Source organism: Nuphar pumila, chromosome 3 (assembly GCF_984573655.1).
Source record: "Nuphar pumila chromosome 3, dmNupPumi1.hap1.1, whole genome shotgun sequence".
Lineage (NCBI taxonomy): Eukaryota > Viridiplantae > Streptophyta > Magnoliopsida > Nymphaeales > Nymphaeaceae > Nuphar > Nuphar pumila.
Genome location: NC_143251.1, coordinates 114,707,465 through 114,779,553, shown reverse-complemented (window position 1 = coordinate 114,779,553; position 72,089 = coordinate 114,707,465). Strand labels below are relative to the sequence as shown.

The 72,089-nt window shown below is 36.2% G+C and overlaps 1 protein-coding gene across 2 annotated transcripts; it reads left to right on the top strand.

Moving 5' to 3' along the window:
- Positions 1-12,497: 12,497 nt before the first annotated feature.
- LOC149843376 (uncharacterized) lies at positions 12,498-63,527 on the top strand. Of its 2 annotated transcripts, none has more exons than XM_090001806.1 (8): positions 12,498-12,611; positions 13,733-14,056; positions 14,166-14,340; positions 25,567-25,759; positions 25,905-25,985; positions 53,520-53,627; positions 53,719-53,964; positions 63,233-63,527. In XM_090001806.1, exons 2-8 carry the CDS (start codon positions 13,750-13,752, stop codon positions 63,317-63,319), a joined length of 1,197 nt encoding a protein of 398 aa, XP_089857932.1. In that variant the 5' UTR covers positions 12,498-12,611; positions 13,733-13,749; the 3' UTR covers positions 63,320-63,527. The 2 variants fall into 2 exon arrangements, with proteins under 2 accessions (XP_089857932.1, XP_089857933.1); XM_090001807.1 differs by lacking the exon at positions 12,498-12,611 and adding an exon at positions 12,628-12,761.
- The last annotated feature ends 8,562 nt before the right edge of the window (positions 63,528-72,089 follow it).

The window sequence follows — 72,089 nt, the reverse complement described above, 5'->3', positions numbered from 1 at the left end:
TAATAGAAAATCTCATTTCTTAGTAGAAAACGAATTTCAAACTTTCACGATAATGCAAAAATTATTTTGAGTAGCAAAGTCAATTCAAAACATAAAAACCTCTAAACATGCATTCAAAATCAACAACTAACTTGTTACAACTTATAAGCAATATGCAATGAAAGAAACAAAACACATATGATAAAAATAACAACATAATTAACTCAAATGAAACAGTGAATATGATATCCGGATGAAGGTAGCAATGGATGTTGCTAGGAGGCAGCCGACACCGAAAAGAAGTCTCTCAAACCACAACTTGAACCAATAGCCAACACAAACCAAGAATGTTGCTCAACCCACACGATCGGTCTAGACAAGACCACCTTCACACCCAAGAAGAAAGGATTTCTTCTACACTCAAATGATTTTCTCTCCACCGAATTTTCATCCACACACAAAGACCAATTTTTCAAAATGAGAAGCAGCCCTCTCTTCCTTGGTCGACCTCCACCTCATAAAGGCCTTGGAGCTTGGGGAAGAGACACCATAAAGATGGTATGACCTTCCCAAGCTATGCTCCAAAACTGAGTTTGACTTGGGCTATTTTTGGCCATAGGCATTAAGAGGTCCAACAACCATATTGACTTGGAATAATCAAGGCTGGATTTTGAATGAAGGCCAAGATGGTCCACTCCAAATGGCGCCAACTAGGGCCCCCTTGGAAATGGATCTTGATTCAGATCCAAAACATGCAACGAATTGGATCCTGCACAAAAATACATTAGAAGAATACAATTACAAAAAATAAAAAAAACTACTCACGTTTTCCATACACCCTCTAGTGCCACAAAAGAATCCTACAGAGCACCAGAACTATTCAGATCTGTAGAATTCGGCTCCTAAAAGAAATAAAAATAAAAACAAAGTTAATGTGATTATGTAACATGACAAAATTGAATCGAAACATAAAATTACAATCTCTGAGACAGATACAAAATATCTCAGATATTGCAGCACGATATTAAAAATGGATATGGGTACACAGAGATCCAATTGGACCCAGATGGTCCTGCTCGATTAGATCTACCATGGATTGCATCCTGGATCGGATTTTGGGAATTGGATTTGGATCCAATTCATCTTCAAAGCTCGGATCTTCAGGATGCTCTGCATCACTAAGTCTGTTGCACATTGCCTCTCTTCCCTATACTTTTTTAATAGACGCCTTTCGCACAACCACATATATTATCAATCATCTTCCAACATTAGTGCTTGATCGCAAGTCACCGTATGAGCTTCTTTTTCAAAAACCCATTGATTATCATCATCTCCATATTTTTTGTGCTTGTTGCTATCCTCTTATGACCCCTTATCATATCTATAAATTTCAACCCAAGACCAAACCATGTATTTTTCTTGATTATGCCTCTCGCTATAAGGGTTATCTCTGCTTTAATCCCCCCACCAACTGTACATATATTTCTTGTCGTGTTTACTTTGACGAGTCTCACTTTGGTTTTGGATGTCAATATGATTGTCCTCTCATAACCGACCTGCCTGAGTGGGGTCTTCCTCAACCCATTGACTTACCTCCTCCAGACCCTCCTCACCTGAATTCTCCTATTCCTACAACCCCTCTTGTTCTTCTCGATCAAAATAACCTAAGTTCACCTGATTCGATTGTTCCCACCTCTCATGTGGTCCTCCTTTATGTTGCATTAGACTCCCCTTGGCTCTCACCCTCACCCTCTATTGTCCCATCTTCTCCTACTGACGATGCTCCTATTAGCCAACCAACTGACCATAGCCCATGATTACCTGCTCTATGACCAACTCCTTAAGCCTTCAGCATTTTCCACTTCCCTCTATCATATTTTCCTTGTTTGCTTCAGCTTTGTTTTACTAGCACCCGAACCAACTACCTTTAAACAAGCTAACCTTGACCTTAAATGGTGCATGACTATGCATGATGAGTTTCACACTCGCTAACTCAATCATACATGGCATCTCGTTCCACCTCAACCCTACTATAATGTCATTGGGTGCAAATGAGTTTTTCGTATCAAGTGGCACACCAATGGCTTAGTGGCTTGCTATAAGGCTCGTCTGGTCGCTAAGGGTTTTCATCAGGAAGAAGGCATCATTTTTTTTGAAACTTTTAGTCTCGTTGTTAAACCCACCACTATTCGGGTGTTTTTGCACTTGCGGTTTCATTGTACTACCAATTCATAAATTGGATTTTAATAATGCCTTCTTAAATGGTTTATTATCTGAAGATATTTACATGGCCCAACCTCAAGGTTTTGAAGACTCCTCTTACTCTCATCATGTGTGCAAATTGGATTGGGCTTTGTATGGACTCAAACAGGCCCTGCACGCTTGGTACCAATGTCTCAGCTTTTATCTTCAGTCTCATAGTTTTCTTATTTCCCACTTTGATGCCTCTTTATTTATTTTTTTAGATAAAGGCCTGATTCACTATTTATTGGTTTTATGTTGATGATATTATCATCATCGGGAGTTTTGCTCTTGCCATAAAATAGTTGATTCAGTGCTTAGGTTTTGCCTTCTCCATTAAAGATCTTGGACGTCTAAATTACTTTTTGGGTATTGAGGTTCATTATGCCTCCTCCGGTTTTCATCTCTATCAACGCATCTATGCTCTTACTTTACTTCAACAAGCTTCTATGGACAATGCAAAGCCTATCTTTACCCCACTGAGCTCCACTACCAAGTTATCAAAAGATGATACTCTTCTCTTTCATGATCCTACTTTATATCAGAGCATCATTGGCGAGCTTCAATACCTCACTATCACTAGAACTGGCATTGTCTTTGTTGTTAATGAGGTCTGTTAGTTCATGCATCAACCCATGGTTACACATTAGTCTGTCATCAAACGTATCCTGTGCTATCTCGAGAATACCATCCATCATGGGTTATTTTTTGCACGATCATCTTTCCTACAACTCATCACCTTCTTTGATGTTGATTGGGCTGCTTGCCTTGATGACTGGAAGTCTATCAGTGGCTTTGTTATTTTTCTAGGCTCTAACTTAGTTTTTTGGTCTTCTCTCAAACAACGAACAATTTTTTGATTCAGCATTGAAGCTGAATATGTACAAATCCCTTGCATGTGCCGCATCTAACCTTCTTTGGCTCAAGTCACTTCTAACATAGCTTGGCTTCGTTCATCCTGCACCACCCACTCTTTGGTGCAATAATATTGGTGCCTTATATCTAGCTGCCAACCTGGTGTTTCATGCTAGAACCAAACATGTGGAAATCGATTTCTATTTTGTTCAAGATCATGTGAAAAAAGTTTATCTTCAAGTTTAGGTTATCACCTCCTCTGACCAGTTGGTCGACGATCTCACCAAGCCTCTTCCGTATACTCGGTTTGCTTTCATTCGAGACAAGTTTAACGTGGTGGACCCCATGTTGAGCTCGCAGGGGCATGATAAAGATAAAAATAAAGTAGTTAAAACCAACAAGGTAATTGAGAAGAAATCCTTCTCAATAGGTAACTCCAGCGTAAAACGTAAAAGGAAGTTGGACTCCTTTCATGATAGTTGATCTCATCATTTGGATAAGCCAAAGGAGTTAACGTGAGATCAGGAAACAATTATTATTTTGATAATTATTGTTATGTATGTAAATTATCGATTTTATAATTATTGCCATTATTGTTTTGATAGTTGTTATCATGTTTATCAAAAACATGTAATCATCTGAAAAGTTTCCAGAACTATTGTAACCAATTATTTTATATAATAGAATACTTGATCCTCTCAATGGACAAGAGAGTGATTATTGAGTTTTGTTTATTGAGTTTATAGTGTTTTCAAAGCCCTGAATCTTGCTAGATGGATTGGATCGCATGACTCTCAGAATGAGCTCCTGCTTGATCCTTAACATCCCCCTTCAGGCTCATTGATCGGTTACGAACATTGATCTTGTCACAAATCATCAAGAAATGAGTTGAGCCAAGATTTTTAGTTATAACATAAGCAAGTTAATCAATGGTGACTATATATCAAACAAGTAGAGCTCCTTTAGACACATGATCCCGAATGAAGTGAAAGTCAATTTCAATATGTTTGCTATAATTATGAAAAACTGGATTTGCAAACATATATGCTAGCACCAATGTTGTCACGCCATAGGATGGGCTGACACGAAAGAAAAACTTGGTGTTCTTTTAACAAATATCTAATCTATAGGACTTCAGTCGCAATATTAGCTAAAGACTGATATTCAGCCTCCGTGTTGGAGCTAGTAATGATATTTTGTTTTTGTGGTGACCATGAAATTAAAGTAGATCCAAGGAACATGGTGTAGTCCCTTGCTGGCTTCCTATCATCAACATTGTCGGCCCAATTTGCATTGGAGAAGCATTCAACTGAATAGTGGATGACCGTGAAATACTTAAACAATAGGAGATAAAACCTTTAAAATAATGAAGAACATGTTTGGCTGCACTCCAATGACATGTAGTCTGTTGGTGCATAAATTGATAGAGTTTGTTGACAACAAAGGTCAAGTCTGGTCTAGTTAAGGTGAAGTACTAAAGAGCACCAACAAGTTGTCAATACAGAGTTGGATTAGATAGTGGATCTCCATCGAAAATGAAAAAATTAATGGATAAAAGTATAGGAGTCTTAATAGGCTTGCCCCCATTAATTCCAAAACATTGAAAAAGATCACCAATATACCACTCTTGAGATGAAGAAGTTCACCAATATATCACTCTTGAGATCAAACCAAACCATTTGAGGATAAGACAACCTCAATGCCCAAGAAATAATGAGGAGGGCCCAGGTCCTTTAATAAAAACTCCTAGCTTAAGGTGTAGATAAGCTGACAAATATATGAAGGAGAAGTCACCACACTATTATTTACATAGACCATGAGGTACAAAGTGGGATCACAATGTTGTTTAATAAATAATGATGTATATGCTAGAGAACTATGAAAACCAAGGCCTAGAAGAAGCACACTAAGTCAATGGTACCAAGCTCGCGGGCCTGTTTAAGGCCACACAAAGCCTTATGAAACTTACAAACATGATTGGGAAAGCAGGGGTCTTCAAATTTTAGAGGTTGGGTCATAAACACTTCCTCAAATAAATAACCATTTAAAAAAGCATTGCAAACATCCAAATGACAAATATCCCAACCATGATGAATGACAACTGTGAGAATAGTATGAACTGTGGTGGGTTTGACAATGAGACTAAAAGTTTCGAAGTAATCAACACCGACTTCCTGAATATACCCCTTAAAATCTAGCTGAGCCTTATAGTGCTCAAAGCTATCATCAACCTACACCATTTAATTTTAAACACCCATTTACACCCAACTATGTGTTTAGTAGAGGTTGACTAAACAAGAGATTGTGTGCCATTTTATAACAAAGTATGAAATTCATTTGACATAGCTTGTCTCTATCTTCTATCTTTTTGAGCTTGTCTAAAGAAGTGGGTTCAATATCTTTAGCTAGTTTGTCAACAAGGCAAGAAGTAGAAGATATTTGGTGGTGAAGAAGGTTTTAGGTTTGAGATTACCTGTTTGAGATCGGGTAATCATGTAATGAGACTTAGTGGGTTGGGAAGGCTTATGGGTAATGGGAGATGGAGAGGACATCTTAGGTGAAGTTGGCTCCTATAGGTTGGACACCAAAGAGGTGGCATTATCATAGGGTGGTGAGGTGAGGGTAAAGGAGACAACGACATAGAGGGTGTACAGAGGCAACATTGATCGGTGAAGGCAATGATACTGGAAAGGATATTATAGGAGGTGTGGGCAAGATACCAGATGGTAGTGCTTATATTCAGTTGAACCATTTTGCTCATGTGTGTGTGGAAAGATACTCTCTGATCTATGCTGCATAACTTTAAAAATATAAAAACTGTTTTATATTCTCCACCCCAGTCGCTTTGAAAAAGCTTTAATTTTTTGTCCCAACTTATTTCATCAATCAACTTGAAATTTTGGAAAACATGACTTCAGATTTTTTAGCAATCACATATATCCATGTGAACTTAGAAAAGACATCTATGAAAAGAACATAATATTGATACCCATCAACTGATGGGACAAGAGTTGGTCCCCAATCGTTTGAAAATATTAAATCTAATGGCTCAACAACTCTGTGAGATTGTGTTGAATACATTCTCTTCAACGCACTCCATACATCATGAGAGTTTGACAATTCGACCACCTGACTTTGCATGGTGTCAATAAGTGAAGACAATAACAACATAGCAAGAGCTGATATTGTCGACACTGTTGAAGAAAAGCCAGATTGATTTGGGTCTCCTTGCCGGGTTCAACAGTAAGAAATTTCGGTGGCATTGGTTTGATCTGTCAACAAATCCCATTAAATCGTAACTCTTGATTAGTGGAGTGAATTGTGACTCCCACCGATGAAAGTTTAGTGGTAAGAAAATATTGTAGATTAGTAGATGCGGGTGGGATGGGAAGCATGGGATTCAAACCTGGTTAAGTAAAACCCCACACATTCTCATTGTTTTTATTGGATTGTTGTGTTGCGACTTTGTTGACATCCAATATTTTCTTGGGTTTTCGAACAAACTTTGATCATTGGTCCCTGACACATAGTCATGCCATGACTTGTTAAAAGTCTAGATTTGCTCATTCACATTCTTTGAGTTTCAAGGTGTAAACTTTTTATACTTTATTATTCACTGAAAATACAAAGTATTTCTTAAAAAAAATCTTTAGAGTCTCCCAGACATCACCAAAGGGGTATTTCAAATATCTCATTTGATAAAATGCATTTCAAAGATTATTTTCTAAGGTTTTCAGTATTTTCAAACCTTTTTTCAAGGAAATCTAATTTTTACCGAACTTTGACCCAAGAAATAAGATCGTCAACTACTTTTAACAAAAAGTAGAGGTTTCTAGCTTTTTTAACAAGCAAACAATTGATCTGATAATAGAGTGAAGAGTTATATCCAAAACAACATTTGAGGTTTCAAAATGACTTGTTTGAAAAGTAGGTCCCACTTTGAGAGCATTTTTTGGCCTTTCAAATGATTGAATTTGGTTTTGAGCCAAAAAACAATTTGTAGGGGAGGATGTTAGCTTGTAAACGATGTAAAGCATTTGCCAAATAGACTTATAAATTTCGAGATATGAGTTATTTTTCACAACCTGTCAGATCGAGACCAAACTAGTTTAGATTGTGACCTGAACTGGATCCAAACCCATTTGGATCTGCATTCATTGGGCAGACTGGAGCAGACCTAAATTTGTGACAGTCAATCTAATTGAAGCAGATCTAGAGGGTTGAACCTAGATCTATTCTGGACCCGTTTGGGTTTGCGCCAGTTGAGCAGAGTTGATCTGTGCCAATCAGCCCATCTAACACAGATAATTTTGGGTTAGGCCTGGTTTAGATCCGGGACTTGATCCAATGGCCCAGTCCTGTTTAGGTCTACGCTAGCTCAGCAGACTAGAGTAGACTCAATCTGCTTTACTCTACCCATCTAGCACAAATCATTTGGGTTTGGAGCAAGTTCTGGGCCTAACCTGAACCCAGATCCATCTAGGTTTGTGCCATATGGGGCATCTAGAACAAACTTATATCTGTGTCAAATACACCATCTGGCACAGATCACTTGGGTATGGACCCCATATTTGATCCAAAACCTGAGCTAGGTCAGGTTGATATGTGCCAGATAGCCCATCTGACGTAGATCTTGTTCTATGCCAAACTGTCCATCTGGTGCAAATCTGGGCAGGATTTTTGGGCGAAAAAATTGTAAATACCTCCCTCGTGACCCATTTTTTATGCAATCTAAGCTTGGGTGAGCTCCTCTACTTGAGTGTGTGTGTTCTAGTAGAGAATTAGGAGTGCGTAACTTCTTCATTCTTTTCCTTAATGTCGGAGAGTAGTAGTAGCCCCACCTAAGTAAATCTTTAGCCTTTCTTTTTAGGAATAGATAGCTCTCTTTAGGTTAGATTTTCTACTTGGGTAGCTCCCAAGTTAAGAAAAGGGGTAGGATGCCTAGCACTTTACAGACAAAGATAGTTTGCTTATCACTTTCCTTAGCATTTTCTTATGTGGTTCATGATAAATTTCTAAGTACTACTTTAGTATCACTTTTTCTTTACAAGTTAGAAGAGTGGTTTTTCTATGGGGAATGCCCTTCTCATATAAGAATTTCGGATAGAGAGAGGTGACTTTGTCGAATCTATGGCTCGCAGTCGAGTAGGGAGACTCTGTCGACACAACGAGTTAGGGCTAAGGCTTTATGGAGCCCGAGTAAGTATTCTCTCACATTCTTTTCCTATTTATTTTGCTGTGAATTCATTTTCCTACATGCTTGCATTAACTTGCACATAATGTTCTTGCTTTGTTTGAGCTTTGGGTGGGTCCACTCCCCTAGGCTTACTATAATTGCTCAAAGGATACTTATGAAGGTCAACTTTCTCAAGAAACTCTTTGCCTTGATAGGATTATCCCTCGCCACTTGGGGGAGGAAGAGTCTGACCTCGTACCAACAAGTACCCCACATCTCTTGGAAAAAAGTTGAGTTTAAAAGAAATATTTTTCTAAAAATCTTTTTCATAATAAAAAGTTTTTCAAACATAGGATTTTGGTCTTTCATGATCATTAGACCTGCCATATAAGAATATGGTAGAGGAAACAAACACACATAACACCACACAATGCAAGATCGATATTACGGGTCGGCCCAATATGATGCCTACGTCCCCTCTCAACTACGTTATAGTGGTGGTTCCCTTATAATATATAAAGTGATTACAATTTATAAATTTCAATGGATCTGTCCCAAACCTACTTTCCTTGGTCTTCTCTTTAGAACATTAGGATCATTAGGATTATTTCCGCCTAATCCTGCTTCATTAGACAAGTGTACAGGATTTTCACCAATTGTTGTATGATTCTGGCCAGTTACTCTTCTAGAATTATTTGCCTCTTTCTTATATATTTAGTATAATATATAAAGCGAAAGATACATATATAGAAACTATATATATATATATATAGTATACGAATTATTTAGTATAATATAAATATAAATATATAATATAATTACATTTTATGTATAAAATAACATTAAAATTTTTCACACGAGCCAAGTCAGGTTATTTTCATGTTATTTGTACATGGATGAGCGGGCTCTCGTATGAAAACAATTATCTATTTATGGATGTGCAGAGCTTGAGCTCAGCTTGGCTAAATACAAGCACAAGCCAAGTCATGAACTTAATCCACTAGAGCCACAACATGTTCTGTTAGGCTCGTTTACCAGCCCTACTTATAATTAACCAAAACCAATCAGAAATCCAGCCCAGGTTCACAATAATTATTGCCCATATTCTCTGTTTTGGATAACATGTATCCATATTTAGGGTCAAATCCAAGATAAGTGTATTTACTTTAAACATAAAAAATATTTAATTCAATCTAACTAGTTGATGAAAAAGTGTAAGGGTATTTTGGTACTTTCAACAATTTAACTCAGGTAAGTTGAGACTAAGGGTAATTTAAAATAGTTACTTATTTGACCATTGTCAGCAAATGCTAGGATATATTTGGAATTCTAGAAAAGGTCGTATTTTCTCGTGAGTTTTCCAAATTTTATTTTTCTCAGGTTTTTATCGGCAAAATCTGGGTAAAGCTAAAAAAATCAAATAATTTATTAGAAAAATAAAATAATTATAAAATGCATATTTACATAATTAAAATATCACATGAAAAAAATTTACAAAATTTTCTCCACAGGATAGGCATGTTCAATGAAGGCTACAGATCTGACCAGCCCAAACCCATTTAGCTAGTGGGGATTTGGTGTATACATTCAGTTTCGATTAGATAATAAGATTGGATCTAGTTATACCGCTTAAAATGAGAGGATTTAGTTTCAAATTCAGGTTTTTCTTGATATCCAATCCGATTCTTGTAGATGTTACAGCTTTAAACCTGGTGCATGAGGTGAGACCTGCAAAAGAATATTTTTATTTTTTATGATGAAGGAAAACCCTCACCCAAAATTGGGTCACTTAATAAGCCTGCCTCCTTGTAAGGTAAAACTTCGGGTTGAGGACACGATCACCCAGCCTTAAATGCCCCAATTGTGATAAAACAGCGGCAGCTCCCCATGCACCAGTGGGATTCGTCCTTAGGCCTTCAGCTAGGGATGTCAGTGGGGTGGGGCGGGGCGGGGGACAAGGTCTCCACCCCCGCCCCACCTCAAGATTTTATCCTCCACCTTTGCCTCCATCCCCAGCGGTGATGGATTTTATCCTCCACCCCCGCCTTCATCCCCGTTTCATGTCCTCCATCCCCGGTTCAAACGGGGATGAGGCGGGGCGGGGATATTGCGGGGAAAAGTGGTCGGGGCGGGGATGAGGCGGGGATCGTGACGGGGACGGGGCGGGGAAAAGTGCACGTCCATCCCCGCCTCCACCCCTGGACGGGGATGGATTTTAACCTTCGTCCCCGCCTCCATCCCCTTCAACCCCGGTCCAAACGGGGCAAGGCGGGGCGGGCCCCGCTTTCCCCCGGTCCACTGCCATCCCTACCTTCAGCTTGGCACAGGATCCCACAGACCACATGGGTAACCTTGTTTCGTTTTCCAGATAACTGCATGCCAGTAGCGTGGTTGTGAGAGTGCTGAGATTAAGACACCGAATCAAACCTCACTGACGCGGTGTGTTAGTAGCTTTCAGGGGTGGGCCATGTAAGGAAGAGTGGTCGTAGGGCCCCATTTGAAGCTTTCCTCGCGAGAGTTCATCGTCATAAAAAAAAAATTAAAGGAGTGGCATTTCCAAAACATGGTACCTTTGAACGTGCAGCCAAGTCATACTCCTTTTAAAAGAATTAAATAAAAAAATACAGGAAATTGTGCGTAGTTAAAAGACAGTGCATGCATTTTGAAACGTGTGATGATCAATAGCATTTAATGATTTAAATTGAAAAATTTGAAAACCAGAGATTTTGATCCGATATCTCGCATGCTTTTACAAAATATCACAATATTATTGTTTTTTTAAGTAAAAAATGATAATATCTCGATTTTTTCGCAAAATATGCGAGATTTAAGCGTTTTGAACGTATGATTACTTTTCACGTTTTTTTTATAAAATACATGCTCCTATTTTTTTTCCTTTCTTCTCGTCACCTTCTTTCATTCCCTGTAGGAGCAGATTCAGTGATCGGACTGAAGCACTTTGTAAAGTACTCGAGCCACACAAAACACAGAAAATTGCATGCGGGTAGCCATTTTCTGTGTTTGGTGTTTTACACAGAAAATCAACACCCATGTTAGCAATTTTCTGTGTCTTGTGTAGCCCGAGTACTTTGTAAAGTACTCGGCCCGATCACCTAACCACAGCTCCTATCATCACCACCACCACCGTAGTCACAAATATTGCCCACATATCAGTTGTTGCATGTTTATCACGATATTTCAAACTATTTTTCAAGGTATTACTTATTTTGAAAATATTGCATTTTGAACCTATTATTATCAACATGAAACGAACAATTTTGCTTAGTTTTTCATATCATTATATTTTCATATTTACTTTTGTATACCAATATTTTTCCAGATTTTCTCCAAAAAAACAATTTTTTTGTCATGATATTTTACTCGCCTATATACCCCCTGTAACGACTATGGTGGTCATCCATCTCTCTCTCTCTGATAGCAGCCATTGGACCCAACCGACCCGATAGGAGGTTTGGTAGACCCACTTGGATCTTCTTGTGAGGAGGAGAGATCGTGCAAGACCCGACCCGCGGTCAGATTGAGTTAAAGCCCTGTTCCGTCTTTCTTTTGGAAGAATGGTCAACACTATCTTTGACTTACTGACTTCTCTCTGATTTTGAAGAATGACGCACGACCGCATGGATTTGGTTGATGGTGGATGGGATGACGTCATCAAGACCAGAAATTACTTTTCTTTTTTATGGAAAATCCCAACCTGCAAACCTTTTGCCCTTATTGCTTCACTTTTCCAAAATTCCAAATATACCCAAAAAATTCTTGAAAACAGTCAAATAAGAACCTCATATAAACATCTATCATCTTGAAAATGTAATTTCGGTTTGGTTTCTGGTGTTGTCCCTTGAAAAAGCACCTTTTCCACCTTTTCATCCTCATAAGAAGAAAAAAAAGCACACAGTTTGAACTCTTAATGATAAGGTCACTGTTGGAATTTGGCTTGTGATTTAACCTGAGTTAAAAGTACCATAACAAACGCAACCTCCTATATTACCGATTTCAGGAATTAAACAGAGTCCCATATCTGAAATTTTGGAAACATTAGGTCAATATTTGGAATTAAAAGTAAAAAGTTAGCCTAAATGAAAATTTCTTTTTTTTTATAACATTTTTTTACGGTACTCCAACGTACGGAAAGGAAGACGTTATCATCCTCTTACCAAAATGCCTTCATCAATGACCAAAATCCTACCGTCGTGGCGAAGGAACGTTCCAGCTTCCAATAAAGCAAGAGAGAGAGAGAGAGAGAGAGTGAAGTTGGCGATGCGTGATTATCAAGCAAACCAAGGTGGTCTCGAAGGCTAGACGAAGACGACGCTGTCTCGGTTGCTTTCTGATTGTTCGGGTCTCTCTCTCTCTCTCTAACAGGGACTCTGACGAGTCCATTATGGAGTTCTTTTCTTTCTTCATGGTTGGTGTTGATTCCTGAGTGATACTATTGTGAATTTGGGGCATCTCATTTTTCGTCTTGGAAGTATTAAGTTTGCTTCAGCTGGTATTCTTTTGGACTTCATTCTTTTTTCTTTAGATAAACGATAGTGTTTTCAAGCTAGAGAAAGAGCCAACACGGTCTTCTTGATCAAATGGCTTTTGGGTTGTTTTGGAAATGCTCTTTGGGTTATGTGGACTGCGGTTTCTGGGTTTGGGTGGTGAATGAATGGTTTCTTGACGTGTCTTGCCTTATGTAGAATGTATTCTCATTGATGGTTTTGCTTTAAAATGGTGGTAGTTCCCTCTATTTCTGATCTAGATGAATCTCTTTCATTCTTGGGTCATTTAGTTCTTGTTCACGGAGGGGCCACGATTGATCCAATTTGCATTTTTTTTGGTTTAGATGAAGTGTGTCTTCTCTGACCTAAATGAAGCAAGTCTCCTATCCAATTCCAACTGTGTTCCTCAGATAACTCAGGTTTTAGGTGCTAATTGTGACGTCTTCATGGTAGTGTATAGTTTCACTTATGTTGTGTGTTTCCATTACATGGTAAGAACTGGTTGGTCTTGTGCCCACAAGGGCTCCGCCCATCTGGTAGGTGAGACTTGTGAATGTCACCAAGTTGACGGGACTCACAAGGTCGAAACCCATGGGTGGCGGCCAATGTGCGGTTGGTGATTGGGGTGTGTGGGGGGAGGGGGTGTTTCTCTTGGATTGTCAAAAAACGGAATTGGTTGGCCTTGTGAAAGTAAGTTTTTGCGGTACAGAGGCTTTGGTCTATGGTGTTAATGGTTGTCGGTTGAAATTCTCATATTAAATAGATCTTTGTTTAGTGAGGTTATTGAAGAATCTTTGGATACAGCCTGATTTAGGCTATGCATGAGGAAGGAAGAAGGAAGAAAAAAAGTGTTGTTACTTTTAGTTTGATTTCTAATTCCAATCTTCGATAAGTTCTTGTTACCTTTTAGTGATGATTTAGGTGTAGGGGTGTTTCTCTTCATGTAAATTTATCAGATGAATGATATTCTTTTCAGGCTAGTTGTTGTTTACAATGGCTTATATCCCACCACATAAAAGGAACATGAAAGGAGAGGAGAAGGAACTGCGCCCAGAATCCCTTGAACTTGATCGCCAACGGAGGCTTGGGATGAGATCTGCTGGTTCAAAGGGTCGGCAGGAACCTATTCTGCCTCTTTCAACTCTATTTGCAGAAAACTCTATCGTTAGATGTTTTCCAGTTGGATTAATCGAAAATGGTGAAATGCCTCATTCAATTCGCTTGGAACCATATTCATGTCTACAGCATGAGCTCAGAACAGGCAAAAAGTACTTTGCTTTACGCAACATTGACCAACAAGGTTTTTGATCTGAAACTGATCAATTCAGTTATGTGATGCTTTTGTTCAAGGTTTTTTCAATTTCTTAATGGATATTGAGTTGAACAGAAAAAATAATTGGGTGTTGCAGATTCTGGAACCAGCACATGTTGCTTCGATAAAGAGGCATGGTTGTACATAGCAGAGAAGATACAATCTGATGTCCTTACTGCCTTCCAGAATGTTAGGAATCTAATGGCAGATGATGAGTCTTTGGAATTAAGACCTTCGTTTCTTGTTCGTGTTGGAAAGATCCTTTTTCATGGGTAGGTTCTGTTTATTTTTTTTTAGTGTTCCCTTGCTTTGTGAACCTAGTATTCTATTGTTGGACTGAGTTAATTGGCTTGTAAATTTCCAGCAGTTAATATGAGATATGCTTGTGGGCATTTGATTGAGGAATTTAAAGATGAAGACAAAGTCCTTGAGAATATAGAAATGCATATTCTCAATTGGTCTAATTGTTTAACTAAATCCCTATATGTATGTATGTATGTATGTGTGCATGTGTATGTGCGTGTGCATGTGTGCGTGCATGTGCGTTACAACTTACAAATCAACTACATGTTGGTGCTATAAAGTCAGTATGAGGCTATGAGCTGACTTAAATACAAGATGCAGTGTCTAGAATTTTTTGAACAATGACATCCCTATCTGGGAGTGTTAATATAGTCCCAAAATAGGATGTGACTTTTTTATGATCAAGTGTGAGACCGTAGTTACTGGATTCAGTGGCTATAGGTCATTCTTTGCCAATTCTAAAGATCCTAACATAGTGTGTTAATGTCATTACTGAAAAAGATTATATGCTTACTGAACCTACTCACTTTGTGCAAGACTTCATTATATGTTTTTGTTAAGATCTGGGAATAGATTTGGATTTAATTTATCATTATGTTGACATTTATTTGAGATTTATTCTCATAGTTGTTTTGTACAGATTATTTGGTTCATCAACTTGTATAAACATTATGCTTATAGTTTAATAAAAACAAAACTCAAAATTGAAATTTTCCTGTGGATGTTGACAGAAGGCCCAACCATGTAAACCACTGTATTTTCTGCATTTATTCTCTCTTCTAGTTTTATTGATTTTATCTTCTTACTCATGGTTCTAAGTTGCTTTCTAGGAGTTATTGAAATGAAATGAAATGAAATGAGGATCTTCCAAACACGAACTTAGATCCGCACGAGAAGGTGTCTAAAAGGACACTAAAGCATAACCCTTAAAAAGGGTATAATGGGAAACAAAAGAAGAAATAAATATTCTTTATTGATATGAAAACATCAAATGATTAAGAAGCATAGGAAAAAAAATAATACAAGAGGGGATGCACCCCTTTATATACAAGTGGGAGACGAGAGCTCTTAAGGAGCTCTCCTTTGTAGCTGTTGGACTAGTCCAACGGTTATAAATGTAACCGTTGGACTAGGCCAACAGTTACATTTATTAGTTAAGTTCCAAGTGGAACTTAACTAATAATGTAAGTCTAGTTCTATTAGAACTAGACTCTCAAAAAAATAAAAAGAAAATAGCAAAAAATACAGAAAAATAAAAATAAAATTACATTAATATATATAATAATAATATGAGTATTATTATTATATATATTTTACATTTTAACAGTTATCAGCTCATAATTTTATGCATCAAAACTGTAATAACACCATGTAACAAACAAATGCTTATAAGGACAAAAGATCCAAGTAAATTTACTAAAATCATCATTGAAGGTAACATATTATCAAGACTTGGAGTAATATAAGACAGGAGCAGGTACCCAAAGGTCAGTGTGCACAAACTTAAAAGGAAAAGATATTTTATTAGAATGCTTGAGAAGGATCTTATAATTCTTAACACAAATGATAGACAGAACAAGAAAAGGAAGTTCTAGGAACCTTATCCTTTAAGGAGACAAGATTCTTATTACATAACTAATCAATCAGTGACCAAGTCTCATATGCACAACTCATCTTTATTTTTACTCTCTAATTATGAAACAAGTATTAGTGAAGCTGAAACCAAACAGTTCTTTGACGAGAATTGAGAGGATGTGGAATTGACTTCATCTATGATGTAGAGTTTTTTGTATCTTCTTTTGTTAGCAAATATCTGCCTTGTGTGGAGATCCTTTATAGAAACAAAAGATGGGAAAAAGGAGATGGGGAGATTTCAATTGATAATATGACTGATACAAAAATAAAATTCTTTTGGATGCTTGGGATAAGAAAGGTATTACACAAGAACATTGTTCTAGATTTTGAAGAAACAATGGCTGTTCTTGTATGAGTGATATGATGGTGCTTTCCATTGCCAATAACAGCTTTATCCAGATCATGATATGACATAGCATTAAGAAGCGTACTCAGATCATCAGTGACATGATGCATTGTACCAGTCAATGTACCATGGGCCAGATGCTTGACTACCGATTCTTGGCTGCATGTTGAAGGTGATTTTTTGCTCTCCATTGTGTTCCTACACCACCATGTAGAATATTTATCCGACTGAATGATATGCTCAAGATTTGAATATCTTGTCAACTAGCTTGTGAAAGTGCATACATTACATAGGCTATTCATGGAGTTGAAAAAATGGAAAATGCTAACTGGGACGATTGGAGAGATTCAACATTAGGACATAATGACACTTGAAAGGGAGCTGCTACAAGTGCTTCCCACATAACAGACATATGGGGGAGTGTGCCAATACCAAGTTGAGGGCTTCAAGATGTGGGAAGTATACCATATCTACATCCTTATTGCTTGCCTTTGCCTGTTTCATTGCATTGTGCTAGTCATGATGAGAACTTTATAGTTAGGAGGTGTTGCAAGCAAGTAAACTGCTGACGAGACACGAGACAGAAGGCTGCTACTGGAGGAACGGGTGGTGAGTTCGTTTTCTCGTGTACCTTTTTTTTTCTTCCTCAGAGAAATACAACAACCTTGTCATCCACTACTTGTTGTGAATATGGGGGGGACGTTAATGGTAGCTAAAAAATGATTGGATCCCAGCCTCAATATCCCAGGCCGGTAAGGATGAAAAGTGCCAATTGTTTCAAGGGGATGGGGCTTCCCATCCTTCTTGGATCCAGAGGCGATATTGAACATGGCCTCATGTTCGAGCAGTGTTATCAAAAACGCGCCTTGAGGCGCAAAAGGCGACGCCTTGAGGCGCGGCCCTCTATGCCTCAAGGAGCAAGCTTGAGGGACATTTTTTTTTAAAGATTTTTGAGACATAATCAACAAGATTTTTGTAGGTTAATCTCATATATTTTCCAGTTATTTCAGTTATGTAATCAATTTCTTAGTATATTACTATATTTTAACTTTTGTTGGTTAATCTCCTATATTTTTCAGTTATTTCAGTTATTTCAGTCATGTAATTAGTTTATTAATATGTTTTAACTTTTGTTTGTTAATCTCATATATTTTCCAGTTATGTAATCAGTTTTGTAGTTACTTTTATATGTTAATCTCATATTTTTTAGAATAATCTCATATATTTTAACTTTTTTAGGTTAATCTCATATATTTTTCAGTTATTTCAGTTATGTAATCAGTTAGTATATTTTAACTTTTGTTGGTTAATCTTATATATTTTTCAGTTATGTAATCAGTTTTTAGTTACTTTTGTATGTTAATCTCATATTTTTTAGAATAATCTCATATATTTTAACTTTGTAAGTTATTCTCATATATTTTCCAGTTATGTAATCAGTTTTTTAGTTACTTTTATATGTTAATCTCATATTTTTTAGAATAATCTCATATATTTTTAACTTTTGTTGGTTAATCTCATATATTTTCAGTTATGTAATCGGTTTTTTAGTATATTTTATCTTTTGTTGGTTAATCTCATATATTTTCCAGTTATGTAATCATTTTTTTAGTTACTTTTATATGTTAATCTCATATTTTTTAGAATAATTTCATATATTTTAACTTTTGTAGGTTAATCTCATATATTTTTCCAGTTATTTCAGTTATGTAATCAGTTTCTTAGTATATTTTAACTTTTGTTGGTTAATCTCATATAATTTTCAGTTATGTAATCAGTTTTTAGTTACTTTTATATGTTAATCTCATATTTTTTAGTACTTATTTGAGATTTTCTATTTGTTATTGGTTGTTATTTCATCAATAAAGCATTTCTTTATTTATTTGTATTTTTAGATATTTTTTTATAATTTTTTTAAAGTTTTCAATTTTTTTTAAGGCTTACGCTTTACGCCTCGAGGCTTACTCCTTGCCTCAGTTTTTGGTGGAGTGCCTCGCTACGCCTCAATGCTTTTCACAACATTGTGTTCGAGTAACATGCTCCTAAGTTCATCAAAGGTAGGACATGGCATGCCTTGCATATATATATATATAAATATATATATATATATATATATTGATTAACGTGTCATTACTCGGACATAAGGATACAAATGTTCTTCATGCACATGTCCTCATTTATTATAAGTGCCCCTATAACTAAGCCAAAAGATCGATAGTGACGTCAAAACTATCGTTTATCAAATCTGGTTTTAAAGACAATAGTATAATGAGACATCACAAGACCACCAAGGGCAAGATACATAAGCTGTTAAAATGTATCATTCAACTTATGTAATCTTATATATATTTTATATATATAAAGGATAATACATATTCATATATGGTATATATGCATATGTATTATCCTAATTATATATATAAAATATATATTTTTCTATTTATAGGCATAGGGGTAGTTTGGTCATTTCACAGTTTTACGCATATTCCATTTGGAATATGTTTGTAATTTTTACTTTTATTTTTCTCTTTTTTAGTGGTTTGCGCCACCTAGGGAGGCTCCCCAAAGAGTCGTTGGGGGCTCCCAACGACTCCTTTGGGAGCCCCCTAAGTGGCTCCTTGCTTGTATTATAATTAGGGGCTTTCCCTTTGTAATTCTTTCAAGATTTGGAGGAGCTCTTGCTCCATTGTAAGAGGTTTTTACCCTCTTCTTCCTCTTCTTCAATAATATTCAACTTATGACTTTATGTCATATTTTTGCCCCTTGTGTGGGTTTATGTGTTAGCACATTATGTGCTTGTGTTGTTCCCGTTAATGGGTTTATGCGCACTTCATGTGCATGTGTATGGGTTCATTATTGAACCTAATGTATGCAAAGCCACTTTCTAACATGGTATCAGAGCCAGGTTACGATGGGGTTGTCTCTTGGCGCAATGGAAAGCGTGGTGCTCAAGAAATAGTGAAGTATTCGTTGTTACTCTCCTTTTTTAAAAGCTTTCGGTATGTATCTCTTTTCTTAACATATTATGCATTATGAAACTATTTTTCTTGCACATTTAGTGTTTTTTTTAGTTGAATCATTTCCTTTCACATTTCGCATGTTCGTATATTTTAAAATAACTACTTTTAAACTTGGTAAATTTGTTTATTGTTCAAATATATAATTCTTGGTTATATAGTTATCGATTTCTCATCACATATCATAGTAATTTATGTTTTGCAAAATTGTTTTTCAATTATGTGAGATTTATGAGTTTTCATAAGAATTTTGTGATTAATATTTTTAAATACGATTTCTTGCTAGATTAATGATCTTTGTTTAAAAACTCTTTAATCTCATATAAAGTCTAATTTGTTTTGAGTTCCTCTCTTGTTTATGGATTTTAGTGCATTTTTGGGGGAAAAATCTTGATATAATTCTTGTATAAGAATCTCTCACATCTAAATCCTTGTTATGAATCCTAAGTAGTTCTCGTTAATGATAACTATTTATGAGAACTCCTAAAAATGTTTCAATGATTTTGGTTTATTTAAAGGTTTTTTTTGAAAAATTGTTTGTGATAAATAGGTTGTTCGAACCATTGTAAAAGATCTTTTAAAAGAATTTCTCACACTATATAGAATGCATAGTGTATCTATTACATCTTTTTGATATAAACGATTTCATTAAATTTATTGATGCAACTTTACTTGTTGGTTTGTATTTTTCATAAGATTTCAAAACCTCTTGATTGTATCTCTAAGGATGCCTACATTGTCCATAATATGGTCTTCTTTTAAATTGCATTTATCAAGCATAAAATTGCATAATTGAAGCTTGAGAGACTCAAGCACTTGCTTCCTTTTTATGAAATACATGCATTATTGCATGTTTATTATTTATACGCTTTTTTGCGTATTGTGTTCAAGTGTTGTGAGAGTGCCTTCGTGCACTTCCTTTTAAAGTATTTATGCTTGTATGCGTATTGTCTCTTCGTAGACATTTTTACATTGTGGAGCTTTTGTGCACATTTCTTTTGGTGAAAGTGTAATGAATGTAGATATTGATTCTTTTATTGAATCATTATAAAACATTGTAAGTGCTTATAGCACTTTATACGTTTCCGCATATCTCAATCAAAGAATATTAAAACTTGTTGTAGGGGATTTAATCCCAATTCTATAAATTTTCAAGTATTTTTGAATATCTTTTCTTGGGTATTGTGTTGAAGCTCTCCTTGTGAACCATTACGGTTCTTGTGATTTCTTTGTTAAAAGCTTGATTATCCCAAGATGATTTCTTTATGTCATTATGTTCTTTGAAAAAGTTTTTTTATGGTACTTATTTTATCCATCACAAGTTATATGATGCATCAATCCTTTTATGACCCTATTTTTATATTAGAGATATTTGAGGTGAGTTATGGGCACCTTGTGTTATATCATTTTAGATTGTCCACTTGCCATATTATAGATGGTGGTTGAGGTGAGTTATGGGCACCTTGGGACTCTAGAATGATTTGGTATATGATCTCTAATTATGAGTGTGTCACTCGTTGTTATGTCATTTTAGATTATCCACTTACCATATTATAGATGGTGGTTGAGGTGAGTTATGGGCACCTTGAGACTCTAGAATGATTTGGTATATGAGTGTGTCACTAGTTTGATATTGGCCATTGATCTTATGAATGCTCTTATTTATATATAAATGTGATGGATATATGATGTTTGAAACCTTAAAATGTTTTAAGGTATATTAAAATCAAGGTTTTAGGGATTATTGCCCAACCTTTTATTGTTTATGAAAATTATGAGTGCAGTTGCACATTTGTGATTTCGTGCTTTTGTGCACAAGTGTTCCATATGTTCTTGGTGTGCGTATGTTCACACATTTATTTTCAAGAATATTGTTCTATCGGTTGTTATATCTTGTTGAAGATACTTTTACATAGTTTATTCCAAAATGTTATTTTTATGGGTATTCTTTTTGAAGAATATTGTTCTACTGATTCAAGGTTTGATTTATATATATGTTTGTCATTACAAGTTTTATTACCTCAAAAGTCTTCTCCTTTTATGCCCCTTATCTAAGTGTCATCATATGTAGACAAGAATTTTATTACACCTTCGTGTGTTGGTAGCCCTTTGTTGGTTTTTGCTCTCTTGGTCTAGTAGCTGAACACACTTGTCTTGAGTGTTATTTTATGTAGACAAGGCACGTTGATTCACACCATAGTGTGTGATTTTAGTCCATGTTGGCGTTTGTGCCCTTGTTCTAGTCGCTGAGATGTATGCCCATGGTTGGCTTATTTCACTCATTTCAAGTGTCATCTTATGTAGACAAAAGATGTATTGTGTTTTGACTCATGGTTGGCTTGTTACTCTTGTTCTAGTAGCTGAACATACTTGGTTTTGAGTGTATTTTTACGTAAACAAGAGATGCTTTTGGTCCATGTTGGCGTGTATTATCTTGTTCTTATCGTAGATGCACTCATTTCAAGTATTATTATATGTAGACAAGAGGTTCTTTTGCACACCTTTGTGTGTGTCTTTGACCTTTAATGACATTATATTTATATTCTTGATCTAGTAGCTTATACACTTGATTTATGGGTTTTGGAGGACTAATGAGGTAGTTGTTTGTAATGGATGAACTATTGTTGAAATTTGCAAAATTTCATTCATGACTTGTGTTTTAAGATATTCAAGTGAATCATATTTTTGATATGCATGTTTTAAAATCAAGTTGATTTTTTAGCATTTAATCTATACATTAAGTGCTTATGGTTTTTTGGCCACTTTTGTATGCAAAATGTGTTTTTTGTCAATTGAGTGAGATTTTCCTAAATGGGTAAGATTCTCTACTCAAATAACACTCTTCGTTTTGCCTCGTAAATGGATTTAAAACCTTGTGAACTCTTGTGTTTTTTTTGTCTAAAGTATGTTTGGAGACTTCGTTTCTCTTGTTTGACACTTCATTACATGTTTAAAGCATGTTCATTAATGATTTTATTTAAGTATTAATTTCTTTCATGATAATATATGCATATGCTCATTATGGCCTTTTAAGGCCCTCTTTCATTAAAACATATGTAACTTATGCCTCGTCGTAGGCTTATTGTGGTGTCCCTTAGTGGACCATTTTGTTATTCCCCATTATGGGGTTATGTTTGTCCAATGTTGGACCTTATGAATGCGTTATACATTCTTGCAATTCATTTCTGCATAATTTGCTCCCGCTCACTCTTTAACATGATGTATGATTTTGAAACTTTGATTTTCTAAATTTACTTTTCATGCTAAAATAATTATCCTATCATGTGCTTCAAATTTCTATGCATAAGTTGTATTTTTGCACCATTGTTTTGCGGATGTGTCATCCGATATGATTTCAATTAAGCTTGTTAGAAATGTTCCAATTGAGTAAGTGCAAAGATATGTTTTACTTGTTTCTTTATTGATGTTCCACAGGATCTTGAAGATAAGAGGAAAAGAAGTACCTTGGATAGATCATGGAAGGTGCTCATCGTTAAAGACGTTGGAGGAAGACATTTGCAATGGCATTCGTACGGAAGGTTCTTGAAGCCTTGAGAGTCTTCCTCCTGCTTTCTTCAATCTTTTCGTTCCCTCACGCAAAGTTTGAGGGGGGTGTTAAAATGTATCATTCAACTTATGTAATCTTATATATATTTTATATATATAAAGGATAATACATATTCATATATGGTATATATGCATATGTATTATCCTAATTATATATATATAAAATATATATTTTTCTATTTATAGGCATAGGGGTACTTTGGTCATTTCATAGTTTTACGCATATTCCATTTGGAATATGTTTGTAATTTTTACTTTTATTTTTCTCTTTTTTAGTGGTTTGTGCCACCTAGGGAGGCTCCCCAAAGAGTCGTTGGGGAGCCCCCAACGGTCACAAATGTGACCGTTGGGGGCTCCCAACGACTCCTTTGGGAGCCCCCTAAGTGGCTCCTTGCTTGTATTATAAATAGGGAATTTCCCCTTGTAATTCTTTCAAGATTTGGAGGAGCTCTTGCTCCATTGTAAGGGGTTTTTACTCTTTTCTTCCTCTTCTTCGATAATATTCAACTTATGACTTTATGTCATATTTTTGCCCCTTGTGTGGGTTTATGTGTTAGCACATTATGTGCTTGTGTTGTTCCCTTTAATGGGTTTATGCGCACTTCATGTGCATGTGTATGGGTTCATTATTGAACCTAATGTATGCAAAGCCACTTTCTAACATAAGCCACTAATTGCAAACACATGAGCACAAGAGAATACACAATCGCAAGCCACAACAGGGCACTAGAACCAGTTGAGCTTGTCCTTAGGCATCTCAAGCATAAGCTTCTAGAATGTTCTGACATAGTCCTTCAACGAACCAGTATGTTTAAGATCTGACACAATTCTTTAAGCCTGTCTTTGCGCATTCTTCGACAAGAAGTAGTTCCGCCTTCACCAAGCGATAGCATCTCCATCTAATAGAGCTGCTACAACCTTAATTCTAAGATCTTTGACCGTCACATTCTGAATATCCAAGTAGTCTTATACTTGGAATAAGAAGTTCTCAATGTCCTTGCTGTTGCGAGAACCATTGAACTTTGCTGGTCTTGGCACATCAATCCTTGATGGCTTCTTATTATTTTCCTCATTTAGGGTCACTGTCCATTGCAATGTGCGGTTCTTCAGTTGAAGTTCCCCTACTTTCTGATCGACCACAGTTGTTGTCAACGAAGTGACCTGTTCCACCAGTAAGATCATCTCTCTTGCAGGCTCACCACTACATCATTCAGTCTACCAAATGATTCAATTGCGTGTGAAATTGCTTCTTCGTGCGAAGTCATGTCTTCCACCAGCTTGTTGACAGTTGCAACCATCTGCTCTTGGCCCCGAGGTGAACCCATCTCCTCAGCTTCAACACCTGTCTTCCCTTTGGCGTTACGCATGTTTTGATAGGGCGCCATGATGTCTTGCTCACAAATCGTAGCCTGTCAGCGCATTTGTCGACACCGACTCCGGAGTCCCTTCCCCAGCATGAGAACGAGCGTACCACTTGTCACGGGCTTATTTCCTTTTATAGGTCAGCCCGGCACATCGGTCTTTCCTCATCGCCACAAGCCTACTTATCGCTCGCTTGCCAGTCGCGGAAGCTTATAATCAGAGAGAGAGAGAGAGAAAATAGAGGGAGGAGAATTGCAATCACAAGAAGCAATCACAACGAGGGTGAACAAAAGAAAGCTCAACACATTTGATTCATTCACAATTTTAGCCCATAGGCCTCTTACAATTCAATTATACGTGCTGCCCTTTCGGGGTATTGATTCACCTGAACCGGACAACTTACATCATACTCAACCAAAGCCAATATGACTCTAGATGCAACTTTACAATGTAAGTCACAAGGGAACACCTACAATAATGCATATTAATGAACATTCTTGGTAAACTATCCAGCCACGAAGGCTGAGTTTGATTTTTCAAACTGCTTTTAGGATAAGCAATCTTCAAAGATAATCTGACAAAAAGAAAATAACATATTATCTTGCAAAATATATTTCTGTTGTGATAGTAAAATGCATCTTTTAAATGTTGGTATGTTGAGTTTGTGATATCTTATTGGTGAAATGAAATGGGGATCTTCGAAACACGAGCTTAGATTCACAAGGACAAGTTTCAAGAATGACACTAAAGCATAACCCTTAAAAAGGGTATAACTGGAAACAAAATAAAAATAAAAAATGTATTCTTTATTGATATGAAAAACCAATTGCTTAAGAAGCATTGGGGATCAAATACAAGAGGGGCTGCACCCCTTTATATACACAGCTGAAAGAGAGCTCAATAGAGCTGGTGGACTGTCAGACCAACAGCTCTATTGCTAGTCAAGTCTGGACAGAACTTGACTAGCAATAGTCATTCTAGTTCAAACTGAACTAGATGACATAAAGACAAAAAATAAAAATAAATAAAAAATTTACAGAAAAGAAATGAAAAATATATTTATATATATAATAATATAATATTATTATATATATATGTACAGTTTTACATTTTAACAATTGGTTGCTTATATTCTCATTTTTTTAAAAGTGCATTACATTTTTAATGATTATATTGTCTGAAATGATAAGTGATTTTGTAATCCTTTCAAGATGGACTATCATCTGCCATCTGTCACTTCTGATTTCTGATTTTGCCATTTTCCATAGGGTGGGCACTAGACAATCCATTAGTCTTGAGGAGTTGAGAAAGAGCTTTCTTACTGAAGTTCATCATACGAGTGGAGTTAGCAAAATGTTCCATACTACTGTGACTGATGCATGCATAGATTTCATTGAGAGTAAGGCGGTCCAAGATGTTGGATTTGTTTTAAAAGAACAGAAAGAGCAGGTCTTTCTGCAGGTTTGATTTTTCCTTATTATCTTTGATTATATTTGCCCATGTGCTAGATTCTTAAGTATTTTTCTCTTCAGGTTGAAGACATGCTTTTCCTTATTATCTTTATTATATTTGCCCATGTGATAGATTCTTAAGTATTTTTCTCCAGGTTGAAGACAAAAGCCAACCAGATTGTGAGTTTCTCTGCAAATGCACCATGAAAGGAGATGGAAAACTTGAGCTACAAAAGGTATTACATCTATCCAAGTGACTTTTGATATTAATTAGACCAAGACTGGCTAATGAAGATGATAATAAAGTATTTAAGGTTCATAGTTTTGGGTTGTTAAAAAAAAAACTTGAACTCACTTGTAATGTTTATTCTTTTGGAATAGTGAGCATAGATTAATGATAGATGAAGGTAGATATTCAAATAACAATACTTGAACTCAGTAGCAAAAATTATTCTTTTGTAGTGAGCTTAGATTTAATGATTGAAGAAGAGAAGTTCAAAATTATCCTTTTTTAGTTTCAGAATTTTACCATTAGTATAAACTCTCAAGAGGGATCCATGTAAACTTCCTCACAAAGTTCTTCGTTTAAAAAAACATTATTAACATCTAGTTGATAAATTGGTCATTATTGGATGGAGGCAATGGTGATTAAGGTTTGGATGCTAGTCATCGTAGTGACGAGGGCTAAGGTTTTCTCATAATCTACTCTATATTCTTGAACCTACCTTTTGGCAACCTATATATATATATATATATGCTTTGTATGTATTCACTCATTAGGGGTATTTTGATAATTTCAATCCTTGTAATAAGTTGTGCTAGTGGTACATTATTGCTTTTATTGTAACAACCCCAACTTATCATCATGAAAAGTGAAAATTATTATTATTTTTTTTAAAACAATTGCATAAACCAAACCCAAGGATCCGGGTCTCACATATTTAATAATTACCAAACCACCAGCGATAGTACATTGAATCAATCGAAGAAATAATCAACTTTATTAACCAATAAAATGAATGTTATAAGAACAAAAGTAAATAAATAGAGCCACTTTGTTAAGAGCATCATAATCATGTCACGCAAACTCGCAATTTCCATGTAGCAGTTACCCCCGTCACTGAGCTTCGGATCATGAAAAACATTTTGAAATACAATGTAAGAACCATAGTTCTTTGTACGAATTTCTTTAAAAATCCAATTAGAAATGAAAGAGTATACACCAAATTCATGCATAAATTCAAAGAAATATAACAACAATTTCATAATCAATTTATCATTCAAGCTAGGGATGGCAGTGGACTGGGGGAAACAGAGGGTATGAAACGGAGGTGGAGGCGGGGACGAAGGTTAAAATCCATCCCCGTTCGGGGATGGAGGCAGGGATGGACGTACACTTTCCCCCGCCTCGGCCTCGCCACGCCCCGCCTCATCCTCGTTTGAACCGGGGATGGAGGACATGAAACAGGGATGAAGGCGGGGGTGGAGGTTAAAATCCATACCCACCGAGGATGGAGGTTCTAATCTTGAGGCGGGGCGGGGGTGGAGACCTTGTCCCCCGCCCCGCCCCACTGTCATCCCTAATTCAAAGCAAGTATTATGCAATAACAATTTTCACACGAGTCAGGATAAGTATGAATGTATGAACTAATGCAGAACAATAAAGATGCATGATTTAATGCACATGCATGAATAACTTATTAAGTTATTATCGGTGCTTCTTTTGTATGCATGTCTCTATTAAATGCACACAATTTTAGTTTCATTTTTCATTAAACCTGCAGATACTCAAAACGAGCACAACAATTCCTGAAGGTCAAGTTAGGTTTTCGGTTGTAGCTTTAACACACAATTTGTAATTTATTACTTTGTTTCACGCTTGTTCCTCAACCAGTATCATGAATTAGCACTATTCATCAGACCATTAGAAATCAACATTTAATGTCAGAACATCAAACAAATCAACATCTACTGACGCCACTTTCTTGGTATACCAATAACAACTGTGACAACAACACCATCCCCAGGAAAAGTGGGCTGAAAGCTCCTTAAAACCATGGTTGGGAGGTGAACCACCACATCGAGTTCTGGGGTACAATCGCACACGGAGTTCTAGTATCCTCGCAGTTTCTCTAAAACCACCATCCAAGATTTTCACACTGTTGAAGGGATATCCCAGAAGAAAATTAATTACATTGTTTATCTCATTTAACTTTTTAACAAATTCAAGTTCTTTACACAAGAACCATTTTGCAAATCAACATGCAAAATCCAACTCTGGACTTGACCACTACCATTTTTAAGAGTGCAATTAAATTAGAAAGACAATAATTTCAAAATGAATTTTGCAATGCATAAAAACAAAATTTGGAGCAACACATGCTCTTGGTTCATATGGGTTGCAGTGGTTCACATTCGACCACAAAAGCATCTCATGTGATATATGCATTTTATGCAAAATTTTTAGTGAACATGCAACATACTTATTTCAAAACATGTCCACAATACATATTCAACCACACAACAAGAATGCTGCATACACATGTGAACATGTGCTTGCAACACACGTTAACATGGTCCAATTCATTCTTAAGCTCTTAAACGTGCACATGATCATATATAAGCAATCATCAAAATGAATTTCAGAATTTTCAATGCGTATGGCATGCAGAACTGCAAGTTGATCAAAATCATGTTGATGTATTATTTAAAAAAGAATACATATATTAATATTAAATGTGTATCTCATCAAATTCATATACTAGTCAACTATGTATAAATTCCTTATCGAGCCAACAACCGAGGTTGATCCATGTACATGGTCAAATTCATGTACATTATAACAACCCCAACTCATCCCCGTTGAAAAGTGTTTTTTTTTATAATTACGGAAACCAAAACTCAAGGATTCGGGGCCTCACAGACTTAACACATTCCAAACCACAAGGGATCTTACATTGAACCAACAATCAAATAACTAACAAAGTTTAAGAATGTCTAAATCAAAGAGCCACATTGTTCCAAAAATATCAAAAGTGGTCACGCAGTCTCGTAGAGTCTCGTAGGCTCCATATGGCAGATGTCCTCATCACTAGGCATCAGATCATGGGAAAAACATAAATAAGACTGGATAAGAATAAAAGATTCTTTGTACAAATTTCTCTAAAAATCTAAATAGGCAATAAAAAACATAAATCAAATTAATGCAAGTTTTCATAGAGAAAAAATCATAACAATCTCATTAATCAATTACCATTCAAGCATTTAAAATCAATTATCATATATTAATAATGTCTTACAAGAAACAAAGCAAGTAAGGTTGTATAAACTAATACAGAACATTAAATATGCATGATATCAATGCACATGCATGAATAACTTATTAAGTTATTATCAGAGTTTTCTTTTGCATGCATGTCCCTATTATATGCACACAAGTTTAATTTCACTTTTCATTAAAACCCATATATACTCAAAACAGACATAACAAATTTTTAAAGTTTAAGATAGGTTTCTAGTTGTAGCATAACACAAACTTTATATTTTATTACTGGGTTTCACACTTGTTCCTTGACCGATATTAGAAATCAACACCACCCATCAGAACATTAGAAATTAACATTTAATGTTGGGACACCAGGAAAATCAACATCCACTGATGCCACTTTCTTGATATACCAATAACAACAATTGTGTCTATAACACCACCCCCAGGCAAAGTGGCTGAAAACTCCTTAAAATCGTGTCGAAGAGGCGAACCACCATATCTGGTTCAGGGGAACAATTGCACTTGGAGTTTTAGTATCCTCACGGTTTCCCCAAAACCGCTATCCAAGATTCTCATACTTTGGAAGCGTTATTCAGAAATAAAAACATTAATTACACTATTTGTCTCTTTTATCTTTTTATCAAAAGTCAATTTTTTTACAAAAGAATTGTTTTTCAAATCAACATGCAGAACACAACACGGGACCTTGGCCCGTTATAATATTTAACAACAACAACAACTACGCCTTCATCCCAAAACAATTGGGGTCAGCGATATGAACCAAAAAAGAAATTCATTTTGGGTCTTCCACATGAATCCTTTTCCTCCAATCATTTCTATCCAATGCCATGTTCTTGGTGAGGTTCAAAACATTCATATCCTTTCCTATCATCTCCATCCAAGTCTTCCTAGGCCTACCCTGACCTCTTTTAACTAATATATTTTCCCATTTCTCCAACCTTCTAACTGGAGCATCATTAGGCCTTCGCCGAATATGTCCAAACCACCGTAAACGATTCTCTCTCATCTTATTTTCAATGGGTGCAACGCCTACCTTCTTACGTATCTCCTCGTTCCGAATCTTATCTTTTATTGTATTTCCACACATCCATCTAAGCATCCGCATCTCAGCTACACTCATTTTTTGAATATGATGTCTCTTGGCAGCCCAACGTTCCGTACCATATAGTAAAGCGGGTCTAATAGTCGTCCTATAAAACTTTCCTTTCAACCGCAATGGCATTCTACGATCGCACAACACTCCAGTTGCACTTTTCCATTTCATCCACCCAACCTTTATCCTATGGTTTACATCTCCATCAATTTCTCCATACTTTTGAATGATGGATCCGAAATATTTGAAATAATCATTCTCCGATATTTCTTGCTCACCAAGCTTCACTACACTCCCATCACTACTTCGTTGCTTACTAAACCGACATTCCATATATTCAGTCTTACTCTTACTCAACTTAAAACCTCTAGCTTCCAATGTCTGTCTCCATAATTCTAACTTAGCATTAACCCCAACTCTAGACTCATCAATCAAAAAAATATCATCAGCAAACAACATACACCACAGTACATTTTCTTGAATTGATCTCGTAAGCTCATCCATCACTATCGCAAATATGAAAGGGTTTAAAGCAGATCCTTGATGTAACTCAACCGTTATCGGAAAATTGGTTGTCACCCCTCCACAAGTGCGGACATTGGTTACTACTCCTTCATACATATCTTTAATTATACTAATGTACTTGAGAGAAACACCTTTCTTCATCATTGTCCACCAGAGAACGTCCCTAGGTACTCTATCGTATGCCTTCTCCAAATCAATAAAAACCATATGCAAATCTTTGTTCCTCTCTCTATATCTTTCAATAAGTTGTCTAAGAAGATGTATAGCTTCCATAGTTTATCTTCCAGGCATAAAACCAAATTGATTCTCCGATATCCTGACAACCTTCCTCAACCTAGACTCAATCACCCTCTCCTAAAATTTCATAGTATGACTCATGAGTTTTATACCACGATAGTTTGTGCAATCTTGTATATCACCCTTATTCTTATATAAAGGCACCAACTCATGAGTCTTATTTGTTCGCCAAATCATGTTAAAAAGATTTGTCAACCATTCTAAACCTTTCTCTTCCAAGCATTTCAAAGCCTCGATAGGTATACCATCTAGGCCAACTGCCCTTCTTGATTTCATTTTCTTCAAAGCCTCTACAATTTCTTGTAATGAAATATGCGGAAGAATCCAAGAATGCTAAAGCATTCACTATGTCCCACACGGACAAATGCAACAAGCATAAGAGAGGAAATCCACTAAGGGATATACGAAGGGCCTTATAAAAAGGCTACACACATGAAAAATAATATCACTATTATCGAGGAGGAGCTCTCAGGAGCAATACCACATAAAGGGGGGTTCCCCCTATTTATAAGGAAAGGAGACCAAAGGGGCTCCCAATAGAGTCGTTGGGAGCCCCCAACGGTCACAATTGTGACCGTTGGGGGCCCCAACGACTCCATTGTGGGGCCCCTTTTCGGTATCCAAAATTACATTTAAAAAATAAAAAACAAAAAATAAAAAACAGTGAAATAAAAGAAATAAAACAAGTACCCCTATTGGGTACTTGTGAAAAGACCATAATACCCCTATCGGGTATTATGGTGAATATACATCTATATTTATATATATATATAGATGTATTATTACATATTATTACATATGTTTTAACACCCCCCTCAAACTTTACGGGGGAATGACCGAAAGTTTGCCAAGAAGGAACAAGAAGCGAGGAGCAGGCAGGGCTTTGGTAAAGAAATCTGCAAGTTGATATTCTGAAGTGGCATATGGTAGTGTAACTGTCCCACGAAGATATTCATCACGTACATAATGACAATCCATTTCAATATGTTTAGTCCTCTCATGAAAGGTGTGGTTGCTGGCAATGTATATGGCACTTTTGTTGTCGCAACAAAGCTTCGAAGCACCGGTAATTTCCACTCCCATATCTTGAAGAAGACTTCGAAGCCACACAAGCTCCATTGTAGTAGTTGCCATAGCCCTGTATTCTGCTTCAGTAGAAGACAATGAGACTTTCTGTTGTTTCTTGCACCTCCAAGCAATTAGCGAATCTCCTAGAAAAAAGACAAAAGCCAGTAGTTGAGATTCGATCATTTGGGTTTCCTCCCCAGTCAGCATCAGTATAAGCCAGTAAGTCTAAAGAAGAGAGTGAGGATAGGAATAGCCCTTTAGTCAAAGTATTTTTGATGTATCGAATGATCCGGAGCCCAACACTCATATGCACAGATGTAGGAGCATGCTGAAATTGGCTTGCAGAGTGCACAGCATGAGCAATATCCGGCCTGGTGATAGTCAGATAGGTGAGGGAGCCTATGAGTTGCTTGTAGGGCGTAGGATCATCCAGCAGAACTCCATCCTCCAGTTGTAGTTTAGCATTGATAACCTCGGGTGTCTCCACCTTTTTGTCATCTGAAATCCCAGATTTGGAACAAATGTCTGCAGCAAGCTTCATCTGTGACAATATATACCCTCGAGGAGAGTATGCTACTTCTATACCAAGAAAGTACCTGAGAAAACCTAGATCAGACATATCAAAATTATGTTTTAACATATTTTTAACATTAAGAATACCACTTTCATCATTGCCAGTGATGATCATATCATCAACATAAAGCAGAAGGATGATGATACTATTACCTGCACGTTTAACAAAAAGAGCAGTGTCAGTATAACATGAGTGAAATCCCAATTTTAACATGATAGCACTAAATCTATCATACCAAACCTTAGGGGCTTGTTTAAGACCATATAAAGCTTTTAATAACCGAAGAGTTTGACCTTGGTTTACGCTAATTCCCGACGAAGGGTCCATATATACTTCTTCATTCAACTGACCATTAAGAAAGACATTTTTAACATCTAATTGGAATATAGGCCATTTCTTAGATGATGCAACCGCTATTAAAGTTCTAACGCTTGTCATGCGAGCCACGGGAGCAAAAGTCTCCTCATAATCGATGTCATATTCTTGTGAGTATCCCTTAGCAACTAATCTAGTTTTATAACGTTGTAGGGAACCATCACTTTTAGTTTTTACTTTGTAGACCCATCGACATCCTATAGCTTTCTTATTTGGAGGAAGAAGAACTATTTCCCAAGTTTTAGCCATATTTAAAGCATCTAGTTCAACTTTCATTGCTTCAACCCAATGAGGTATATTTTTTGCTTGATTATAATGGGAAGGCTCATAGTAAGAATGCAAGGCTATTAGACAAGCTCTATAGTTAGGTGAGAGAGTTTCATATGAGACAAGCCTATTAGGTGGAATTGATGTTCTAGAAGAACGCCTAAGAGAGGTTTCTTCTAGGGGTTCATTAAGCCACAAGAATTTTTCTAAAGCACTAATAGGTTGGGCTTCCTCACGCCGAGTGTAAACTTGGAGATTGTCACCATTAGTTGGTGATACATCATTATCATGAGAATCATGAGTATTTTCTAAAACTTCCGGATGACTCAAAGAGTCATCATTTGAATCTTCTAAAAGATCATTGATAAACATATAATCAATTTCATTTGGTTTTTCCAATATTTCGAATCCATTTTCATCTTCTAAAAAGGTCACATCTTTGGAGACAAATAATTTATTGTTTTTATGGTCAAAGTATCTATAGCCCTTTTGATTTTCACCATATCCTAAAAATACACATTCTATTGCTTTAGGTGACAATTTATCTCTTTTATGTAAAAGAACAAAGCATTTACACCCAAAAATACGAAGACGATTGTAGTCGGGTGTCATATTGAAAAGTTTTTCATAAGGAGAGATATTGTTCAATTTTGAAGATGGCATCCTATTGATTAAATAGGTGGAGGTTAACACGGCTTCGGCCCAAAAACTTTTAGGAATATTTTTAGAAATGAGTAAGGATCTAGTGGTTTCCAAAATATGTTTATGTTTTCTTTCCGCTAGACCGTTTTGTTGAGGAGTTCTTAGACAAGATTTTTGATGACAAATGCCATGTTTTAGATATGATTGAAAATCATTTGATAAATACTCTCCACCCGAATCAGATCTAAGAGTGGATATTTGACTTTGAAATTGATTTTGAATTTTTGCATGAAATTCTTTAAAGAAGTTAAAAACTTCCGATTTAAAGTTAAGAAAATAAATCCATACATATCTAGTATAATCATCAATAAAAGTAACATAATATGAATAACCACCTTTGGATAGAACCGAAGATGGTCCCCAAACATCGGAATGCACTAATTCCAAAGGTCTTGTTGTCACAAAGGTTCTAATAGGAAAAGGAGTAGACTTCATTTTTCCAAAAATGCAATCTTTGCAATTGATATCTTTTTCTTTACAAAACTTGTGTCCAAAAGGAAAAAGATACATTTTAAAGTAACTTGGATGTCCAAGCCATTTATGCCAAGTTTCAATATTTTTGTCTTGGACATAAGTACAAAATGAGGTATTTGGAAGCATTAAGTTATTCATAAAATAAAGGTCTCCCTTCCTATGGCCTTGCCCAATCCGCTTCTCGGACCGGAGATCCTGCACAAAGCACCCTTGGGATGAGAAAGATATTTCACATTCATGGTCGGCTATTTGAGAAACGGAAAAGAGATTATGATTTAATTTTGGAACTATTCTAACTTTTGGAACAAGGAAATTTTGAACATTTTTAGAATCAAGAGTTCCAACACCATTTATTTTGAGAAAAGTTCCATCGGCCATAGAGACACAAGATATTTTTGAATTGGTGTGCACATTGGTTAATGCATTTTCATGAGGGGTCATGTGAAAAGAAGCTCCGGAATCTAAAATCCAAGTGTACGTATCGGGAGGTGATGATGAGGCAATGGCGGCACCGGAGGTGGAAGAAGTAGCCTTTAGAATTTGTTGGAGAGCCAAGGAAATTTGTCCAAGAGTATCTTTGAGATCCCCGTTCTTGCCGTCATCTTCTTTGGTGGATGATTCTTCAACGGAAGCCACCTTTGGCTTGAATGCTCTATTTAGCTTTGGGCAAACGGGTTTAATATGCCCCGGCTCATAACAATGATGACATATAATCATTTTTCTTCCACCACTCCCTTGCTTACCAAAATGAGGTGGTTTGTATGTTTTGACATGATTGTCGGGTTTAGATACGGCAAGAACTTCATCAATGCTTTTACCCATATTATGCCTAGTCTCTTCTTGAGTAATCTCGGCAATAACCTCTTCTAAGGGAGGAAACGTAGATCTATGGAGAAGTGAGGATCTAACTTGTTCAAATTCGGGACGAAGCCCAAATAAAAATTGAAACAATCTATCTTGTTCCATTTGTTTTTGTCTTAGTACCACATCCTCCATAGACACCCATTTAGGCTCTAAAAGAGCCAATTCATCCCACAAAGGATTTAGAGCACTATAATAGTCTTGTATGCTCATGTCACCTTGTTTTGTGGTTCTCACTTTTTCTTGCAAAAAATAAGCTCTTGCAAGATCCTTTTGGGTAAACATACCCTTCATAAAAAACCAAGCTTCATTTGCCCGGCGGAATTTTGCAATATTTGCACATACCTTAAGTTCAACATTATTCATAAACCATGCTAGGATTTTTGCATGGTTGCTCTCCCAATCTTCCATTTGGTGATGATAATCTTCAATAGCCTTGAGACGAGCATCGCCTTCAAGTGCTTTCTCTTGATCTTCTTCCATCTTTGTGAGCTTAAGTTGGGGTTCCGGAACGGTTCCCATTACATAACCCCAAAGCTTCTTACCTTTGAGATTATTCTCCATTGCGGATGCCCACATCATGTAATTTTTCCCATTGAGCTTGAATGATAGATCGATCTTGACTTCCATTGCTACAAAACAGAGGTGTGAGAAAAAAAGGAAGTAGAGAGTTACACGATTTTACCTTAGAAGATCGTATGGCTCTGATACCATGTAATGAAATATGCGGAAGAATCCAAGAATGCTAAAGCATTCACTATGTCCCACACGGACAAATGCAACAAGCATAAGAGAGGAAATCCATTAAGGGATATACGAAGGGCCTTATAAAAAGACTACACACATGAAAAATAATATCACTATTATTGAGGAGGAGCTCTCAAGAGCAATACCACATACAAGGGGGGTTCCCCCTATTTATAAGGAAAGGAGACCAAAGGGGCTCCCAATAGAGTCTTTGGGAGCCCCCAACGGTCACAATTGTGACCGTTGGGGGCCCCAACGACTCCATTGTGGGGCCCCTTTTCGGTATCCAAAATTACATTTAAAAAATAAAAAACAAAAAATAAAAAACAGTGAAATAAAAGAAATAAAACAAGTACCCCTATTGGGTACTTGTGAAAAGACCATAATACCCCTATCGGGTATTATGGTGAATATACATTTATATTTATATATATAAATGTATTATTACATATTATTACATATGTTTTAACATTTCTTTCTTTTGAATCTTGCGCATTAAGTCACGATTTATCTCATGAAAAGGAATGGAGAAGTCTCCGAGATCTTGAGCATGACTTTCATTAAATAGATTATCAAAATAATCTTTTCATTTCTCCTTAATCTCCTCATCTTTGACTAAAACCCTTTGCGTTTCATCTTTGATACATCTAACCATATCCAAATCCCTCGATTTCCTATCTCTCATCTTTGTAAGCCTATAAATATCCTTCTCGCCCTCGTGTTTCGAATACTTTTTTAGCTTCCTTCTTTGCTATCATATACTTCTTCAAATGCTCATTATCATGACTCTTACTTAGATTTCTATAACACTCTCTTTTAACCTTAATAGCTAATTTGACATCCTCGTTCCACCATGATGTATCCTTACCTAGTGGTGCACCGCCTTTAGACTCACCCAATACCTCCTTAGCCACTTTTCTCATGCCACCCGCTATCTTATTCCACATTGATTCTAAATCCTCCTCGAGACACCAATCAACTTCCTTAACTACCTGCTCTACAAACATTTCTTGTTTAGCTCCTTTCAGTGCCCACCACTTAATTCTAGGATCTATCCTATATCTATCCCTTTTGCGACATTGTCTAATTCTAAGATCTAAAATTAAGACTCTATGTTGTGTAGCTACACTTTCTCCCGGTATAACCTTACAATCGATGCAACAACCCGTATCTCTCTTTCTAAGTAGGAAAAAATCTATCTGGCTCGTATTAACCCCACTTTTAAATGTTACTAGGTGAGACTCCCTCTTCCTAAACCAAGTGTTTGCTAAGATCTTATCATAGGACAAACAAAAATCTAAAATCCTTTCTCCACTTTCATTTCTTTCTCCTATACTATAGCCTCCATGGATACTCTCAAATCCATCCCAACTAATGCCTACATGTCCATTAAGGTCACCGCCGATGAAAAGCTTTTCTCCATAAGATATCCCTTGTACTACTCTATCTAAATCTTCCCAAAATTGATGCTTAATGGAATCATCGAAACCTACTTGAGGTGCATAAACACTAATAATATTAATAATATCTGTACCTAATACGAATTTAATAAGTAAAATTCTATCACCCCTCCTACGGACCTCAACTACATTATCTATAAACTCACGACTCATAACAATCCATACTCCATTCCTATTCCTATTTATTCCTGTATACCAAATCTTATATCCCCAAGGTTCTATCACTTTTGCTTTCTCACCTACCCATTTGGTCTCTTGTAGACATAAAATATCAATCTTTCTCCTACACATAACATCTACTAACTCTACCAACTTACCAGTTAAAGACCCTATGTTCCAAGTGGCTAACCATAATTTTATGGTTTTGGACTAACTTCTTTACCCCCACCCGTCCAACAAAGTGAGGGAACCCTTGCCTATTTGACACCACACCCGGGCGCCGGTGTGACGCGTCGCTTCTGGGCGACGACTTAGCAACCCTTGCCCATTTATCACTGCCTTCGAGCCTAGAGAGTACAGCGCGTCGCTCAGTAGGGAACGCCCCAACGAAATTCTCATATTGGTTCATTTTCATAGGGTATGACTAAGTTTTTATGCTAGCTGTCACTGGCCTACCGCAACCCTCCTCCTTTAGCCGGGCTTGGGACCGGCAGTGTATAACTAAACAGTTATACACAGGCGGAGTTCCCGTTATAATAATTAACAATACAATTAATTTAGAAAACCAATAATTTCATGATGGATTTTGCAATGCATAAAACAAAGCTTGGAGCAACACATGTTCCTGGCTCATATGGACTACAATGGTTCACATCTGACCACCGATGCATCTTATGCAAAAATCCTCAGTGAATATGTTACCACATACATTAAAACATGTCAACAATGTACATTTATTCATACACAACAAGAATGTACATATAAAACAAATTTCATATGCATATAAACACCGCTTGCAATATGCATTTTCTTTCTTGTTTCATCTCATGCATAACATGCAAACATGCACGTGATCGTGCTAATGCAACAATAATATAATGTCAGAAATGATTTGTTCATGATATGCATGTTTATGCCAATATAATATTCAATTTCATTAGCATATGTAAATAATAAACATTTTTGCCAATTCGAGCATGCTCGAAGTACATAACTACCGAGCCTGAAGCTATGCTGCCCCCTGCACACGGGACAACACTAGCATACTATTGGCAGTATGTTTCTCATGTGTAATCCTGCAGCCAATAGTGCTGGACAGCGGGCCATCTTGCACATAAGTGTGCATCACTACCCTGTCCTACAAAATTTTGTTCATGGCTAAACCCAACCCATAACATGGTACATATGACCAATCAGAATCCAACATGGATATAAAGTTGGACACAATTTTATTTTCAGATTCCCTTGCATATAAGAACCCACGTACAAATTTTAGATGCATCTTTTATGCAAAAATCCTCAGTGAATATGTTACCATATACATTCAAACATGTCGACAATGTACATTTATTCATACACAACAAGAATGTACATATAAAACAAATTGTGTATGCACATGAACACTGCTTGTAACATGCATTTTTCTTTCGTGATTCATCTCATGCATAACATACAAACATGCACGTGATCATGCTAATGCAACAATAATATAATTTCAGAAATGACTTGTTCATGATATGCATGTTTATGCCAATATAATATTCAATTTCATTAGCATATGTAAATAATAAACATTTTTGCCAATTCGAGCATGCTCAAAGTACATAACTACCGAGCCTGAAGCTATGCTGCCCCCTGCACACGGGACAACACTAGCATACTATTGGCAGCATGTTTCTCACGTATAAACATGCAGCCTATGTCACATGGGTGCGGGTGCGGGTGCGGGGATTCGGCACTTCCAAAAAACCCGGGTGCGGGGGTGCGGCAGGGGCAAAAATATAAAAAATATATATAATATATATATATATATATATATATATATATATATATATATATATATGCGACGCGGGTTTTTTCAAATTTCATTTTATATACAGCTGCAGTGCTGCACGCACCCATTTTGTCAGGAGAACAGTGGAAATCCTTTACTAAAAAAACCATCATTATCATTTATTATGGAGAGAGAAAATCCTTTACGAAAAAGGATTGAAAAGGCAGTTGCTGTCAGCTGTCATTTATTGTGGAGAGAGAAAATCCTTTACGAAATTGAAAAGGCAGGAGCAGCAGCTGCTGTCATTTATTGTGGAGAGAGAAAATCCTTTACGAAATTGAAAAGGCAGGAGCAGCAACTGCTGTCATTTATTGTGGAGAGAGAAAATCTTTGACGAAAATGAAAAGGCAGCTGCTGTCAGCAGAATTTTTTTTTTTAAAAAATTTCGCAGCCCATTTCGTAGGGCAATTTTTTTTTAAAAAAAAAAAATCCAAACAAAAATGGACCGAAATGATCCTGGGTGCGGTCAACGCACCCAAGATTGGGTTGACCGCACCCGGTGCCGCACCCGCATCCGCGTCGAGTCGCGTCGACGTGGGTGCGGCACCCTGCTAGCCGAATCCCTGTGACATAGCATGCAGCCAATAGTGCTGGGCAGCGGGCAGTCTTGCACATAAGTGTGCATCACTACCCCGTCCTACAAAATTTTGTTCATGGCTAAACCCGACCCATAACATAGAACATATGACCAATCAGAATCCAACATGGATATAAAGTTGGACACAATTTTATTTTCAGATTCCCATGCATATAAGAACCCACATATGATTTAGGATCCCAAATTTGTGTGAATCCAATTTCGACATAACCTATTAAATAAATCCAGATCTTGCTGACTAGAAATTCAGATCTTTACATGCTTGAATAAAAACTCAGACTTATTAAACAAAAGTCCAAATTTACATATTTAACCAAACACCCATTTTTACTAAACAAAAATCCAGATTTACCTACATAAATAAAAACTATGATTTATTAAACATAATCGGAAAGTCATATTCGTACACTTATCCAGGAAATCAGATTGAAGGTCAGATTTATAGACTTGATCAGAAAATGAGATTGAAGGTCAGATTTGTAGACTTAATCAGAAAATCAGATTGAAGGTCAGATTTGTAGACTTAATCAGAAAATCAGGTTCTTACCTAGCTAAAAACATATCATATTCATGGATGGATATAAAAACCCGATTAACAACATGACCGAAAACCACATTTATAACGGACCAAAATCAATTTTTTTTAATAAGTTTAGACCTAAATCGTTTCATAAAATTCGGATTTATATTCAGTCCAAAACCATATTGAACCCACTCTTTTAACCCTTAATTCAAAACCATTTAAACAGACTTAGAAATGTGTAGCTTAGATTTGATTAAAAATTCTGGAACAGTCTCTTTGCAAGGGTAAAAGAAAATTTCATTTATAGTTCGAGATATCCATCCGAACCAGTCCTAAATCAGCGTGAACTCAATCCACGTGAATCACTGCATATAAGTACCGGTCACTTGATACGAACATGATTTTTTTTATCAAGAATCAACCTTGATCAGAACTCACATGAAGCCAATCCAAATAGTATGCAAGCTTATATGAAAACAGAATTCAATGACAACAGTGACCTGTACAAAAATTTCTGATCTTATAATAACCAGGCCATAAATATATCCATTCTGTTGGAACGTCAGATATTGATATAGATATACTTTTGGGCCTAACATCACCAATAAAGATTTCCCATTCAACCTAGAGAGAATCAAATTAAACAACACACTAATCAGCAACTTGCATAGTTAGAAAACAAATATTATCAGCAACATAATATCCGGACAGCACATATTCAAATGCCAAAAAGATTTATTCTAATCAGCAAATAATGTTTTGATGACAGTTTTAAGCAAAATCTGATGGCAATTTAAAACTCTAGATCTGCCCATATGTGAATATCGGCAGATCTGTCCATGTGCGTATCTGGATAGATTTGTCCATCGGTACTACTGAACAGATCTGTCCATCGGTACTACCAAATAGATCTGTCCAGATTTGTCCACATGTACATATGGCAGATCCGAAGTTAAAAACATGGACATTGTATTCTTTTGTCTTTTTTCTATGCATATACAAAAAAAAAAATCGTCAGGCATATCAAATCTATTTATGAAAATAAAACCTTTACATGTTCGATGTATAGGGAAAATTGTCCTTTATAAGTGCAAATCGGCACATATATATATATATATACATAAAAAAATCAGGCTTCTTTCTTTCTTTTTCCACCAAAAACATCACATAAGTTTAACGTAGGCCGTTTTTTCCCTTTCGAATCGTTAGAGGAACCCATATCTTCGATCAGAGATGGAAAAAGAGCGGAAAATAACGTCAAATGATCGGAACTGAATGAAACCCTCTTCTTTCTTTCCTTCCTCTTTTTTTTTTCTTTTTTTCTTTCTTTTTCCTTCTTCCGTCTCTCCCTTTCTATCTAAAAAATGAAATCTAGAGAGAGGGGCGAGTTAGACCCTTTCTCGAGATGCTCACCCATTTGGCTATGAGATACTTTTTTTATCCATTTGGTATTTTATTTTGTTTTACTATTTTACTTGAACCTCATTTGGGGTCTTCTAGAATCCCTACATATTAGGTAGCTGCCATATCCAAAAGAAATTTTGGAATAAAATATTTTTTATTAATTAATTATTTATTTATTAAATTTTCAAAAAGTTTCAGAGGGTATCTTACACCTTTGGGAGTCTTTTTAACTTCAAATTTCATTCAATTTAACCTTTATAATTAATTTAAAACTTTAAATTGGTTGAAATTGGATTTTGGATTCGAATTCGGATTCAAGATCCAAATCCATATCTAATATCCATATGAATCTCAGTCTGGACCCGGTCCTAGTTAATATGGGACTTGAACTAAGTCGAGATCCATATTAACTTGGATTATATGGATCGAATCAGATTCGATCCAATCCAATCCAGAATCAATCATATCGAAGCGGTTCTTTTTTGAAAAAATGCGATTGTCGGGCCAACTGTAGCCCTAATTAAGAAAAATTAAATATTATTGTTTTCAGAATTTTGAGGCGCATCTAATGATATATGATTTGAATTTCGCTTGAATTTAACCTGAATTCTACTTGATTTTAAAGGTCAAAAATAAAAAGTTTTACCACATCTTAGTTGGCTCGTTTAGGTCTTATCAATGGGACTTGGGCCAAACCCAAACTCAATTGACGCCACCTAAAATTGAGGATTTATCAATTTTTCTACAACAATTTTTTTGAAAATCTCAGAACATAACATAGTATAAAACACACGATATTACATACATGGGTCGGCCAATGCTAAAATTACATATTTTCATCATATTAACCGATCCTTGTACATGATCAAAATCATGTACATGGGTCGGCCAAACCCAATATTACTTTCATACCAGTCTCTACTAGGAGCTGACTGATCCATGTACATGATCAAGAGCATGTGCATGGGTCGGCCAGACCATAAAGCATGTATATACGAGCCTACGCATCATGTTGGATGCATACATACATCAATAAAACTTTACCTTATGCAGATGCAAGATCACGTAATTCAAACCATTGCATTGTAATGCATTAGCATGTAATTCAAAAACATGGTATTCCGATGCATGAACATAACCAACCAAGTCCGAATTAGGACCAACAATTTTCAGTCGGCTGCATACATACATCAATAATAAAACTTAACCTTATGCAGACGCATGAGCAATTAATTCAAACCATTGCATGTAATTCAAAAACACGGTATTCCGATGCATGAACATAACCAACCAAGTCTGAATCAAGACCAACAATATTCAACTGTACATGCATGTAACAGAACCGATTTGAATCAAACATTGAAAGAACACGTATCCAGCAGATCTAGACCACATCTGCATGTTCAAATGAATAGCAGGTTTGACCAGATTCGTGGCCTTATGCATACGACAAAATCTGGTCTAATTTGCCAACATATACAAGTTGGCAGACCTGAACCAGATTTGTCACATAACTATATTCATGATTATGTCAAAAAGAAGATATTCATTGGTTTTTGCAAACATGGCAGATCTGAACCAGATTTGTCATGTTTGAGGAATCGGCAAACATTGACCGTAGCATATGTCAACACATATGCAAGTATGGTCCAAGCACAAAAACATGTGTAAAGTTGAAAACAATCAACTAACATACAAAATAAAAATCTGTTTCAAATTATTGTTGACAGCAGCCACCATAACAATATTAACATTGTTTTGGAATGTCAAACATGACAATATCAACACAAATTATAAACAACCCGCTAACGGTCAAGAAAATATTAGTCTAGCAACTACAATGCATGTTTCATTACAACAAACCACAGGTTGATAGCCTTTTAAAAAAATATTTACAGCAGCCTAAACATCCTACATTAACACGGCATGTGGGCCGGTCTAATTAGCCTGCACCCTGTGTTACAGCAGATCTGGATCAGATTTGCACACTCTTAAGACTCGGCAGATCTGTCCAGATTTTCATGCTATGGACAGATCTGCCGACACACATGAATCCGTGACCTATGTCACATGGGTGCGGGTGCGGGTGCGGGTGCGGCACAATTTTAAAATTTTTGGACACGGGGACTCGGCAAAAAAATATATATATATATATATAATTTTATTTTATTTTTTAAATGCCACAGCACAGTCCGTGTGACTGTGCACAGTCAAAGACTGTGACTGTGCACAGTCCACAGCACTGTGACTGTGCACTGTGCACACAGTCACAGACTGTGCACTGTGCACACAGTCACAGACTGTGCACTGTGCTGTGACTGCAGCACAGTCACAGTCTGTGACTGCAGCACTGTCACTCTTTTTATATATATTTTTTTAAATAAAAAATTGGTTTTTTAGGGACATTTTTGGACTCGGTCAAAGTTGACCGAGTCCAAAATGTGGACGGACTCGGCCTGGACTCGTTGACCGAGTCCAACTCGGTGTTGACCGAGTCCGGGCCGAGTCCGAAGCCGCACCCGTGTCGGGGCGTGTCGACTCGGGTGCGGCACCTCCTTAGCCGAGTCCGTGTGACATAGTCCGTGACCTAGTTTGGGTGAAATATGATCCCAACCCATAAACTATATATGTGTATGATTCACAGAGCATGAACAATAAAAGAACCAGCCCATGCCAAGATGCAATGCCCAAGAAAACAAGCACTAAAGTGTTAATAAGGCTTACAAAGAGCCAAACACAAGAGTGCTAATAAGGCTAAGCCAAAAACAAGAAGACAAGCGCAAGAGTGCTAATAAGGTTAAGACAAATACAAGAAGACAAACACATACAAGCAATAGCCTTTATTGAGATAGCTTTAGAAAAAGCATTAAAGAATGGGGACTGGAGCTCCTCTTTAAATAGTAGGGTATAAGAGAGAGAAGGGAACTCCTAATAGCGCTGTTGGGAGCTCCCAATGGTCTTATATATGACCATTGGGACTCCCATCATCTCTATGGTCCAAATGACCAAAGAGCTCCTTTACAATATGGAAAAGGCAAAAAAAGAAATAAAAAGAAAAGTACAAATTTGTCCCTAGTGGACAACAACTATTTCAACTAATAAAAAAATTAAAAAATGCAGACAACAACTATTTCAACCAAAGTTCGATTCTCATGGGTGTCGCCCCTCTGCACAAGCCATTGCATAGCATAAGCCCTGGGGGCAGGGTCCTAGCTTCAGAGTTTTATGTTATTGGCACGAGTATGGCAGACTGAGCCAGCACGACCAGGTCTTCGTGCGGGTGCGGTTTCTTCAGGTTATAAATTCAAAAAAAAAAACACCAAATTACTTTTAGTCATAATTTATACATCTACCAAAGGTTAGGGGTCCAACTGAGTCAGGTATACCCAACCCCACCAGATGTCCCAAACCAATTATACCTGACCCGAACTGATATTGGTGAACTTGTGGGTTTGGGTCGGTCATTTGAGATGATGGTACCAGGTCTGAATTAATATGCATTGTATTTTAGTAATATAAACTTTAATTCATTTTTGCTTATACTTTATATTGCCCTTTTGTCCTAAAAATTGTCGGAATGAAGTGAATCACAGAATAATACTCGAGAACTCATTGAATTTGATATATTTAGATTTTTTTTTGTTTCACCTTAAAATGTTCGGTTGCCGTAGATATATTCTTTATATATTCTGAATTTGAGATTATTTAGATTAGATATTAATTAAGCTTCTATTTTGTTAGCATATAATCATTTTAATAAACAGTTGATTTCATTAATTTACATATTTTTTATTAAAGGATATTTAAGTCTATAATCAAGACCTGAGCTGAAACCCAAGCCCATTAAGACCCAAACCCATTAACCAATATGGGTTTGCTTTTTTCAGGCATACCCAAACCCGAACCTGACCTTAATCAAAATGAGTCTACCAAATGCCCGACCTGATGTACACCTGAACTCGTTAACCCATATGGGTCAACATGTTTTTAGTTCTACCTGAACCGAACCCGAACCCGTTACACCTTACCAAAGGTTTCTTAGTTTTTTTCATATGTCTAACATTTATATTTATTTGATTAAGATATATTTTGATTTAAATTCGGCTGATTTTCATATTCACATGTAACACTCGATACTGAACCTAGATCATATTATTAATCAGATACCATTTTTATTATTGAATCTGACTAAGGGTCATTTTTGTTCATTTTTTTTTTAAATTTGCCCTATGAAATGGGCTGCGGAATTAAAAAAAAAATTCTTCCTGGGACCCGCGCCGGGGGGAGTCCTGGACCCCCCTTCCTGCAAGGGCAAAAACAATGAATCAGGCTCCACAACTCATCACTTTCATCTTTGGGGTGAACGTGCTAACATGTATAAATGTCATGGACCTTGAGAGCTACCATACATTCATACATATACACTATACAATATATATATATATATATATATATATATATATATATATATATATATTACATTTTTGCCCCTGCTGCACCCCCGCACCCGGGTTTTTTGGAAGTGCCGAATCCCCGCACCCGCACTCACACTCGCACCCATGTGACATAGGTTATATATGTAGCCGCCTTGTTATCACACATCATCACCATAGGAGATGAAACCTTCATTTGAAGATTAGTCAACACAGTTCGAACCCACATCAATTCAGCTGTCGTTTGAGACATAGCCCTATATTCTGATTCGGCACTCGACCTAGCAACCGCGGTTTGCTTCTTGCTTCTCCAATAAATTAAGTTACCTCCCACAAATACACAGAATCCTGTAGTAAATTTCCTATCCTCTACAGAGCCAGCATAATCAGCATCAGAGTAAGCAACTACCTTTAGGGTACCCCCTTTCTTGAATAATAACCATTTTTCAGGAAAAGATTTTAAGTACCAGAGTATCATCATTGTAGCATTCCAGTGTACCTCAGTCGGTTTGTCCATGAATTGGCTAACCTTGCTTACAGCTAGAGCAATATCAGGTCTAGTCACTGTCACATATAGTAACTTCTCTACCAATGAGCGATAGCTCCTGCTATCAGCATGTTTTGACCCCTCATCCAATAAATGAACTTTGTGATCCATACTTTCGTTGAGACATTTTTGTCTCTTTTAATAAATCAAGAACATACTTCCGTTGAGACAAACCACACCCTTACTACTCTTGGCCACTTCAATGGCCAGAAAGTATCTAAGTGGACCAAAGTCTTTTGTAACAAAATGTTTTTGAAGATGAGCCTTCGTAGCTGCAATATCTTTTATGTTATCTCCTGTAAGGATGATGTCACCCACATATACCACCATAACTACTAGGCTTGAGTTAGTTTTCTTAATAAATAATGTGTGGTCTGACCAGAGTTACCAGTCGAGGAAGCGGGAGCAGGAAACGATACGGGAAGCGGGAGCGGGAAGCGAGGCACTTTTAAAAATTTAGGAAGCGGGGGACCACTTAGAAGAAAAATCTGAACCATCTCAGAAGCGACCTAGGAAGCGAACCAGAAGCGACCTAGGAAGCGAACCAGAAGCGAAAAAAATGAAAAAAATGGGGAAGCGAGGGGGAAGCGTGCTTCCCATAAAAGGGAAGTGCTCTTCCTATAAAGGGGGACACTTCCCCTCACGCTTCGGAAGCACGACGTTTTGCGCTTCCGAAGCGCGCTTCCCTTTTTACATAGGCGCTTTCGGTAACTCTAGGTCTGACGCTGACCTATTAAAACCAAACTTTGACATCACCTCAAACAACTTTTGAAACCATGCACGAGGACTTTGCTTTAGACCATATATCGCCTTTCTTAATCTACACACCTTCTAACACTCCCCCTCAACCTCGAACAGATCCCCATATGGGAATGCATTTTTCACATCTAGTTGACACAAACTCCATCCATGGTGTACAACTACGGAGAGAACAAGACGAATGGTGCCCATCCATGTTACGAGGGAAAATGTCTCAAAGAAATCAACACTATATGTCTGAGTATAACCTTTTGCTACTAACCAGGCCTTGTATCTTTCAATTGAGCCATCTAAGTTGTACTTAATGGTATATACCCATTTGCATCCAACAATGTTTGCATCCAATGGGGGATCAACAAGGTCCCATGTCTGTTGAGACAGTAAAGCATCCATTTCATCTTGCATAGCCTGCTTCCACCTGCTATCGAGTACTGCCTTTTGATAACTCAGAGGAATAGTTTCAGCAAATAAGGCTGAAATAAATGCTTTCATCTGATTACCAATTTTGGCATCTGACATAAACTGAGACATAGGATATAAGGTACATTGTCGTGTCCCCTTCGTAGAGCGATTGGCTTGTTATCATCAACATGAATGTCATTGCTATAAGCACTTACCTCAGGAGAAGAAGAAGACGGAGACATTGGAGGAGGCAGAGCTCTACACACATACACCAATGGAGGATTGTGAAACCGTGAGGTAGGTGGAGTTGAAGATGGAATTGGATTCGGTAAGGGGGGCACTGATTCCAAAGGCAAAGGAGAAACATGAAGAGGAAATGAGTCATCTTGATCAACTTGCATCCTAGCACCAATACTGGAATAATATAGAAGAGACTTTAAGAAGGATACATCCGCACTGACATACTCCCGATGGAAAATCGGATCATAACATTGATACCCCTTTTGATTTTTTGGATAGCCTATAAACATACACTTAGTGGCTTGAGTTGTTAATTTATCACGATCAGGTTCGAGTCTGTGCACAAAACAAACGCACCCAAATACCTTGGGCGAAAGAGAGAAGAGAGGTACATTAGGATAAAGGATTTGCAAAGGAATTTAGTTTTTCACGAATGATGAAGGCATGCGGTTGATCAAATAACAAGTTATAATAACCGCATCACCCCAATATGAAGCAGGAACATTGGATTAAATCATAAGGGTGTGGGCTACATCAAGGAGGTGCCTGTGTTTTCGCTCAGTCACCCCATTGTGTTGGGAAGTATAGGCACAAGTTGTTTGAGGTTGAATGTCATGGTCTCGATAAAATTGCAACAGTGCTTTGGTTTTAAACTCAAGGGCATTAGCAGTGCGGATAATCTTGACAACAAATTCAAACTGAGTTTTTTTTTCAATTACTAATGATTTGAGGATACTAGGAACTTCAAATCTTTCTTTTATTAAGAACACTCAAGACAACTTAGAAAAATATTGAACCTAACTTCGACTTGGTATACTTATCGAAGAGCATCATTAAGAAAGATAGTTTTGGTCCAATGCAAGATATTGAACCTGACTTGCTCAAATCCGTGTCTTAACTCGAATAGAAAAGAAAACAAATGTTCTTCCACAAGTTGATAGTGCCTCATTTCAATAGCAGGTCCATCCCAATTAGGCTCAAGCAATCTTAATTCATCACAAAGAGGTGAGAGAGTACCATAGTAGTCTCACACTCTTATCTCCATGTTTAATACTTTGAATTTTCTCTTGTAGAAAATATTTTTTTGCCAAATCTTTTTACACGAGCATATACTTGAGAAAAATCCAAGCTTCACTTGCCTTTTTGAATTTGACTATGCTTGTCGCAATTTTGAGTTCCATGCTATTAAGGAACCAAGAAAGAATTTTGGCATTTCAGTTTCTCAATCTTTTTTCCATCTTGATGTGATGTTCTTTCGGTGCAATCTCTCTTTGTCATAAGAATTTTAACTTGATCACCATCCTTTTTGGTGAGCATGGGTTATGGTTCACATGTAGTACCACTCACATACTCTATAATTTATTTCCCTTAATATGGTGCTCCATAGCGGCAGCCCACATCAAATGGTTGGAGTCGCTTAGCTTGAAAGCAATCACCATCATGGATGATGAAGAGAAGCAATGCTTATGGAGGATCTTTCTTTTGCAATCATGAATTTTTGGAGAAGCTTTACACAATTACAAGAGCTTTTGACTCTGATACCATTTAATGAAACAAGCAAAAATACAAGACATCCCAACAAGGATCAACATGAATACAAAAGAAGTGCACAATCACCAATTCACCAAGACATAATACAAAGTGAGAACGATCTCAAGAGCATAACATATGCACACAATAGCTGTTGTGGGTACACACCACATAAAAAAATATATGTTTTCACTAATAAAATGCTTAGGAAAGCATTGAGAATACAAGGGGTTTGAACCCCTATTTATAATACAAGAGAGAGAGAAGGGGACCGCCCAACTAGTCATTGGGCTAGCCCCAGTAGTCATATTTAACAGCCATATTGTACACAAAATATAGAAAAAGAAAAAGAAATAAAAAAGAGAGAGAGAAGGGGACCGCCCACATAAAAAAATATATGTTTTCACTAATAAAATGCTTAGGAAAGCATTGAGAATACAAGGGGTTTGAACCCCTATTTATAATACAAGAGAGAGAGAAGGGGACCGCCCAACTAGTCATTGGGCTAGCCCCAGTAGTCATATTTAACAGCCATATTGTACACAAAATATAGAAAAAGAAAAAGAAATAAAAAAGAACAAGCATGTAACAGGCTGTCACCTATTACATGGGTGAAATGACTGAAATACCTCTAATGGATATTTCAGCTTACATAGAACAAAATATATATATATATATATATATGTGTGTGTGTGTGTGTGTCGACATATAACTTAACAGTGGCAGTGTGGCAATTTCAAAAACCTTGGGTGCGGGTAGGGTGTGTGTGTGTAGGGTCTTTTTAGATCCAGGTTTGAATCAAACGTGCCAAAACAGACCTGATTCTGTTTCGATCCAGGTCAGATTCAAATTTGGGTCTGCTTTGATATGGATGCAGGTGCGAAAATATATATATTCACATAGGTGAGGGTGTGGATGTGGCGTTGCAGCATTTTCAAAACCTTGGGTGCAATTAGTGTGTATTTCTCTCTCTCTCTCTCTCTCTCTCTCTATATATATATATATATAGGTCTCCTTAGACCCAGGTTTGAATCAAACTGGCCAAAACAGACCTGATTCTGTTACGATCCAGGTCATATTCAGATTTGGGTCTTCTTTGACCCAAGTCTTACTCAGACCTGGATCAAAGCAGGCCCAGTTATAGTTGACCCAGGTCTTATTCAGACCTGGGTCAAAACAGATCCAGGTTTAATCAGACCTGTTTCTAACCCAGGATTGTAACACCTTTATGAGAGAGAGAGAGAGGAGGTGGAGAAAAGGGAAGGGAAGGAGGAAGGGAAGGAGGAAGAAAGAGCGAGAGAGGTGAGAGGGAGTGACAAATTAGACAAAAATGTACTAGGTCAGTGTTGATTGGGTCTATTTTCTAGACATATTAGCTCGGGTGCAGGTTGAACACACCTGGTGCAGCAAGACCCACATCCTGTCACATCCAGTGCCACACCTGTGGTGCATTGTCCAGTATGGTGAGTTTGGGTGACAGTCTCTAAGCAACTGTTGCAACCAAATAATCTTTGTTGTAGTATGTGTCATAGCTGGATACTCTGCCTTTGTGTTAGACAATGCAATTTTCTATTACTTGCTTTTCCAGGAGATCAAAGAGTCCAAGAAAAATACAAAAGCCAGTAGTCAATCATATGAAGAGTCTCGTTTTTGGCCATGATATCCAAGGCAAAGGATAAGCAAAAACTTACAAGAAAGGCGATACAACATGTGCTCCAAAAACGGTCTAGCACCTTCCTTCAAACACATGCACAAGCAGTCACTTTAACCACCAAATCTTAACAACTATGAGCTTTCTTAAAGAAGATGAAATCCATTTGATAAAGTTCCAAGGACACAGGTTGGCTCTTATACCATATAATGAAATTGTAACTAATAAAATGTCTTTGAGTTTGTGCCTTCGATGTCTTGTCTTATAGAAACAATGGAGGAAGATGGAAAGAGAAAAAAAAGATTGGCAGCCAGAGAGGACATCCCATCTGTTAGGGATTTCATCCTTTTATATTATAATATTTTCTTATGTACAAAAATGCCCTCAATGGAAATTAAAGTAGTATATACTGAACAAACTTTATTGATAAAAAGAGGTCTGCCTAAACCCAGCTTGTCAATAAAAAAAACATTACAATAACAAATACATCTCAATACAAACTATAATATTATTCTCTGTAACGAAGAATGTGGAAATACAAATTACAAGAGAACTCTAGAAAAGTTTAACAAAGAGCCAAGTAGCACACGCACATAATGTGCATAATACACAAACTTGATGATGTTGCACATGTAGGTCGATGCTGCTATTATGCAGATTGATCCTACAAATTGTGCTTCAACATGAATGATAAAGAACAAAAATAAAGAAGAAAAAAACCAAGAAGAGTTGTAAGTGAAGAATTTTCATAAAAGCACAGAGGGAAGGGGAATGGTTACTTACCGAGGCCCTTTAGTGTATGGTCGACTTCCTTCAGCCAATTGGGAAGAGAACCAGAGGAAGAAAGAAAAGGAAGAAGAAGAAGAAAAGGGGAAACGAAGGGGAAGGAGAAGAGGATGCGTAGAGGATTGAGGGTGGAGAGGTTGGAGATGGATCCATCGAGAGGACCCCTGCGCTTTGTTATATAGGAAGTGGCCGTTAGAATATTTTCAGAACGGGTCCCTCATTTTTTCTAAAAGTTTCAAAAAGAAGGCTCCAAGTTATGAAAATTTTCAAAAAGCTAAAGCTTGCTTTTCCTGAGATTTTTTTTCTTTTATATTTTTGAGGAAAAAGACCAAAAAAAGTATGAGGGAAATATGTGGGTTTTAAAAGATGGGATCCAAACGAGGTTTTTGAAAGGTTTTTATAAAATATTTGTTTTGAAATATAAGGATATTTCGAAATGAGGTTTTTGTGAAAATACATGATTAATTTCAAAAAGTTTCAAAATGGATCTGGATCCGGAGTTTTTGGGTTTGGGTCTTGAATTAAGATTGGATTCAGATAAAACTTCTGAGAAAATACATAGAATTGATTTTTTTTTTTTGAAAAATAGAATATCTGGATTCAGAATTGGATTTGGATATCCAATTTGGGTCCAAGATTAGGTCAGATATGAAAACTGAATTTGGATTTCGGATCTTCAACTAGCGAATCTGAGAAGCGAATGAAAATTGATCAGAAGTTGACCCAATTATTCAAAAGATGGGGTCAGGGGTAAAAAGGGAATTTTTTATTTTTTTGAAAAATTTGAGGTGTTCACAGGGAGATCTAATAACTAGTTAATCTAGCCATTAGACCATCCTAATGGCTTGCTAGTCTAGCCAAAAGACAAAAATTCCCTTTATATAAGAAAGGAAAATAGAACACAGAAAAAGAAATCAAATACTAACCTAACCTAACCAAATTTATGTACATACAACATATTATACACAAAAAAGAATATATATATATATATATATTGTTTCTATAATATGTAAAGTTTGCCATCATCTTGTTTTTATGAACCTGCCCTAATGAGATGGCATGATAAATTGCTGCAATGTTGTGGTTTAACTCTAGTTTTCTCATAATTCTTCATGAAAGCACTTTAAATAGTAAGCATGTTGCTAAGGAGGTGGTCATTTTACATTCTGTAGATAGAAGACAACTTCCTACGACATTTAGTGGTGGACGTTTCATGCCTTTTTCAAGATATTGACCTGAGAATTATGTTGTTGACGAAGGAGGTCATGAAATCTTTTACTGTGAGTTCCGTTGAGCAATTCATTATAGGTGAATGTTTTATGAAATTTTGGTGGGCTTTTTCCTCATATTTTTTACTCTATAATTTTTCAGGATGAAGAGAAATGTAGCTTAAAGGAATTTATAGAGTCGGCTATTGTTGATCTTAACGTGAAAGGTGGATTGAGATGGTCAGTGGGGAAGGATTCTGCTGGAGATAGATTCCATTCGCAAGGAGCTCGGCGTTTTGTTTCCAAAACTTTTATTGGGCCAACAATGAAGCTCAGGTTTAGGCATGCAGATGGATTGTTTTCTAAGGAAGTTACTATGAAGTTGACTGGAGTGAGCAAGCATTTGAAGGTACAATTTACTTTTTCTTTCTTCTGTTCTCATCCCCATCCTTGCCAACGTTTCTTTTGTTGTAAACCTCAAATTTATTGCTTCTATTCTTTGTAGTTTCCTGCATACGCAACATTTAGTTGCTATGTGAAAGAAATCCATCTCCGCCTGTGTAGTTATACACTGCCGGTCCCAAGCCCGGATAAAGGAGGAGGGTTGCGGTAGGCCTGTGACAGCCAGCATAAAAACTTTGTCATATCCTATGAAAATGAACCAATATGAATGAATTTCGTTGGGGCGTTCCCTACTGAGCGACGCGCTGTACTCTCTAGGCCCGGAGGCAGTGATAAATGTGCAAGGGTTGCTAGGTCGTCGCCCAGAAGCGACGCGTCACACCGGCGCCCGGGTGTGGTGTCAAATAGGCAAGGGTTCCCTCGCTTTGTTGGACGGGTGGGGGTAAAGAAGTTAGTCCAATACCATAAAATTAGGTTAGCCACTTGGAACATAGGGTCTTTAACTGGTAAGTTGGTAGAGTTAGTAGATGTTATGTGTAGGAGAAAGATTGATATTTTATGTCTTCAAGAGACCAAATGGGTAGGTGAGAAAGCTAAAGTGATAGAACCTTGGGGATATAAGATTTGGTATACAGGAATAAATAGGAATAGGAATGGAGTAGGGATTGTTATGAGTCGTCAGTTTATAGATAATGTAGTTGAGGTCCGTAGGAAGGGTGATAGAATTTTACTTATTAAATTAGTATTAGGTACGGATATTATTAATATTATTAGTGTTTATGCACCTCAAGTAGGTTTAGATGATTCCATTAAGCATCAATTTTGGGAAGATTTAGATGGAGTAGTACAAGAGACATCTTATGGAGAAAAGCTTTTCATCGGCGGTGACCTTAATGGACATGTAGGCATTAGTAGGGATGGATTTGAGAATATCCATGGAGGCTATGGTATAGGAGAAAGAAATGAAAGTGGAGAAAGGATTTTAGATTTTTGTTTGTCCTATGATATGATCTTAGCAAACACTTGGTTTAGGAAGAGGGAGTCTCACCTAGTAACATTTAAAAGTGGGGTTAATACGAGTCAGATAGATTTTTTCCTACTTAGAAAGAGAGATAGGGGTTGTTGCATCGATTGTAAGGTTATACCAGGAGAAAGTGTAGCTACACAACATAGAGTCTTAATTTTAGATCTTAGAATTAGACAATGCCGCAAAAGGGATAGACATAGGATAGATCCTAGAATTAAGTGGTGGGCACTGAAAGGAGCTAAACAAGGAATGTTTGTAGAGCAGGTAGTTAAGGAAGTTGATTGGTGTCTCGAGGAGGATTCAGAATCAATGTGGAATAAGATAGCGGGTGGTATGAGAAAAGTAGCTAAGGAGGTATTGGGTGAGTCTAAAGGCGGTGCACCACTAGGTAAGGATACATCATGGTGGAACGAGGATGTCAAATTAGCTATTAAGGTTAAAAGAGAGTGTTATAGAAATCTAAGTAAGAGTCGTGATAATGAGAATTTGGAGAAGTATATGATAGCAAAGAAGGAAGCTAAAAAAGTTGTTCGAAACGCGAGGGCTAAGGTATATAAGGAGGTTTATGACAAGTTGGATACCAAAGAAGGCGAGAAGGATATTTATAGGCTTGCAAAGATGAGAGATAGGAAATCGAAGGATTTGGGTATGGTTAGATGTATCAAAGATGAAACGCAAAGGGTTTTAGTCAAAGATGAGGAGATTAAGGAGAGATGGAAAGATTATTTTGATAAGCTATTTAATGATAGTCATGCTCAAGATCTTGGAGACTTCTCCATTTCTTTTCATGAGATAAATCGTGACTTCATGCGCAAGATTCAAAAGAAAGAAATTGCAGAGGCTTTGAAGAAAATGAAATCAAGAAGGGCAGTTGGCCCAGATGGTATACCTATCGAGGCTTGGAAATGCTTGGGAGAGAAAGGTTTAGAATGGTTGACAAATCTTTTTAACTTGATTTGGCGAACAAATAAGATGCCTAATGAGTGGAGGAAGAGTACTTTGGTGCCTTTATATAAGAATAAGGGTGATATACAAGATTGCACAAACTATCGTGGTATAAAACTCATGAGTCATACTATGAAACTTTGGGAGAGGGTGATTGAGTCTAGGTTGAGGAAGGTTGTCATGATATCGGAGAATCAATTTGGTTTTATGCCTGGAAGATCAACTATGGAAGCTATACATCTTCTTAGACAACTTATTGAAAGATATAGAGAGAGGAACAAAGATTTGCATATGGTTTTTATTGATTTAGAGAAGGCATACGATAGAGTACCTAGGGACGTTCTCTGGTGGACAATGATGAAGAAAGGTGTTTCTCTCAAGTACATTAGTATAATTAAAGATATGTATGAAGGAGTAGTAACCAATGTCCGCACTTGTGGAGGGGTGACAACCAATTTTCCGATAACGGTTGGGTTACATCAAGGATCTGCTTTAAGCCCTTTCCTATTTGCGATAGTGATGGATGAGCTTACGAGATCAATTCAAGAAAATGTACCGTGGTGTATGTTGTTTGCTGATGATATTGTTTTGATTGTGGGGTTAATGCTAAGTTAGAATTATGGAGACAGACATTGGAAGCTAGAGGTTTTAAGTTGAGGAAGAGTAAGACTGAATGTATGGAATGTCGGTTTAGTAAGCAACGAAGTAGTGATGGGAGTGTAGTGAAGCTTGGTGAGCAAGATATACCGGTGAATGATTATTTCAAATATTTGGGATCCATCATTCAAAAGTATGGAGAAATTGATGGAGATGTAAATCATAGGATAAAGGTTGGGTGGATGAAATGGAAAAGTGCTACTGGAGTGTTGTGCGATCGTAGAATGCCATTGCGGTTGAAGGGAAAGTTTTATAGGACGACTATTAGACCCGCTTTACTTTATGGTACGGAATGTTGGGCTGCCAAGAGACATCATATTCAAAAAATGAGTGTAGCTGAGATGCGGATGCTTAGATGGATGTGTGGAAATACAATAAAAGATAAGATTCGGAACGAAGAGATACGTAAGAAGGTAGGTGTTGCACCCATTGAAAATAAAATGCGAGAGAATCGTTTACGGTGGTTTGGACATATTCGGCGAAGGCCTAATGATGCTCCAGTTAGAAGGTTGGAGAAATGGGAAAATATATTAGTTAAAAGAGGTCGGGGTAGGCCTAGGAAGACTTGGATGGAGATGATAGGAAAGGATATGAATGCTTTGAACCTCACCGAGGACATGGCGTTGGATAGAAATGATTGGAGGAAAAGGATTCATGTGGAAGACCCAAAATGAATTTCTTTTTTGGTTCATATCGCTGACCCCAATTGTTTTGGGATGAAGGCGTAGTTGTTGTTGTTGTTGTTGTGAAAGAAATCCATCAGCTGGATGAAGTTGAAAATTTCAATTTTTCATGTGGCATTTAATTTTTAATGCATGATGATTATCACGTGCTGATCTCTATTGTTAGTGTTCTTGGTCATGGTGCCAAGTTAGTGGCTTGTATTTGGTCATGAATCTCTTTAGAGTTGAATCCGGTGAATTTGAGATTTCCAAATAGTGCTCAATAGAAATTTTTCTTCTAGTAAACTTGTTAAATGGTACAACCAAAAAGCTGTTCAATGCATGTCTCGAGATTTAGTCTTCAATAACCAAAATGACTAGCGATATGGTGACAAACTGCGTTGTGACAATCAATCTGCTATCATATTTACTCTATTGCATCCAATTCTTATGGCATACAACCTATGTCACATAGGTGCGGGTGCAGCGATGCGGCACTTTAAAAAAACTTGGGTATGGGAGGGTATATATATATATATATATATTTTAATATATATATATAAATTTTAATATATATATATATATATATATAATTTTTTTAATATTTTAATATATGTATATATAAAACTTATCCATAAAAAAAAGCTCTCAATAAAAAAATATGTTTTTCACTAGAAACAATAAAAAATTTAGATGTATTGCTTAATCAAAATTTTAATTGGGTATTGCTTAATCAGATTTGGATTTATATACATTTAATACAAAAGTCCATTTCAATGCAGTTTTCACTTTTTTATTAATGCATTTAATACAAAAGTTTGACTTACTCGGTTCTCCCCATTTAATACAAAAGTACATTTAATACAGAATCTGACCTACTCAGTTCTTCCCATTTAATATAGAAATTCATTCCAATGCAGTTTTCACTTTTTTTATTAATACATTTATGACAAACCTCTATAAAAGTATAAAAGAATGGAATGACTCAACTTTTTATGACAACTTTTTAAAAATAGTAAAAGAATGTACGTGGCTCAAAACATTTAATACACAACTTTTCAAACTTTCAAAGCTTTGTATATGGGACAAAACTTTAAATAATTAATTTTTTTTCGTGTAACTATTTTGGACAAAAATAACCCTAGGTGCGGGTTGACCGCAACTAGGGTCACATTGACCACATGCAGGTGTGGCGGCCTCTATGCCAAGTCCCTGTGACATAGCATACAACAAATATTTACTGTATTGCATCCAATTCTTATGGCATACAACAGCTTGAGGAAAATGATGATTTGCATTTAAAGGATGGTGAATTGATTTTAAGAGAATGAATTCTTCGAGCATGTTGAAATGTCTTTTTTTTTGTTGTGACTATCAATCCACTATCATATTTGTCATGAAAAAGGCACAAATCTCAATGTACTCTAGAATGGATATAAAGGACCAAAGATACAATGTATTTGAATATACATTCACAATGAAAATAACAATAGAATACAAGACTTAAAAATAAACAAATTTATTAAGTCTGAAATTTAAATAATACAAAAAAATGAAAAATTACAAGGCGCCTCACTACATATACACTCAAAACATGCTAAACCCTAAAATTACTCTTCACTCTCTTTACCCCTATACATGCACACACCGAGAAGAGAGGAGAGAAGAGAGAGAAGGGGAGAACCCTTGTAGCTGTTGGAGAGGTTCCAACGGCTCTACCTAAGTTGACTTCGTCAACCTAAGTTGTATATACATATATTTTATATATTATATATATACAAAATAATATATCCATCTTAACACCCTTCCTCAAACGTACAATGACTCACTGTAAGTTTGAAATTACTGAAATTACAAACGAAGAAACCCATTACATTAAATGTCTTCGTAGACTTCAACAAGTTCTTTCATTTGATGCTTCTTCAAAGGGTGTTCAATTATATCTTCCGTTATACAAAGGATCTTCAATATCATCAATTCCTGATATGCTCGAAATGTCTTTAGAATCATCAATACCACCAATACTTTGAGAACCTGTAAATAGAGCAAAACAAGACCAATCTAACAAGAAATAACTATATATATATATATATATATATATATATATATATATTATGGAGAGAGGATGGCCAAGCACACAAATATACAATATATAGAAGATAAGTTAATTTAACAATTTCAAAATAATTTAGAGTAAGAATTAATTTTGAAAATTCATTAATTTCAAACACGATAATCATTTATCACTTTACTCATTCATGAAAATCATGCACACATATATCTTTCACAAAAAGGCATATTAATGCATAACAAGCATGAATTTTTAACATTATAAATGCCATGAAGAAATAACTCACAAAAATATATACATAGCAAATCATTTTTACACAACAAAAGATAAGAAATGATTTTAATTACTCAATAAAATATGTAAGAAAAGTCAAATACACATAGATCAATTTCATTTTAGGAGAAATATTAGCCATACAACTAAAAAAAGGTCACTTATGGACCAATTTTAAGAGAATGCTTAGAAAACCAACTAATGAAATCAAATATCTCAAAGAAATGCCACAAAGGCTATAATGAGATATTGATATGATAGTGGTCACTTAAGGACCAAGGGAATACACAAATGGAAATACATACCAATAAATCTCATGGTGAAAATAATATATCCTTCATCAATAAATGCTTAGAAAGCAATAATGAAACTTATACAACACATGCAAGATAATTAATCATGAAACAAATCATGCAACTAAAGCGCATATTAGATGCAAAATGCATGAAAATATTCCGATAATCATTTCTCATACAAGAGCAAATGAGTTTAGAAAAATTACAAAGGTTTAGAAATCCATATAACACATCAAATGATATTTGCAAATCTTAACGGTAGTTTGGCCACCACAATCTCCTTACTTCAAGTGTATTAGCTACTAGAACAAGATGTCAATCATAATGTCATACATGAGCTAAAAAAATACACTAAAAGTGTGTGTAATCAATGAGCGCACATAACTCACCACATTGAAAACATACACTCAACACAAGTGTATCAACGACTAGAACGAGAGCATAATCACAATGCCTTTAATGGGCTAAACATTTTTTTTTTACATATAATGACACTCAAAACAAGTGTATCAACGACTAGAGCAAGAGCATAATCACAATGCCACTAATGGAGCAATAACATCTCTTGTCTATATATAATGGCACTTAGCACAAGTGTATCAGCTACTAGGTTAAGTGTACAATGGGTGCACATAACTCACCACATTGAAGAACAATATTGCTTAGCTACATAAAATGACACTTAAAACAAGTGTATCAATGACTAAAACAAGAGTATAATCTCAATGTCACACATTGCCAAACAAATATACAAAAGTATGAATAAACATCTCTTGTCTGCGTATAATGACACTCAAAATGAGTGTATCAGCTACTAGAACAAAAGTATAATTACAATGTCACTTCTGAGATAAACAAACACACAAAAGTGTGAATAAACATCTCTTATCTACATATAATGACACTTATATATGAGGCATAACATCCAAGAACACAATAGGTAAGAGAGCTTGTAATGAAAAACAAACCAATGTCATCAATAAGAACAATGATTTTATAAATCTTTCGAAACTTTGGTTTTAAAAACATAACTACCATCACAAGATATCAATCATCCAATGACCATATAAACAAATGAGTGTTAATAACACACTCATAGACATTGAGGTCAATCACCTGCTAGTTAGACACGTACCTATACTGACAAAATGACATGAGGTGCACAAACAACTCATCCCAATGACCAACTCGGATTTTCAATGAATTTAGAGGCCAATCATCTATCATCACTCAAGGTGAATGACAACATGTTACTTATAAACTTGAGAATCTAGATTGATAGGATGACATGAGGTGCACACATAACTCACCTCAACAGCTAACCCTGACCCAATAACACGGCCAAAAACAAATGATGCATTATATAAAATTCGGTGATGAATAATTCAAATGCCATAAAAAGGAAATACATACTCATGGAATTCAATTTCTTAATAGGTGAGTTCACAAAAAAGGAACCACTTTGAAAAGACAGCTTCAAATCAAAATCCAATAAAAGAGATGAAATCTTAGAATGAATAGTGCAATCATATGCACAACAATACGTCACATGACAATTTTTACAACCTTGAATAAGCAAACAAGAATCATGCTCAATATAAGCAATTTACGTAAAGGAGATAAAGTTTGAGAATGAAATTATACATTTACCAATCAAGAAACAAGTGCACTATATCACATACAAAAGATCCAATAACTCTCGACAAGGAGACAAGAACAATATATATGATCTTATTAAAAAGAAGCTTTTTAGATCTAAAACATAAGTCTACTATGAGACACTTGAAGACAAACATATGGAGATTCCCACTTACATACTTCAAGTAATAGGCAGATATAAGCTCACAAAGAAAGAGATATAAACACAATAGCTACTTGGGAGATTAAAATAACACTAAAAAATATAATCTTTATTCAAGACGAAATGCACACAAAAATGCATAATATGTTTAAAATTATCAAAACATGCATTTGGATACATGATGACAAACCATAATTATCCCATCAATAGTAATCATGTAGACTATTTATGGCATATACCTAGGAATATAATGCAAGAGTTCTTTAAATCAACATTATACACAAACCATCAATATGATAATAATTTTTACTCAATAAGATATTTTTCAATAAAAGAAAAATCGCTAAAGCATACATGGAATAATACATAATGATAGAAGTATCTTATAAACTCATGTAAGATATCCATGTTATTATTAAAGACAATACTATGCGAAAGATTTCTAAGATTCATAGTCTTAAGTTCACAAAATAAATCATCCTTGGTTACATAATTTAAGGAAATATCATGATACATTAAAATTTTCAAGGATAAACCATCTATACACAAGTATGAGCATAAGAACAGGCATACATACATTAAGAGACATTTAAGACAAATACAACATAAAAATTTAGTATTTTTGAACATGTGACACATAAGAATACAAGAAATCACATACTTTTGTATAGTTTTTCAACATACATATCCATAACCTAAAGCATATACTTTATATATCAAAAGATAAAAAATTCTAATTTCAAAAATAAAACATTTTAATATAATCCTTTTTTAAAATACCTGCCATACATATGAAACCAAAAGAACCAAAGATACATATTGGAATGTGAAGACCTTGAATCTATATCATACTCATCTTTTTCAAGATCACGATGCCTCGCTTTGATACCATGTCATGAAAAAGGCATGAATCCCGGTGTACTCCAGAATGGGTATGAAGGACCAATGATACAATGTATTTGATTACACATTCACAATAAAAATAACAATAGAACACAAGACTTAAAAATAAAAAAATTTATTAAGTATGAAATTTAAATAATACAAAAAAATGAAAAATTATAAAGAGCTTCACTACATACACACTCAAAACACACTAAACTCTAAAACTACCCATAACTCTCTTTGCCCCTACACATGCACACACACCCATACTTATAGAGAGGAGAGGAGAGAAGAGAGAGAAGGGGAGAACCCTTCTAGCTGTTGGAGAGGTTCTCTAATGGCTATACAAGTCACCCTAGGTTGACTCAATATATATATATACACACACAAAAGAATACATCCATCTTAACCATATTTTCTGAATTGCATCCAATTCTTGTGGCATACAACAGCTCGAGGAAAATGATGATTTGCATGTAAAGAGGGTGAATTTATTTTAAGATAATGAATTCTTTGAGCATGCTGAATGTCTTTTTTTTTGTCTAGTTTATGTTTAAGGTTGCATTTAATTGATAGCTCTTAGGAAAAGGATATGTTTGGAACTACTCTGCCAATCTCATACTTATCTCATTTTCCTCTATAATATTAATCATAGCAGGAGATTGGAGGGGATGAAGCTATAAAGGAAGCTTTACAGGAAGCACTAAAATTGGTCTGGGACAATTTCATAAACTGCAAATTCTGAAACTATTTTTGTTTTTTCTTTACATTTTATTAAAGGTAGAAAGTTACAGCTGTGTGCTTTTCATGGATCTTTTTTGCATTAATGTACTCAAAGTGTATGTGTGGTTTTACTGTTACAACTTTCTGTTTCTAGAACTGGAAGTGCTTGTATGTGAAATGAGCTTCTTCAATAACGAATGCGTTAAAAGTGCAGTGTTGGTTGCATCAAATTACAGGAGGAATAAGTCCTAACATCGATTAATAACTTTTTGGGTCAAACGTTTTACACTGCCACTCATGGGAAGCCTTTCTTTTGAAAGGGCCACTTCGGAGGGAAAATGCTTCTCCAGGGGAGAGGTATGAAACCATTTTGACAGGAATTTTTTTTAGCATTTATTTTGTGGGCCCATTAGACATGTTTGTTTCATACTTTGAAGGAAAGAGGTATTAAAGTATAGTGCTGACGGGTTGGATCCAAACCAAGATATATATTGCGTGATTGACATTGTGTTGTAGGACATGCTTGTAATATTGTTTTATGGTGTAGGACTATTATGTTCATTAAATCATTGTATCTTTTGTATAAGTACAGGAAATTAGGTCACGTATGTGAGTGAGAAATACGTGATCTATTCAGCTCCTAAACCCTGCGTCTTCTTCTTCCTCTTGTTGATTAGTTCTGCTAATATTTCAAATTCTGACATGGTATCAGAGTAGGTTGGATCCAGAGTTTGACATTGTCTCCAAAAGGTATGACCATAGAGATCATCTTCTAATTCCTGTCAAGAAATATCCTTTCTTAATCTATCTTCTCTCATATTTTTCTCGATTCCTCTTGTTTTTCTTCAATCAATCTTTATTGGATATCAGTTTGTTTCTTGATACTGAAGTCTGGATCATATTCACTTTTGAAATACGACTCTCTTGAATATGTTTATAGTATCCTCATATCTCTTAAATCTTCTTTCATTGATTTCATCTAAAATAGATGAAATACGATTCTTGATCATTATTTGGCATTAAGGTCATATTAACGATCGATCACTTGCATATTGATGTGATAATCTGTGTATTTACGTGATCCGATTTCTGTTCCTAAAAAAAAAAGGAACAGAGACTACAGTTAGTGTTTAACTTTTTTCGGTTGTATCAAATTAATTTATTCCTTGGACTGAATCTGAACAGTCACGTAACGTTAGCATTCGATCAATCATCCTCTCTTTTCTTCGAGTATTCCGATCTTGTATTTTCTTTCAGTGATCATGGATTCCTTAAATCAATCCGGATTGTCATCAAACTTCTTTAGCCAACTTGTTTCTGAAAAATTGAATAACTTAAAATTTCTTGACTTGGAAGAGACAGATCGTCTCTTTTATTAAAAGTCAGGATCTCCTTCGTCATCTAGATGGATCAATTTCAGTTCCACCAGAATTTATTACAAAGGAAAAAAAAGGATGCACAAGGGGTTGCATCTTCCAAGATGGTTCGAAATTCAGAATATGTTTTCTGGATAAAGAAAGATCAAGCACTAATTGCCTATATCACTTCCACCCTATCACAAGAGGTATTGATTGTTATTCCAGATGATTTCACATCAATGAAATTGTGGAGCAGATTGACACAGACTTAGCCGGAGTCTTGTTTCTCAAGCGTGAATTTCAACTCCTCAGAAAATGCAACATGTCTATTATGGAATACTTGAACAAGGTGAAGTCCATTACAAATCAACTAGCTATTATTGGATGTGAAGTTTAAGATAAGAACAAAGTACAACATACATTGAATGGCTTGGAGTCAGATTATCACGTATTGGTGACATCCTTGTTATGTTTACCTATACTGCCTACATTAGAATACTTACGGGCAAAGCTATTACAGTTTGAGATGTCATTAAAGGGCATTGTTGAAGAATCTACTGCTCAATCTTATTCTCATGATTGACTGGCTACTGGATTTTCTTTTGGTCACGGTCTTGGAGGTTATACCTTCCATGGAAGAAGGGGTCCAGGTAGATATGCAGGTCCAAGTTTGCTTCCTACACTTAATATATCACTCAACTCCAATGCAAGGACTCAAAATCAAAGAGTTGTTCCTACGTGCTATCTGTGTAATAAGAATGGTCATATTAAGGCCAATTGCTGGTTTAATCCTCAAAATAAAGAAAAGTCTCCAAACACTGAGATGAAGAAAGAAGATAATGTTACTAAGACTGATGGGGATGTAAAACAACTCTTGTTGGCTGCATTGTCTGGGCTACACTTGAAGCAAAATGATGAAGGGTTGTGGTACGTTGACTCAAGGGTAGCAACTTATGTTATAGGGGATGTTGGTAAGCTCTAATTTAACTCCTTACTTTGGTAACAATAGTATAGTTACTGGAGATGAATCTCATCATCATATATCTCATATTGGAAATGTGACCATTCTTTTGTCAAAGTCATCCCTTAATTTGTCAAGTGTCATCCATGCCCCTAACATAAATAAAACATTATTTATGTATCTAGACTGGTTGATGATATTCATTCTTATGTTGAATTCACTCTCTCTTCTGTGCGTGTTTAGGATCTTCAAACGAAAGAGACATTCATTAAAGGGGAGCGATAAAGAAACATGTACATCTTCAAAGAAGATTCATTTGCGCGTACAAATTTTGTCTTGAAGTCTTCATTGGAGTCCAAGTCTTTTCAATCTACGTCATTGTCGTCAAGTCTCAAGTCTGTTCTCTGTCTTTCTAAATGTAATTAGTCAAGTTTTTGGCATGGTCGACTTGGTAATTGTAGTTCATTTCTTGAGAAACTTGTGTCAAGTGATTTAATTCCTAAGTCGAGTTTGAGTCTTGAGGAAAATTATACAAAATGCTTATGTTGTCAAATATGTAAGAATCATGTATTTCCTTTTGATTCTATCAATAAAAGAGCTTCGAGGCTTTTTGAAATTGTTTACTTCAATGTTTGGGGTCCTGCTCTTGTTTGTTCTACTTCTGTTCGCAAATTTTGTCATTTTTATTTATAGTTATTCTCGCTACACTTGGATATTCTTTATAAAACACAAGTCTAAAGTCTTTCATTTATTCTGCAACTTTCATGCCTTTGTTCGAAACCACTTTTCTGTCAATATTTTGCATTTCTAATGTGATTGAGGTGGTGAGTACGTCTTAAAGGACTTTATTGATTTTCTCCAAAGTAATGGAATAAAGTGTAAAGTGTCTGGTCAACATATGCCTCAACAAAATGGGATTGCTGAGAGAAAGCATAGACATATTGTTGAGACTGCTATGAGTATGATGCATGACAACAATCTTCCTATTAGCTTGTGGACAAAAGCATTTCATTCAGCGGTTTACATTATAAATCGTTTACCCATGATAATTTTACAAAATAACTGTCCATATTTCTCTCTGTTTAGCATTCATCCATATTATTATAAAGGATATCAATGCTATAATCCCGTGACTAGTCATGCTAGAGTTTCAAGAAATGTTTTTGATGAGACTGATTTTGGTGATGTCTGTCAAAGAATTCCTAGAGCAGAAGTTTATCATTCATGGCTGAATGCAGAGTTATTTGCTAGTATCAATGGTGATTGCTCATCCCAGTGCATGCAGGAGACACAACCGGTTAATGAGGATGATATCAACTCTAGTCAAGTATGTTTATCTCGACCCAGCGTTCAGCAAGGTGGAACTTCACATGTTAGAAGGTGTAGGCCTGCAACTTCCCCATATTAATAAATTCAAAGGATATGTCTATGCACTATGAGAAAAAAGATCTTCTCTTATGCCGCGTGTCAAACACAATCATCGTGTGACTGACGGTAATGTGAGGAGTTCATGTAGAATTAGACATCCTATTGAGAGATGGGTTAGCTATAACACTTTCTCCATGGATTTTCAGCTATTTTTATCTCAGATTGATAAGCATGATGAACCTGTGGGATTTTATCAAGATGTGAAATCAAATAAATGGACTGAAGCTATGAATGAAGAAGTGAAAGCATTACATGAATGCCAAACATGAAAAATTGTTCTCAAACCCACTGATAAAAATGTTGTTGACTTGAAGTGGGTTTACAAAATTAAGTACAAACCCGATAAAACTATAGAACGGTATAAAGCCAAACTTGTTGCCAAGGGATTCACTTAAGAATATGGTTAGGATTATGACGAAACATTCAGCCTTGTGGTCAAGATGGGGACAATAGGAATTATATTATCTTTAGCCGTTGAACATGAGTGGACATTGAGTCAATTGGATGTCAAAAATGCATTCCTTCATGGTGATTTCAAATACGAAGTTTACATGGAACGACCCCCTGGATATGCTCAGGGAGATCCAGGAACACATGTATGTAGACTAAGAAGAGTCATCTATGGTTTGAAACAAGCTTCACGCTCACGGTTTAAAAGTTTTTTCTTGGAAATACAAAAACATGGTTTCTACTGATCTCTCTTAGATCACTCACTGTTTATCTTCAAAAGTGAAAGCACAATTACCTTGTTGATATATGTTGATGATATTATTGTTATAGGAAACTCAATGATTCACATTGAAGAAATAAAGAGACTCTTTAGCCAGAGGTTTAAGATGAAAGATCTTGGAGATTTGCGATATTTTCTTGGAGTTGAAGTGATCAAGAAGGATGATTGCTTGGTTCTAACACAACATAAGTATACATTGGATTTGTTGAGAAAATTCAATATGAAAGATTGCAAACCCTTATCTACGTCGAGTATCTTGCATTAAAAACTTAGTTCACTCGATGAAGAGCTCTATATGGATCCTACAAGATATCAAAGCATAGTTGGCATGCTTCAATACCTTACTTTCACTCACCCCAACATTGTTTATTCAATTAATCAAGTGTCTCAATTCATGCATGAGACATGAATGGAACATATGGATGCGGTCAAGAGAATATTAAGGTATTTAAAAGGTACGGTTGGAGATGGGCTTACATTAAGAAAAATTGAAAGAATAAAGGCATGCATGACAGCGGATTGAGCAGGAGATCCTGACGAAAGAAGGTCAATTTTAGGATATTGCATCTTTCTTGAAGAAAACTTGGTGTCTTAGAGCATTTCTACAGATAATCAAGTGGTGGATTTATTAACAAAAGAGCTGACGAAGAACAGATTTTGGTTTTTTAAGAACAAGCTGTTCATGGTATATAACCATGCACAACTTGAGGGAGGCTATTAAAGTATAGTGCCGACGGGTTGGATCAGTTTGGATCTGATCCAAACCCAAGATATATATTGTGTGTTTGACGTTGTGTTGTACGACATGCTTCTAATATTGTTTTATGGTGTAGGACTATTATGTCCATTAAATCATTGTATCTTATGTATACGTAAATGAAATTAGGTCACGTATGTGAGTGAGAAATACGTGATCTATTCAGCCCCTGAACCCTGCGTCTTCTTTTTCCTCTTGTTGATCAATTCTGGTAATATTTCAGAATCTAAGAGGCCCTATTTCTTATGAAAAAGCGCCTATGGGCATTACACAAAAGTCCCCTAAAGTTGTTTACCCTCCTTGGGGATATCTTATTCATAACTATGTTGAAGTACTAAACTTGTGTTAGAGAAGATTTATGGGATAACTATGTTTTTTGAAAAGCATGTCCTATTTTTTATTTTCATGTGTTAAAGTTGACTGCAATACACTTAAACCATGATCATCTTCATGAATTGTGAGCCATCGTTTTTCCACCATCTTGGATCTTATGGTATGAAAAATATGATTACACCTACTAACACAGCAAGTAAACCATGCTAAACATAGTTTCATGTGTGGGTTGGATCCAACATTTGACCAAGAGCTTGCACCACTGTATGGTATCATGGTTCAAAACCACTGAACATATTAGGCCTTCTTTTCTCGCTCTGCCCCGTTAAGCCCCATAGTTTGAAGTGTTTTATGATAGATCTGAACCATTAGATGGGTTATATGTTCAACATACTCGAATTAGTGGGAATCAACTCTTGGATCATGTTTTTTTTTGACAAAAAAAATATTCTTGTTAGCTGGGAAAAAATGATACCTTCATAGCCATTGATTTTGGATCACCAGAAAACCTATATACATGTCAAATTCTGGTGATCCAAAAGCCGGTTCCCACTAAACAAAACCTATGAAAACGGGTAGAATGAGCACATTACTCTCTCTCTCTCTCCCTATATATATATATATATATATATATATATATATATATATATATATATATATACACACACCTGTGATACACACTCTTGTTTGTATGGATATAGCCACCAAATGATAAATCTAACTCTAGAGATGTATTTGGTACAATTTATGTTTGTATGGATCTAGCCGCCAAATGATAAATCTATTGGTATGCTTTATTTGATATGTTAGAAGGTTATATCATGTTTAATACACCATTAGATTCATTTCTTAGATGAAAAATCAACAGCTCAGTGCACCTACACCCACCCAGTACAAATTCGCTTTGGTTGTGAATTTTGTCAAGAGTTTCACATCATCGATCCCTTCTTCCATTGGCCGCATCTCAAAACACTGCATGAGAATGGAGTTCTGTCGTCCCAACGACTCCAATCGATGATTCATTACACTTTGATCCTCTTGCAATTCATTCAATGTCTAAGCAATCAACAAGACACTATTGCTCAATCGGGAAAGACTGGTCCAATCGGGAAACATTTTCCTCTCTAGCGACGTCATTTCTTTTGATAGATATTTACTTTAACTATGATCTTTTTCATGCTGTCTTTGCTTTTGTTTTTCGACATCGTAAACATAATCAAAACTTCGAATCTGATATCAATTGATGTAATTCAAGGGGGCTCGATTTATAAGAAAATATACACTACGTTTATGTACGAAAATCGAAAAAAAGAGAAGAAAATACGAAGAATAGATCAACAAACAGAAAAATAGCAAGAAATTTAACTGAAAACAAGAAAATTAATTATCCAAATCTAATCTCCCTTCATAGGAATCCCATGACAACTATTTATAGCAAAACAAGAAACCTTACCCTATGTTGGATCTTGGATAAGATCTGAATAAATTGAAAAAGAAACCAAATCCAAAATGCAACTATGAATCTCACCCTATTCTTCTCTTCTTTTTTTGTCTTTCGTTGGAGTTGGATTTGTCTCTGGATCCACGATTGCATCAATACCCCATCGTCTTGGTGGTGATCATGTCATCCAATGACTTGTCATGTTTGACCTGTCAAGTGAGGCCGAAGTTGCGGTGTTTGGCATTAAACCCGCTGTCCAACATTATGTTGTTGGCCTTCACATTCCAGTGGATCACCTGCTTCTCTCATTCATCATGGAGGTAGGCGAGTGCAAAGGCAACACTGGTGAGTATTCGGTGATGGCGATGCCATGGGAGCACTGGAACTGGATGGAACAAAGCCTTGTCGAAGCTGTTGTCGAGCTTGAGCCTGTAGACCAAGAGGATCTTTCCCTTATGGTAGCACCACCCCTATAGTTGGACTAGGTTCCAATGATGCAACTCCCTGATGATCGACAATTCTAAGAGGAACTCAGCATTGCCCTACAAATGGCTCTATCACTGGATGGTGTGGGTCTCGGTGCTACCCTGGGTGGATCTGGAGAAACTGACGAATGTGAACTCACAGAGGTGAGAAGTAAGGTCCACGTGGACAGACAAAAAGGATTGGGAGGGATTAGGTGTAACGCCCCAAAATTTTACCCAAAATATAACAATTTTTTTTGTAAAACAAACACAACGGAAATATTAAATCTGGGTAGATTAAAATCCTGGGGGTGGGTTACAAGTATTTGCATATTCAATCATTTGAATTAAATATCACTACACATAAATCAAATAAATTGTTAACATTGAGTTTTGTCAAATTGAAATTAAATAATGTTCCCAGTCACTTAAAAAATGTGGAAACCATGGCACCATATGTAGCATCTTGCACCGCTCAAGTTTACATATTCCTGACCTGTAAATTGGTAGTATATGTGGGTCAGACTTCACAAGTCTTATTAGGATAACACAATCCCAATGTATACAAAGCACCAAGCATGAGTGACCATACAACATTCAAATCCTATGAAGGCAAAGTCATTATATTCATTTGAGACATACATAATATAAATTCATGATATAACACAAAACCATTTGGTGAATATATAAATACAATATTTGAAAACCAAACAAACAATATAATCCAGTCATGTAAAAATTCACATGACATATGTAATGATCAAAACATACTTCAATAATAATTTCACCAAAGTAAAGTTGTGCAAGATTTATGTTTCTCTTGTTTAAGGTATACATAGTTTGCTTACGTCGAGACAGATGAGATCACTCAGAGGTTTATTATGCTATGCGTTTTAATACCTCGGATGACTATTTTAATCGAATTTTAAAAAATGTGGTATAATGATCTAGAGAAAACTACTAAAAGTTTGCTTTCGAAAAAAGATCTTTTACTGGCACAGTTCTGCGCCAGCAAAGATCTTTCGCAAAAATAAAAAGATCTTTTACTGTGCAGTTTTGGCCAGCAAAAAGTATTTACTGGTGCACAAATAGCGCCAGCAAAGATCTTTCTCAAAATTAAAAAGATCTTTTACTTGCACAGTTTTAAAATCTTTTTTTTTATGTCAATATATAGCAGATACAAAACTACCTGTTGTCTGAAGTTTGGCAGATGAATTCCATATAAAAGCAAACAAATAGTTTTGGCAGATATGGCAGATTCAGAACTACCAATGATGATGCATCACTAAGGAAATTGGAAACCTTTTGGCAAATGAATTC

Excerpts from the sequence above, each read along its gene's own strand:
- LOC149843376 (XM_090001806.1), top strand. The coding sequence starts at position 13,750 with ATGGCTTATATCCCACCACATAAAAGGAACATGAAAGGAGAGGAGAAG. Across the intron at positions 14,341-25,566 it reads GGAAAGATCCTTTTTCATGG|GGTGGGCACTAGACAATCCA; the intron begins GTAGGTTCTGTT and ends CATTTTCCATAG. Across the intron at positions 25,986-53,519 it reads GAAAACTTGAGCTACAAAAG|ATAGAAGACAACTTCCTACG; the intron begins GTATTACATCTA and ends TACATTCTGTAG.